Below are 69,328 nucleotides of genomic sequence, written 5' to 3'. Positions count from 1 at the left end.
GAATGGACACTTTAAAACAAGTGTCCTTTTACTCACCTTATTTTGATAAATATCACTCAATAAAAAGGAATTTTGGAGGAAGACATGAATTTCCAAACTTCCAGATAATGACAGAGAGACTGTAGTACACAGATGGGTATCTAAGAATTAGCTTCAGAAATGTGTTTTTCATTTCTAACAATGCTGACAATGAGAAAAAAAACTTGGGTTTGGAAGACAGTAGTAGAGAATATCGAGAATGCATTCTGGGTGTGCTATTTGTAGAATGTTTTTCAGACCCTTGGGCATTGTTTTCAAACAGGCCATTTATGTTTATCCCAGATGAGCTGGCAGAGAAATTTCCTTGGGAGAATTCTCCATGGAAATGCTTCTTAGAGTTAATTACCTACTGAACTGAGAGTGGTAGCAAGTTTCTTCTGTTATTAGATTTGTTTTAAAATCAACTCATTTGATTTCCCAACATACTGGACATTAATTTTAAATAGGATGAGCACTAAGGAGGGCACGTGATCTCATGAGCACTGGGTGTTATACACAATTAATGAATCATTGAACACTACATAAATAGGGTACAATTGGACCAGAGTTAGTTTGAATAAGTGATTTGGGGGAATTTAAATGTGAGTTCCTTTAGTATCTTTGTTCATTTATAGAATATCTCTCAGAGATTTTTTTTAAGTTATGAGTTTGTCCAAATATTTATTTAAATTCCAGTTACTTAACACACAGTGTACTACTGGTTTCCTGTGTAGAACTTAGTGATTCTGCACTTACATACAAAATACGGTACTCATCACAAGTGCCCTCAATACCCATCACCCATTTAACCCATTCCCCTGACCACTGCCCCTCTGATAACCATGAGTTTGTTCTCTATAGTTAAGAGTCTGTTTCTTGGTTTGCCCACTTTTTCCCCCCATGTTCATTTGTTGTTTCTTAAATACCACATATAAGTGAGATCATATGGCCTTTCTCTGACTGACTGGTTTCGCTTAGTAGAATACTCTTTAGCTCTATCCATGTCGTTACATGTGGCAAGATTTCATTCTTTTGATGGCTGAGTGATATTCTCTCTCTCTCTCTCTCTACACACACACACACACACACACACACACACACCACATCTTTATGCATCCATCAGTTGATGAACACTTGGGCTGTTTCCATAGTCTGGCTATTGTTGATAATGCTGCTATAAACATTGGGGTGCATATAACACTTCAAATTAGTATTTTTGTATCCTTTGGTTCAATATCTAGTAGTGAAGTTGCTGGAACGTAGGGTAGTTCTATTTTTAACTTTTAGAGGAACCTCCATACTGTTTTCCACAGTGGCTGCACCAGTTTGCATTCCCACCAACATGCAAGAGGGTGCCCCTTTCTCTGCATCCTAGCCAACACAGTTGTTTCCTGTGTTGGTAATTTTAGTCATTCTGACAGGTATGAGGTGGTATCTCATCAGGTTTTGATTTGTATTTCCCTGATGATGAGTGATATTGAGTATCTTTTCATGTGTCTGTTAGCCACTCCTATGTCTTCTTTGGAAAAATGTCTATTCATGTGTTCTGCCTATTTTTTAACTGGATAATTTGTTTTTTGGGTGTTGAGTTTGATAAGTTCTTTATAGATTTTGGATATTAACCCTTAATCAGATATGTCATTTGCAAATCTCTTCTCCCATTCCATAGGTTGCCATTTAGGTTTGTTGATCATTTTTTTCGCTGTGCAGAAGCTTTTAACTTTGATGAAGTCCCAATAGTTTATATTTGCTTCTGTTTCCCTTGTCTCAGGAGACTATAGAAGGAAGTTGCTAGGACTGATGTCAAAGGGGCTACTGCCTTTTTTCTCCTTTAGAGTTTTGATGGTTTCCTACCTCATGTGTAGGTTTTTCACCCATTTTGAATTTATTTTTGTGTGTGGTATAAAAAAGTGGTTCAGTTTTATTCTCTTCCATGTTGCTGTCCAGTTTTCCCAACACCATTTACTGAAGAGACTGTCTTTTTTCCATTGGATATTCTTTCCTGCTTTGTCAAATTTTAATTGGTCATATAGTTGTGGGTTCCTTTCCAGAGTTTCTATTTTGTTCTATTGATCTATGTGTCTGTTTTTATGCCAGTACCATATTGTTTTAATTACTGCATCTTTGTAATATAACTTGAAGTCCAGAACCGTGATGCCTCCAGCTTTGCTTTTCAAGATTGCTTTGGTTATTTGGGGTCTTTTGTGGTTCCATACAAATTTTAGGATAGTTCTAGCTCTGTGAAAAGTGCTGGTGGTATTTTTAAAATTTTTAAATTTAAATTCAATTTAGTTAACAGATGCTGAATTATTAATTTCAGGGGTAGAATTTAGTGAGTTATCAGTTGCAAAGGACAAGGACCATGTTATCCTCCCAATAGATGCAGGAAAAGCCATTGACAAAATACAACATTATTTCTTGATTAAAACCCTCTACCATGTAGGGATAGAGGGAACATAACTCAACATCATAAAAGTCATATACAAAAGACCCACAGCTAATATCATCCTCAATGGGGAAAAACTGAGAACTTTTACCCTAAGGTCAGGAACACACCAGGGATGTCCACTCTCACCACTCTCACCACTCTATTCAACATAGTAATGGAAGTACTAGCCTCAGCAATCAGAAAACAAAAAGAAATAAAAGGCATTCGAATCAGCAAAGAAGAAGTCAATCCCTCACTCTCTGCATATGATATGATACTTTATGTGGAAAACCATATGGTTCTTATTCTTTCTTTTATTAATGTGGTGTATCACATTGATTGATTTGTGAATATTGAACTACCTTTGCAACCCAGGAATAAATCCCACTTAATCATGGAGAGTTTTTGCATCCATGTTCATCAGGGATATTGGCTTGTAGTTCTGTTTTTTAGTGGAGTCTTTTTCTGGTTTTGGAACCAGAGTAATGCTGGTCTCATAGAATGAATTTGGAAGTTTTCCTTCCATTTCTATTTTTTTGGAATAGTTTGAGAAGAATACCTATTAACTGTTCTTTAAATGTTTGGTAGAATTTGCTTGTGAAGCCATCTGGCCCTGGACTTTTGTTTGTTGGGAGATTTTTGAGTACTGATTCAGTTTTTTGCTAGTTATCAGTCTGTTCCAGTTTTCTATTTCTTCCTGTTTCAGTTTTGGTGGTTTATGTTTCTAGGAATTTATCCATTTCTTCCAGATTGTCCTATATGTTGGCATATAATTTTTCATAATATTGTCTTATAATTGTTTGTATTTCTGTGGTGTTGGTTGTGATCTCTCCTCTCTCGTTTGTGATTTATTTATTTCAGTCCTTTCTCTTTTTGATAAGTTTGGCTAGGGGTTTTTCAATTTTATTAATTTTTTCAAAGAACCAGCCCCTGGATTCATTGAGCTGCTTTATTTTTTTTTTAGTTTCTTTGTCATTTATTTCTGCTCTAATCATAATTATTTCCCTTCTTCTGCAAGGCTTAGGCTTCATTTGTTGTTCTTTTTCTAGATCCTTTAGGTGTAAAGTTATTTTGTCCATTTGATATTTTTCTTTCTTCTTGAGGTAGGCCTGTATTGCTATACATGACTGCTTTTGCTGCATCCCAAAGATTTTGGACCATTGTGTTTTCATTATCATTTGTTTCCATTTTTAAAAAATTTCTTCTTTGATTCCCAGAATGACCCATTCATTCTTTAGTAGCATGTTGTTTAACCTCCATGTATTTGTGGTCTTTCCAATTTTTTTTCTTGTGGATGAGTTGAAGTTTCATAGCATTTTAGTCAGAAAAGATGCATGGTATGATCTCAATCTTTTTGTACTTTTTGAGGCCTGATTTGTGATCTAGTATGTAATCCATTCTGGAGACTATACCAGTGCACTTGAGAACAATGTGTATTGTGTTGATTTAGGAAGAAATGTTCTGAATGTATCTGTTAAGTCCATCTGGTCCAGTGTGTCATTCAAAGTCATGGTTTCCTTGTGGATTTTCTGCTTAGATGATCTGTCCATTATTTTAAGTGGGGTGATAAAGTCCTCTGCTTATTATTGTATTATTAACAATGGGGTACTTGAGGAGCAAGATGGAGGAGAAGTAGGAGACCTAAATTTCATCTGGTCTCAGGAATTCAGCTAGATAGGGATCAAACCATTCTGAACACCTAGGAACTCAACAGAAGATCGAAGAAAAGAATAGCAGCAACTCTCTGAACAGAAAAGTGACCACTTTCTGGAAGGTAGGATGGGCGGAGAAGTGAATCCGAGGTGATATTTGGGAAGATAGATGGCGGGGGAGGGGGCCTCTACTGGCAAGTGATAGAGCAGCAGAGCACAAAATCGGAAATTTTAGAAGTTGGCTCTGCTGAGGGATGTCGCTCCAGTGGCTAAGCAGGGGTTGGAACCCTCGCTGGGACAGTGTGGTCTCAGGACCCTCGGGGTCACAGAAAGACTGGGAGTGCCTGAGTGTGGCAGAGCTCCCAGGTATCAGAGTGGGGAAGCCAGCTGCAGAGACAGAGCCGAGGAGTGGGCTCTCAGCTCGGGGTTGCCATAAACCATGATCCGTGGCACAGTCGGGTCACTGCTCCTCCAGCAGGGACCTAAAAAGTGGCAGTTCCAGGGAGACTCACCTTCTTCCCCCAGGAGGACTGGTGTGGGAGCGCACCACAGGGATCTGCTGGGTTTGGAGACTCTACACGGGGACATGTGCCAGAGATAGAAATGCTCGGTCACAGCCCGGGTGAGCACAGAGTGTGGCTGGAGACCGGGGAGATGGGAGTGATAGACTGCTTTTCTCTGGGGGCTCACTGAGGAGTGGGGCTCTGAGTTCTTGGCTCCCCTGGGCTGGAGACTGGGGGGCTGCCATTTTCACTCTCCTCCTCCAAAGCTGTACAGAAAGCTTGTAGGGAACAAAAGCTCCCGAGAGCAAAACTGAGCAGATTATTTAGCCCAGACCCTGCAAGGGTGGGGCAATTCCACCTCCAGCAAAGACATTTGAGAGCCACTGCAACAGGCCCCTCCCCCAGAAGATCAGCAAGAACATCCAGCCAAGACTCATTTCACCAATCAATGAGAACTGCAGAACTCCAGCACTAGGGGAATACAGCACATAGAATTCATGGCTTTTTTCCCCATGATTCTTTAGTCTTTCAAAGTTAATTTTTAAAATTGTCTTTTTTGGGTTTTTTTTTTTTGAATTTTTCTTTTTCCCCTTTTCAATCAACATCTTATCAATACCTTTTTAAAAAATATCTTTATTTATTTTTATTTTTTTTAAAGATTTTATTTATTTATTTGAGAGAGAGAGAATGAGAGAGATCACATGAGAGTGGGGAGGGTCAGAGGGAGAAGCAGACTCCCTGCTGAGCAGGGAGCCCTATGTGGGACTCGATCCAGGGACTCCAGGATCATGACCTGAGCCAAAGGCAGTTGCTTAACCAACTGAGCCACCCAGGTGCCATCTTTTTTTACTTTTTTATTTTTAGAGTCATATTCTATCCCTTCATAGTAGTTACCCATATTTTTGGTATATATATATAAGTTGTTCTCTCTTTAAAATTTTGGGATACAGTTTCTTCTAACAGATCAAAATATACCCTAAACCTCTGGTGTATGGCTTTGTTCTAGTCTCCTGCCTGATCACATTCACTCCCCTTTTTTTTTTTAATCCTCTTGTTTCTTTTTTCAACCAACTTCTTATCAATTCCTTTTATAAAATCTTTTATAATTTTCATCTTTACAGTCATATTTCATCCCTTCATCATATTAACCCTTATCTTTGTACATATATGTTTCTCTTTCTTTAAAATTTTGGGAGGCACTTTCTTCTAACAGACCAAAATACACCCAAAATATAGTGTGTGGCACTTATCTATGCACCAGCCTGATCATATTTGATCATATTCTGTTTCTTTGTTTTGTTTTGTGTTTGTTTTTATCTTTTCCTTTTCCTTTTTTTTCTTTTTTCTTTCTTTCACTTTCTTTCCCCCTGATTTCAGGTCTTTTCTGATTTGTTTAGTGTATATTTTCTGGGGATGTTTTTACCCTGTTAGCATTTTGTTCTCTCATTCATCTATTCTCCTCTGGACAAAATGACAAGATGGAAAAAATCACCTCAACAAAAAGAACAAGAGCCAGTACCAACTGCCAGGGACCTACTCAATATGGACATTAGTAAGATGTCGGAACTAGAGTTCAGAATGATGATTTTAAAGATACTAGCTGGGCTTGAAAAAAACATGGAATTTATTAGAGAAACCCTTTCTGTAGAAATAAGAGAACTGAAATCTAACCAAGTCGAACTCAAAAAGGCTATTAATGAAGTGCAATAAAAAATGGAGGCTCTAACTACTAGGATAAATGAGGCAGAAGAGAGAATCAGTGATATAGAAGACCAAATGATGGGAAATAAAGAAGCTGAGAAAAAGAGAGATAAACAACTATTGGATCACGAGGGCAGAATCTGAGATAAGGGATACCATAAGATGAAACAACATTAGAATAATTGGGATCCCAGTAGAAGAAGAAAGAGAGAGAGGGGCAGAAGGTATATTGGAGCAAATTATAGTGGAGAACTTCCCTAATTTGGGGAATGAAACAGGCATCAAAATCCAGGCGGCACAGAGAACGCCCCTCAAAATCAATAAAAATAGGTCAACACCCTGACATCTGATAGTAAAACTTACGAGTCTCAGACACAAAGGGAAAATCCTGGAAGCAGCTCGGGAGAAGAGATATGTAATCTACAATGCTAGAAATATTAGATTGGCAACAGACCTATCCACAGAGACCAGGCAGGCCAGAAAGGACTGGCATGATATATTCAGAGCACTAAATGAGAAAAATATGCAGCCAAGAATACTATATCCAGCTAAGCTGTCACTGAAATTAGTAGGAGAGATAAAAAGCTTCTAGGACAAACAAAAACTAAAGGAATTTGCAAACACAAAACCAGCCCTACAAGAAATCTTGAAAAGGGTCCTCTAAGCAAAGAGAGAGCCTAAAAGTAACATAGACCAGAAAGGAACACAGACAATATACAGTAACAGTCACCTTACAGGCAATACAATGGCACTAAATACATATCTTTCAAAAGTTACCCTGAATGTAAATGGGCTAAATGCCCCAATCAAAAGACACAGGCTATCAGATTGGATTAAAAAACAAGACCCATTGATATGCTGTCTGCAAGAGACTCACTTTAGACCCAAAGACAACCCCAGATTTAAAGTTAAGGGGTGGGAAACAATTTACCATGCTAATGGACACCAAAAGAAAGCAGGGGTGGCAATCCTAATATCAGACAAATTAGATTTTAAACCAAAGACGGTAATAAGAGATGAGGAAGGACGCTATATCCTACTTAAAGGGCCTATCCAACAAGAAGATCTAAGTATATATCTATGCCCTAACATGGGAGCAGCCAATTATATAAGGCAATTAATAACAAAAGCAAAGAAACACATCGACAACAATATAATAATAGTGGGGAACTTTAACACCCCCCTCACTGAAATGGACAGATCATCTAAGCAAAAGATCAACAAGGAAATAAAGACTTTAAATGACACACTGGACCAAATGGACTTCACAGACATATTCAGAACATTCCATCCCAAAGCAGCAGAATACACATACTTCTCTAGTGCCCATGGAACATTCTCCAGAATAGATCACATCCTAGGCCACAGATCAGGTCTCAACCAGTACCAAAAGATTGGGATCATTCCCTGCCTATTTTCAGACCACAATGCTTTGAAACTAGAACTCAATCACAACAGGAAAGTTGGAAAGAACTCAAATACATGGAGGCTAAAGAGCGTACTACTAAAGAGTGAATGGGTCAACCAGGAAATTAAAGAAGAATTTAAAAAATTCATGGAAACCAATGAAAATGAAAACACAACTATTCAAAATCTTTGGGATGAAGCAAAGGCAGTCCTAAGAGGAAAGTATATACCAATACAAGCCTTTCTCAAGAAACAAGAAAGGTCTCAAATACACAACCTAACCCTACACCTAAAGGAGCTAGAGAAAGAACAGCAAATAAAGCCTAAACCCATCAGGAGAAGAGAAATAATAAAGATCAGAGCAGAAATCAATGAAATAGAAACTAAAAGAACAGTAGAACAGATCAATGAAACTAGGAGCTGGTTCTTTGAAAGAATTAACAAGATTGATAAACCCCTGGCCAGACTTATCAAAAAGAAAAGAGAAATGGTCCAAATAAATAAAATCAGGGATGAAAGAGGAGAGATTACAACCAACACCAAAGAAATACAAACAATTATAAGAACATGTTATGATCAACTATATGCTAGCAAATTAGATAACCTGGAAGAAATGGATGCATTCCTAGAGATGTATCGACTACCAAAACTGAACCAGGAAGAAATAGAAAACCTGAACAGACCTATAACCACTAAGGAAATTGAAGCAGTCATCAAAAATCTCCCAACAAACAAAAGCCCAGGGCCAGATGGCTTCCCAGGGGAATTCTACCAAACATTTCAAGAAGAATTAATACCTATTCTTCTGAAACTGTTCCAAAAAATAGAAATGGAAGGAAAACTTCCAAACTCGTTTTATGAGGCCAACATTACCTTGATCACCAAACCAGACAAAGACCCCATCAAAAAGGAGAATTATAGACCAAAATCCTTGATGAACACAGATGCAAAAATTCTCACCAAAATACTAGCCAAAAGATCCAACAGTACATTAAAAGGATTATTCACCACGACCAAGTGGGATTTATCCCTGGGCTGCAAGGTTGGTTCAATATCTGCAAATCAATCAATGTGATACAATACATTAATAAAAGAAAGAACAAGAACCATATGATCTTCTCAATAGATGCAGAAAAAGCATTTGACAAAGTACAGAATCCTTTCTTGATCAAAACTCTTGAGTATAGGGATAGAGGGGACATACCTCAATATCATAAAGCCATCTTTTTTTTAATCATAGATATATATTTTTTTAATTTTATTATGTTATGTTAGTCCCCATACAATACATCATTAGTTTTTGATGTTGTGATCCACGATCCATTGTTTTTGTATAACACCCATTGCTCCATGCAGTACGTGCCCTCCTTAATACCCATCACCAGGCTAACCAATCCCCTCACCCCCTTCCCTCTAAAACCCTGTTTGTTTCTCAGAGTCCATATTCTCTCATGGTTCAGCTCTCCCCCCAATTCCCCCACCCCTCACTTTTCCCTTCCTTCTCCTAATGTCCTCCAAGCTATTCTTTCCACAAATAAGTGAAACCATATGATAATTGACTTTCTCTGCTTGACTTATTTCACTTAGCATAATCTCCTCCAGTCCCATCCATGTTGATGTAAAAGTTGGGTATTCATCCTCTCTGAGGGTTGAGTAATATTCCATTGTATATATGGACCACATCTTCTTTATCCATTCATCTACTGAAGGGCATCTCGGCTCTTTCCACAGTTTGGCTATTGAGGACATTGCTGCTGTGAACATTGGGGTGTATGTGGCCTTTCTTTTCACTACATTTGTGTCGATTTTCATTCTTCTGCATGTGGCTGTCCAATTTTCCCAGCACCATTTATTGAAGAGACTGTCTTTTTTTCCATTACATATTTTTTCCTGCTTTGTCAAAGATTATTTGACCATAGAGTTGAGGGTCCATATCTGGGTTCTCTATTCTGTTCCATTGGCCTATATGTCTGTTTTTGTGCCAGTACCATGCTGTCTTGGTGATCACAGCTTTGTAATATCGCTTGAAATCAGGCAACGTGATGCCCCCAGCTTTGTTTTTCTTTTTCAACATTTCCTTGGCAATTTGGGGTCTTTTCTGATTCAATACAAATTTTAGGATTGTTTGTTCCAGCCCTTTGAAAAATGTCATTGGAATTTTGATCGGGATGGCATTGAAGGTATAGATTGCTCTGGGTAGCATAGACATTCTAACAATGTTTATTCTTCCAATCCATGAGCATGGAATATTTTTCCATCTTTCTATGTCTTCTTCCATTTCTTTCATGAGTGTTCTGTAGTTCCGATCCTTTACTTCCTTGGTTAGGTTTATTCCGAGGTATCTTATGGTTTTTGGTGCTATTGTAAATGGAATCAATTCTTTAATTTCTCTTTCTATAGGTGCGTTGTTAGTGTATAAGAAAGCAACTGATTTCTGTGCATTGATTTTGTATCCTGCCACATTACTGAATTGCTGTATGGGTTCTAGTAATTTGGGGATGGAGTCTTTTGGGTTTTCCACGTAAAGTATCATATCGTCTGTGAAAAGAGAGTTTGACTTCTTCTTTGCCAATTTGAATACATTTTATTTCTTTTTGTTGTCTGATTGATGTTGCTAGGACTTCTAGTACTATGTTGAACAATAGTGGCAAGAATGGGCACCCTTGACGTGTTCCTGATCTTAAGGGAAAGGCTCTCAGCTTTTCCCCATTGAGGATGATATTCGATGTGGGTTTTTCACAGATGGATTTTATGAACTTGAGGAATGTTCCCTCTATGCCTATACTCTGGAGAGTTTTAATCAGGAAAGGATGTTGTATTTTGTCAATTGCTCTTTCTGCATCAGTTGAGAGGACCATATGGTTCTTCTCCCTCCTCTTATTAATGTGTTCTATCACATTGATTGATTGGCGAATGTTGAACCACCCTTGCATCCTGGGGATAAATCCCACTTGGTCATGGTGGATGATCCTTTTAATGTATTGTTGGATCCTATTAGCTAGGATTTTGTTGAGGATTTTGGAATCCATATTCATCAGGGATATCAGTCTGAAATTCTCCTTTTTGATGGGGTCTTTGCCTGGTTTGGGGATTGAGTAATGCTGGCCTCATAGAATGAGTTTGGAAGTTTTCCTTCTGTTTCTATTTTTTGAAACAGCTTCAGGAGAACAGGTATTATTTCTTCTTTGAATGTTTGGTAGAATTCCCCAGGGAATCCACCAGGCCCTGGACTCTTGTTTTTGGGGAGGTTTTTGATCACTGCTTCAATCTCATTACTGGCTATTAGCCTATTCAGGTTGTCAATTTCTTCCTGTTTCAGTCTTGGCAGCTTATAGGTTTCCAGGAAGGCCTCCATATCATCCAGATTGCTCAGTTTATTGGCATAGAGTTGTTGATAATAATTTCTAATAATTGTTTCTATTTCCTTGGTGTTAGTTGTGATCTCTCCCCTTTCATTCATAATTTTATTAATTTGGGTCCTTTCTCTTTTCTTTTGGATAAGTCTGGCCAGTGGTTTATTGATCTTATTAATTCTTTCAAAGAACCAACTTCTAGTTTCGTTGATCTGATCTACTGTGTTTCTGGTTTCTATTTCATTGATTTCTGCTCTAATTTTAATTATTTCTCTTCTAATGCGTGGCTTAGGCATCGTTTATTGTTTTTTCTCTAGTTTTTTAAGATGTAGAGTTAGTTGGTGAATTCGGGGTTTTTCTATTTTTTTGAGTGAGGCTTGGATGGCTATGTATTTCCCCCTTAGGACCGCCTTTGCCATATCCCATAGGTTTTGGACCGATGTGTTTTCGTTCTCATTGATTTCCATGAATTGTTTAAGTTCTTTGATTCCCTGGTTGACCCAAACATTCTTGAGCAGAGTGGTCTTTAGCTTCCAAGTGTTTGAATTTCTGCCGAATTTTTTCTTGTGATTGAGTTCCAGTTTTAGAGCATTGTGGTCTGAGAATATGCAGGGAATAATCTCAGTCTTTTGGTATCAGTTGTGACCTGATTTGTGACCCCGTATGTGGTCTATTCTGCAGAAAGTTCCATGTGTGCTCAAGAAAAATGAGTATTCTGTTGTTTTAGGGTGGAATGTTCTATATATATCTATGAGGTCCATCTAGTCCAGTGTATCATTCAAAGCTCTTGTTTCCTTGTTGATTTTCTGCTTAGATGATCTGTCCATTGCTGAGAGTGGACTATTGAGGTCTCCTACAATTAACGTACTGTTATCAATATGACTCTTTATTTTGGTTAACAGTTGGCTTATGTAGATGGCGGCTCCCATGTTGGGGGCATAGATATTTACAGTTGTTAGATCTTTTTGTTAGATAGACCCTTTAAGAATGATATAGTGTCCTTCTGTGTCTCTTATTACAGACTTTAGTTTAAAATCTAATTTGTCTGATATACGAATTGCTACCCCAGCTTTCTTTTGAGGTCCCCTGGCATGGAAGATGAATATCTATCCCTTGACTTTCAGTCTGGATGTATTTTTAGGTTCAAAATGTGTCTCTTGTAGACAGCATATGGATGGGTCTTGTTTTTTTATCCAATCTGCAACCCTGTGCTGTTTTATGGGAGCATTTAGGCCATTCACGTTGAGAGTGATCATTGAAAGATATGAATTAATTGTCATCATGTTGCCTGTGAAGACATTGTTTTTATAGATTGTCCCTGTAAATTTCTGTTGTATATGACTCTTGGGGGTCTTTCTCTTTTTTAGAACCCCCCTTAGTGTTTCTTGCAGGGCCGTCTTAGTGGTCACATATTCTTTCAGTTTCTGCCGGTTGTGGAAGCTCTTCATCTCTCCATCCATTCTAAATAACAGCCTTGCCAGATAAAGGATTCTTGGCTGCAGGTTCTTTTCATTTAGTACCCTGAATATGTCTTGCCAGGCCTTTCTGGCTTGCCAGGTCTCTGTGGATATGTCTGACGTTATGCTGATGTTCCTCCCTCTGTACGTAAGGAATCTCTTTCCCCTAACTGCCCTTAAGGTGGTTTCCTTGGTCCTAAGATTTGCAAGTTTTACATGCCGGGGTGTTGGCCTATTTTCCTTGATCTTAGGAGGGGTCCTCTCTGCCTCTAGGATGCAAATGTTTGTTTCATTCCCCAGATTAGGGAAGTTCTCAGGTACGATTTGCTCAAATACGTCTTCTAGTCCTCTTTCTCTCTCTCCACTCCCTCCGGGATTCCAATTATTCTGACATTGGGACAGTTCATGGTGTCACTTATTTCTCTGATTCTATTTTTATGGATCCTGAGTTGTTTTTCCCTGGCCTTCTCTTTTCCCTTTTTATATATTATATTGTCTTCCAGGTTGCTTATTCATTCTTCTGCCTCAGTTACCCTAGCTGTTAGATTATTTAGATTGGATTGGATCTCACTGATAGCATTTTTAAGTTCTGCCAATTCAGCTTTCATTTCTGCCCTTAGAGACTCTATGTTGCCATTAATTGATTTCTCCATTCTAGCCATTGTCTTCACAATTGCTAGCCTGAATTCCATCTCCGACATCTTGGTTATATCTGCGTCCATTTGTAAATCTGCAGCATAAGTCATGATCACTGATTCTTTTCTATTTTGGGGGTTCCTTCTCCTAGTCATTCTGTATGTATAGAGTCCAAATTATTGACCAGAACCCAAGCAAGATGCACCTGTTTTCTTGGGACCTTAGGGTAGCTGGCCTCTTGTTTTCACAGCCTGTTCTGGGGGAGGTGTCTGCCATGCTGTTACTCAGGCAACCCTGTTTGGGCGGAGTTGCCCTGCCACCCCGTGGTGGGGGATGGGCTCAGCGGTAATCAGTTTTGGGGGTTCTTGTTCTCTGGCGGCTTTCCCTGGTTGCTTTCTATGTCTCTTCCTGAGTCAGAGCAGAAGAGACCGTTCCAACCCTCTGCCTCAGAGCAGAGACCACAGTCTGTTCTTCACTGAGCTCTCCAGGCCACACCATCTCCATTTCTGTCCCTGCTGCTATAAACTGCAGCGTCCTGGGATGTGTGCCCCTCCACAGTGTTCCCAGACTTGCCTCCAGGATGGAATACGTCTCTGCCCTTTGTGCTTCTAAAACGACCAGCCCTCTGCACTTCTAAAACTGCCAGCTGCTCCCAGTTTGCACGCGCGACCCTGCCGGCTCCAGGTTTCTGCCCCAGGGGCTGCCCTAAAGTCCTTTCCCCACCGCTACTAGTCTGTGAGTCTGTGCCCCGTCCCCAGCATGCAAGGCTGTCGCTCACCGGCGGTGTAGGATCCCCATGTCCAGGCACCCTCCCGCTGCCATTTATCCTCTGATATCAGCCCACGGAAATAGGATTCCCTGCTTCCTACCTCAAAACTAACCACCTGCGATATTCTGTTTGTAGAGATCCAGATCTTCTTACATCTCAGGCTGGTTTCCTAGGTGCTTCGAGTGGTCTGGTAGATATCCAGCTCAGTTCTGGGGACTAGTTGAAATAGGGTCCCCTACTCCTCCGCCATCTTTCCTTCTCCCCTCATAAAAGCCATCTATGAAAAACCCACAGAGAATATCATTCTCAATGGGGAAAAACTGAGAGCTTTCCCCCTAAGGTCAGGAAATGGCAGGGATGTCCACTATCACCACTGCTATTCAACATAGTATTAGAAGTCCTAGCCACAGCAATCAGACAACAAAAAGAAATAAAAAATAAAATAAAATAAAGTCTTTGCAGATGATATGATACTTATGTGGAAAACCCAAAAGACTCCACCCCAAAACTGCTAGAACTCATACAGGAATTCAGTCAAGTGGCAGGATATAAAATCAATGCACAGAAATCAGTGGCATTCCTATACACCAACAACAAGACAGAAGAAAGAGAAATTAAGGAGTCAATCCCATTTACAATTGCACCCCAAACCATAAGATACCTAGGAATAAATCTAACCAAAGAGGCAAAGGCTCTGTACTCAGAAAACTATAAAATACTCACGAAAGAAATTGAGGACAACACAAAGAAATGGAAAAATGTTCCATGCTCATGGATTGGAAGAACAAATATTGTGAAGATGTCAATGCTACCTAGAGCAATCTACACATTCAATGCAACCCTATCAAAATACCATCCACTTTTTTCAAAGAAATGGAACACATAATCCTAAAATTTGTATGGAACTAGAAAAGACCCAAATAGCTAAAGGAATGTTGAAAAAGAAAAGCAAAGCTGGTGGCATCACAATTCCAGACTTCAAGCTCTATTACAAAGCTGTCATCATCAAGACAGTATGGTACTGACACAAAAACAGACACATAGATCAGTGGAACAGAACAGAGAGCCCAGAAATGGACCCTCAACTCTACGGTCAACTAATCTTTGACAAGGCAGGAAAGAATGTCCAATGGAAAAAAGACAGTCTCTTCAACAAATGGTGTTGGGAAAATTGGACAGCCACATGCAGAAGAATGAAACTGGACCATTTCCTTACACCACACACAAAAATAGACTCCAAATGGTTGAAAGACCTCAATGTGAGACAAGAGCCCATCAAAATCCTAAAGGAGAACACAGGCAGCAACCTCTTCGACCTCAGCTGCAGCAACTTCTTCCTAGAAACATCACCAAAGGCAAGGGAAGAAGGGCAAAAATGAACTATTGCGACTTCATGAAGATAAAAAGCTTTTGCATAGCAAAAGAAACAGTCAACAAAACCAAAAGACAATGGACAGAATGGGAGAAGATATTTGCAAATGACATATCAGATAAAGGGCTTTACAGATCCAAAATCTATAAAGACCTTATCAAACTCAACACCCAAAGAACAAATGATCCAATCAACAAATGGGCGGAAGTCATGAACAGACATTTTTCCAAAGAAGACATCCAAATGACCAAGAGACACATGAAAAATTGCTCAACATCACTCGGCATCAGGGAAATCCAAATCAAAACCTCAATGAGATATCACCTCACACCAGTCAGAATGGCTAAAATTAGCAAGTCAGGAAACAACAGATGTTGGCGGGGATGCAGAGAAAGGGAAACCCTCCTCATTGTTGGTGAGAATGCAAGCTGGTGTAGCCATTCTGGAAAACAGTATGGAGGTTCCTCAAAAAGTTGAAAATAAAGCTACCATACAATCCAGCAATTGCACTACTGGGTATTTATCCCAAAGATACGAATGTAGGGATCTGAAGGGGTACTCGCACCCCGATGTTTATAGCAGCAATGTCCACAATAGCCAAACTGTGGAAAGAGCCAAGATGTCCATCGACAGATGAATGGATAAAGAAGATGTGGTATATCTATACAATGGAATATTATGCAGCCATCAAAGGAATGAGATCTTGCCATTTGCAACGATGTGGATGGAACTGGAGGGTGTTATGCTGAGCGCAGTAAGTCAATCAGAGAAAGACATGTATCATATGACCTCACTGGTATGAGGAATTCTTAATCTCAGGAAACAAACTGAGGGTTGCTGGAGTGGTTGGGGGTAAGAGGGATGGAGTGCCTGGGCAATAGACATTGGGGAGAGTATGTGGTATGGTGAGCACTGTGAATTGTGTGGGACTGTTGAATCACAGACCTGTACTTCTGAAACAAATAATACGTTATATGTTAACAAAAAAAAAGGAATAAGATAGCAGGAAGGGAAAAATGAAGGGGAAATTGGAGGGGGAGATGAACCATGAGAGACTATGGACTCTGAGAAATAAATAGAGGGTTCTAGAGGGGAGGGGGGTGAGGGAATTATGGTTAGCCTGGTGATGGGTATTAAAGATGGCATGTACTGAATGGAGCACTGGGTGTTAAACACAAACAATGAATCATGGAATACTACATCAAAAACTAATGATGTAATGTTTGGTGATTAACATAACATAATAAAAAAAAAAAACCAATGGGGTACTTTATGTATGTTATTGTTTTATATATTTGAATGCTCCCAAGTTAGGGACATAAATATTTACAATTGTTAGATCCTCTTGCTGAAGAGTTCCTTTTATTATGACATGGTGTCCTTCTTCATCTCTTGTACACTCTTCAGTTTAAAATCTAGTTCGTCTGATATAAGTATTGCTTCTCCAACTTTCTTTTAACTTCCATTTTCATGATTAATTGTTCTCAACCCCCTCACTTTCAACGTGTAGATGTCTTTAGGTCTAAAATGAGTCTCTTCTGGCATCATATAATCATATAGATGGGTCTTTTATTTTTTTTTTAAGATTTATTTATTTATTTGAGAGAGCGAGAATGAGAGAGAGAGAGAGTACATGAGAGGGGGGAGGGTTAGAGGGAGAAGCAGGCTCCTCACTGAGCAGGGAGCCCGATGCGGGACTTGATCCAGGGACTCCAGGATCATGACCTGAGCCGAAGGCAGTTGCTTAACCAACTGAGCCACCCAGGCGCCCCTAGATGGGTCTTTTTTTTATGTTAGTCAACATACAGTACATCATTAGTTTTTGATGTAGTGATCCATGATTCATTGTTTTCATATAACACCCACTGCTCCATGCATTACATGCCCTCTTTAATACCCATCACTGGGCTAACCTATCCCCTCACACTCCTCCTCTCTAAAACCCTCAGTTTGTTTCCCAGAGTCCATAGTCTCTCATGGTTCATCTCCCCCTCCAATTTACCCCCCTTCATTTTTCCCTTCCTTCTCCTAATGTCCTCCATGCTATTCCTTATGTTCCACAAATAAGTGAAACCATATGATAATTGACTTTCTCTACTTGATTTATTTCACTTAGCATAATCTCCTCCAGTTTCGTCCATGTTGATGCAAACGTTGGGTATTTATCCTTTCTGATGGCTGAGTAATATTCCATTGCATATATGGACCACATCTTCTTTATGTACTCATCTGTTGAAGGGCAGCTCAGCTCTTTTCACAGTTTGGCTACTGTGGACATTGCTGCTATGAATATTAAGGTGCATGTGGCCCTTATTTACACTACTCTGTATCTTTGGGGTAAATACCCAGAAGTGCAATTGCTGGGTCATAAGGTAGCTCTATTTTTAATTTTCTGAGGAACCTCCACACTGTTTTCCAAAGTGGCTGTACCAACTTGCATTCCCACTAACAGTGTAAGAGGGTGCCCCTTTCTCCACAACCTCTCCAACATTTGTTGTTTCTTGTCTTGTCAATTCTTGCCATTCTAACTAGAGTAAGGTGGTATCTCAATGTGGTTTTGATTTGAATTTCCCTGATGGCTAATGATGATGAACATTTTTTCATGTGTCTGTTAGCCATTTGTATGTCTTCTTTGGAGAACTGTCTGTTCATGTCTTCTGCCCATTTTTTGGCTGGGTTATTTGTTTTTTGAATGTTGAGTTTGAGAAGTTCTTTATAGATCTTGGATATCAGCCCTTTATCTGTAGTGTCATTTGCAAATATCTTCTCCCATTCTGTGGGTTGCCTCTTTGTTTTGTTGACTGTTTCCTTTGCTGTGCAGAAGCTTTTTATCTTGATGAAGTCCCAAAAGTTCATTTTTGCTTTTGTTTCCCTTGCCTTTGGAGACGTGTCTTGAAAGAAGTTGCTGTGGGGGCGCCTGGGTGGCTCAGTTGGTTAAGCAACTGCCTTCGGCTCAGGTCATGATCCTGGAGTCCCAGGATCGAGTCCCGCATCGGGCCCCTGCTCAACAGGGAGTCTGCTTCTCCCACTCCTGCTCCCCCCTCTTGTGCTCTGTCTCTAAAATAAATAAATAAAATCTTAAAAAAAAAAAAAGAAAGAAGTTGCTGTGACCAATGTCAAAGAGGTTACTGCCTATGTTCTCCTCTAGGATTTTGATGGATTCCTGTCTCACATTGAGGTCTTTCATCCATTGTGTTATCTTTGTGTATAGTGTAAGAGAATCGTCGAATTTCATTCTTGATAAGATTGTGATGTGTATCAAGGTTGAGCAGCTGCCCTCCAGCAGGTTAATCACATCAAATGTGCCTGCACATGTTACATGGAGATACATTTATACATCCATCATAGAAATATCTTTCAATATGTTTGCTGAAAACAATTTATATAGGTATGGATATTAATATTTTTGTAGATTTTATCTAAAAATAGGCACCATCTGTTTATTGATTATGATGGCTATGTATTAAAGAGTTCCATTTTTAGGTGGAATATATTCAGTAAAAAAGGAAATATATTCTTTATTTTAATGTTTAAACTACAGTGCAAATGACTAAATTATCATGTCCTATGTGGTAGCTGCTAATATACTTATGCCATAATTAAGAAGAAACAATTAGCCTAGTGCATATTGATTTGAAGTTGCAAATGCAGTAATTGACTACAAACATTATATCCTAAAGGAATAAATAGTACAAGCTATCAGATACTTGAGAAGGTATAATGGGAATATAATGAGCAGCTTTGTTTCAAAACTCCACAAACATTTTATAAAAGGCTGTTTATTCATACAGCCCAGCAGTGAGATTTTCTGCCTTCTTCAGCTCTCCTGGGATTCAGAGTTTTCCAGTGAGTTAATTCCCAAATTGTGCTATGTTATTTCCTCTCAAAAAGAAGCCAATAAAATCAGAAGAAAAGTGTTTGAGAAGTGGTAAACATGGTTAACAGTGTACTTTGGAGTTATCAAACATTGAATATGTTAACTTTCCTTCTCAAACTCCAAAACTCCAAGCATAATATATGGCTTTCCCCAAATTTGTTTAAATGTGGATTACTTTTTTAAACTGCTGTTAAGATCTACTGGAACAGTGCCAGAAGATAGTTTGAGAAACATTGCCTCAAGCATCAGCCACTAACCACATTTGTTAAACTCATTGTTTAGTACATGACACATTTTTACATGAACCCATGATATATGTTTTAACCATGAGTAATGAAGATGTAAGTAAGACTTTTCATTCACTCACTCATTTAAAATCTATTTATTCAGGGCTTATTCCTTGGCTCCTATTATGCCGATTCCTCAGGTACCAAGTGAGATAAAAAGACCTCATAGTTTTTGTTTGTTTGTTTCTTTGTTTTGGAGAAAGAAGTGGTCATCCACAAGAATGTAGTTTCAAGTGGTCAGTACTATGAAAGAAGCACACAAGTGAAATCAGAAGATCTTGTTTTGAACAGATACATGACAATGACAGAGAATCAGCCTAACTCCAAAAGAGTGTATTTCCTTGTCTCCAACAACAGCAGAATGGTAGTGTCCTTCCATTCGAGTCTACAAAGAAAATTTTATTGGAAAGATTGAACTAATTTATTACGATTAACTATTGATAGCAATCAATATATATCTGTGTTAGGGGCTTGTACAATATGAGTCAGTGGGTTTTGTTCTTGCTATTTGGAAGTGAAGAGTGGAAACACACCATGGCACCAGGATGGGCAGAGATATGAACACCTTACATAAATGTACTTAGTTGTTAGAAAAATAATTGCATATTTACCTCAAATATAAGTTAAAGATGAGATTTTTATAAGTGTGGGGAGAAGATAAGTATGAGAAAATGACAGATTTATAAGGAATTAATATTCCTGATGAAATCAAAAGAATACCCCCTCCCACATCATCATAAACCTTCCATACAAATGGCTAACAGACACATGAAATGTTCATCATCATTAGCCAACAGGGAAATTCAAATCAAAACCACACTGAGATACCACCTTACACCAGTTAGAATGGCAAAAATGGACAGGGAAAGAAACAACAAATGTTGGAGAGGTTATGGAGAAAGGGGAACCCTCTTACACTGTTAGTGGGAATACAAGTTGATACAGCCACTTTGGAAAACAGTGTGGAGGTTCCTCAAAAATTTAAATTGCAATTGCACTCCTGGGTATTTACCACAAAGACACAGATGTAGTGAAAAGAAGGGCCATATGCACTCCAATGTCCGCAATAGCCAAACTGTGGAAAGAGCCAAGATGCCCTTCAACAGATGAATGGATAAAGAAGATGTGGTCCATATATACAATGGAATATTACCAGCTATCAAAAAGGATGAATACCCAACTTTTACATCAACATGGATGGGACTGGAGGCGATTATTCTAAGTGAAATAAGTCAAGCAGAGAAAGTCCATTATCATATGGTCTCACTTACTTGTGGAACATAAGGAATAGCATGGAGGACATTAGGAGAAGGAAGGGAAAAAGAAGGAGGGCAATCGGAGGGGGAGACAAACCATGAGAGACTATGGACTCTGAAAAACAATGAGGGTTTTAGAAGGGACGGGGGTGGGCGGATGGGTTATCCCGGTGATGGGTATTTAGGAGGGCATGTACTGCATGGAGCACTGGGTGTTACACAAAAACAATGGATCGTGGATCACCACATCAAAAACTAATGATGTATCGAACGGTGACTAACATAACATAATAAAATTAAAAAAATAATAATAAAATAAAGAAATATTAAAAAAATAAACAAAAATAAACCTTCCTACCTAATCACTTCTATCTCAGAATTGACAATGTGATAGCCAAATTATTTTCCATCCCTCCCATGTTATCCTCCACTTTCTCCCATTTTCTTTCTTCTTACCGTCTAATGCTCTGATTGCTAAATGATTGAACTAGTTCATCCTTAGAGTACCTACCAAATACACCTAATATTCTCAGGCTAGGTAAATTGTCTCCCCTAGTGAAGGCTACATGACTGACAATGCTAGGAGGATACACAGAAGCCTCTCAGGTTTTGAATCCTCAACATTTCCCTTTGGAAACGAGAAATAGTTACTTCAGTCAAATACCTCAAAAGGAAGGAATCCCACAGAGACATGTAGGAAAATCAGAGTCAGATATTATATTTGAATTATATTATTTATAAAGGATCATACAGTGAATGTGTGGTTAAGAGAGTCAGTTATAGGATATGAGATATTGTTCCATCTTGTCTTGCTGGTAATTCATGAAAACAGTTGATTAGCACTGTTGGCAATGTAATTGGTGCAGGCACTATGGACAACAGTATGGAGATTCCTTTACAAGTTAAAAATAGAAAACATAGAAATACCACACAACCCAGTAATGCCACTTAGGAGTATTGACCCAAAGAAACAAAAACACTAATTCAAAAAGACATAGTACCTCTATGTTTATTCCAGCATTATTTACAATAGCCAAGATTTGGAAGCAACCCAAGTGTCTATCAAAAGATCAGTGGATAAAGAAGAAGTGGTATGCATATACAATGGGACATTACTCAGCCATAAAAAGGAATGAGATCTCTCCATTTACAACAACATGGATGGACTTAGATGGTTTATGCTATGTGAAGTAAAGGAGGCAGTAAAAGACAAATACCATATGATTTCCTTTATATGTGGAATCTTAAAGACAATACTAGTGAACATACAAACAACAACAACAACAAAAACAGAAATAGACTCATAAATACAGAGAACAAACTGTTAGTTGCCAGCGGGGTGGGTGTAGGGAGGTGGACAAATTAGGTGAAGGAGATTAAGAGGTCCAAAGTTCTAGTTATAAAATAATAAGTCACAATAATGAAAAGTACAGGGTAGAGAATATTTTCAATAATACTGTCCTAATGTTGTATGCTGATAGATGGTGACTACGCTTACAATGGTGAGCATTTCATAAGGTGTATGATTGTTGAATCACTATGTTGTACACCTGAAACTAATACAACATTGCATATCAACTATACTTCGATAAACAAGTTGATTAGCAAATCATACTCATAATATCATATCTATAATAGCAAGAAGGTAAACTGTAGTCCATATTACTTGCATTATTTTTATAAAATTACACATAAAATGATAGGGTTTCATTTGTTTGATTGAGGATGAATGAGTCAGTGAGTATTCATTTATTGTCTGCTTTTCAGATTCCTACAGCAGAATTTCTCAATGGACTTAGAGGACTTAATGACAGGGATTCACTCTCATGCAAATTGAAGGCAAGTGGGGATTAGGATTCACATTGCAAAATGAGGGCCAATAAATCATAGCGCTGTGGTGAATAAATGTATGTATAGATCAGATAATGACTGAAGGATACTAACAATTTTGGAAGAGGGTTAAATCCAGAGGTAATTTAGAGGAGGGGCTCTTCGGAGTCTTACATGGAGAGTGTGGAGTAATAATAGCTGTGTTTATTCTCTTCCCTGATGGTTCAGTTGGAGGAGAAGCCTCCTTATTGCCCCTTTCATGTCCTTGTTCCTCAAAGTATAGATAAAAGGGTTAAGCATAGGAGTCAGCAGACTGTATAGCAGGGCCATGAGTTTGTCCTTGTCCTGGGAATTAGTACCAGAAGGTTGCACATACATGCATATTACCGGCCCATAGAAGAGAGAGACCACAATTACATGAGAGCCACAGGTGTTGAAGGCCTTCTTGTTTCCTGTTGATGACTGAATTCTTACCACTGTAGCTACAATGAACCCATAGGAGAGAAGGATAAGAGACAAGGGAACCAGGGTAAAGAACGTCCCTACAAGAGAGAGCATAGTTACATTGAAAGTGGTGTCAACACAGGACATCTTGATCATCACTGGAATCTCACACAAGAAGTCATCCACCTTGTTGTTACCACAAAGTGGCAGCTGGACAGTGAGGGATGACTGAAGTAAGGAGTTAGACAAACCACTTATCCATGCCACAGCCACTAGGGAGACACAGAGTTGCCGATCCATGATAGCCTGGTACCTCAAGGGCTTGCAGATGGCCACATACCGATCCAAGGACATGACTGCCAAGAGGATGCATTCTGTGGCCCCCAGGAAGTGAAACATGTAGAACTGGGCCACACAGCCTGCATAACTGATGGACTTATCTGGTCCCCAGAGATTCAGCAGCAGTTGAGGGATGGTGGTTGTGGTAAAACACAAGTCCAGGAAAGAGAGGTTGGAAAGGAAGAAGTACATAGGACTGTCAAGATGAGGGTCTCCCCTGGACACCACAATAATCGAGATGTTTCCCACTAGTGTGCAGATGTAAGCCACAAACACCATTATGAAGAGTGGCATTTCTAACCAGGGATGGTCGGAGAAACCCAAGAGGATGAAGACCTTTGGAGTACTTGCATTGCCCAGATTCATGACAGTCATTCCTCTTGTTGGTGGATTCAAGTCAAAGTGAGGACTTGTATTTCAGTATTGGATTTTCCTGATGGTCAATTTATTCGGTTAAGTACCATAAATTATGCAGGGAGTTTCTCTGTGGTGTCACTCCAGTGAAGTGATCTAATACTTATATTCATGAGAAAGTCAGAGTCTAAATTCCAAATTTTATTATTTTGTAGCACATCTAAAAGAAAGGCCAACAAATCTCTATATTGTGTCTAAGAAATGCAATAGAAAAAATGTTTATAGAAAAATTATTAGGGAAGGGGAAAGTCAGCATTGCTCTTATACCAGAGAATAGCTTAAAACAGGAGTGGTTCCCAGGAACCAGCCATGCTGACTTACCACATGGCTTCATTTCTTTCATCCACCAGCTGCTGGCCCCAGGCCACTCTGCTTGAATTCATGACTTGGTTTAGGTAAATTCAGGACTTTCTGAGCTCCAGCTGGATCAGTCTGAATGCATAGAAAAAAGACATAGTGCTGTTCCTTGAGCCTATGCCTCAAATCCTAAAATGACTTTTGCAGCATAAACCTTTTGTCATAACAGGAAACATGCAGTTGAAAGGAAATGATTCCTTGCCACATGTTCAGTACTTGAGGAACAGTGCAAACAGTAACTGATAGCACAGCCTGGTGATATGAGACATTCAAGACATCAGTGCTTAAAAATGATATGGTATGTTCTAGTGCTCGTCACATCAGGAGTTGTAATCTATCACAAACTTGACAGCTGTATGGTTGTTTATGGATTTGCCGTTTGTTTCCATTGCACCTGTGAGTGTATGTGTACGTGTGTGACCTGGGTTATGATGTAAAATGTATATCTTGCTATCAGAAGTGGTAAGAAGTTTCCAACTCTGTTGTAGTAGAAAAGAGGATATGACATCAGAGAACCTGGATCCAGTTGACTGCTGATAGTTAACACATAAACCTTTTCTGCATTGCTTACTAGCCAGCTGTGTTTTGTGAAGATTAATTAATTAATTATGTATGTTTATGTTTCATTAAGTGAAATACTTAACATGTGGGTAGTTATTTTTATGAAGTGTAGTGCCCAGTGGTGATTAAGAGTCCATATCAACTTATTAATCCTTGTTCCAGTTGCATCCAAATATTCAGTGTGCTTACCCCTGCCAGAAGCCTCACAAGGAGTACATTTTCTTCTCTTTCATTTCCCAAATCACTCTTATCAAGTGGCTTGAATCCAGTGTTCATGATGTTAAGCTTTTTTATGCCAGTACACATATATTTTATTATTATTTTTTAAGATTTTATTTATTTATTTAAGAGAGAGAATGAGAGAGAGAGAGAGCATGAGAGGGGGGAGGGTCAGAGGGAGAAGCAGACTCCCCGCCGAGCACGGAGCCCGATGCGGGACTCGATCCCGGGACTCCAGGATCATGACCTGAGCCGAAGGCAGTCGCTTAACCAACTGAGCCACCCAGGCGCCCCAGTACACATATATTTTAATTCATAGAAAAATCCACTAATGCAAACAGTGTCCCTACATTATTTTTCATTAAAGGAGACATGTTTTAATGTTTTAAGTTATAATGATGCTGCATTATTAAAGGTGTCAATTTATTTCTAAATTTCTTTTAGTATACAACTTTACATAGAGAGGCGACAACACACATTGAGTTGCAAAAAGATAAAATCAATGAAGCTAAATAGATCACTCCCACACAAATACAACATCTACCTTAAATCATTGCAGGTATTCAATGATCATGTTCCCTGTTCTTGCAAAATTGACATGGATCTCTTCTTTCCAACAGTATTAAGCATTAATTAGAGATAAGAATTGAATATTTTCTCTGTATTCAGTGGCTTCACTTCATCATATCTTAGTTCCTTAATATTATTCATTTATTTGATTTGAAGGATCACAAATATGTTTATACATGGAAACCAATTTTCCTCTAAAATCATATTTGTTAAGGAAGGGTTCTCTCTCTTTATATAAAGCTGCAGGACATTTTCTTCGTACAGATAATGAACCTCAGGGGACATTTCTTAGCTAGAAACACTGTAGAAATTCCCTCATGGGAATACTACTTTCTAACTTCTTAGCTACAATAAAATGGAAAGATAAATTTTGGCATTTTCTTTGTTGTGAGAAATGGACTCCAGACTAAAAGAATCCTAGAAAACTCATCCACCTCAACAATTTAATAGAAAACTTCCTTGGACATCAGGGAAAATTTAAGACAATTGTTTATGGTGTCAAGATAGAATTTTCTTTTATTTATATTTTCCGCAGGCTATTGTTTCTTGAAACCTGCTATAGAAAAGCAGAATATTCCTAGTTCTACACAGAGAAAGATGTGGTGATCACCTTCCACAATGCTTCTAAGGAACTTAAGGGCTCTTGTCTTCAAATATTTCTCCCACAATAGCCTAGAACAGTGTGTACTTTTTACCTGACCTAACATTGACTATATTAAGCATTTCCTCATTTGGCTTAAGCATTATATCCTTATGTCAAGAAAATTTAATATACGTTATTTATTTATTTATTTATTTATTTATTTATTTATTTATTTATTTATTCATCCATTCATTCAATCAGTAAATAACTGTTGAGTGCTGACATATGTCAGTCACTTGTCTAGATGCTTTAAAATATAACAATGAACCATCACAGATAAAATTTAGTTTTAATGAAACTTATATTGCAATAGAGAAATGATAGATTTGTTCTTTTTTATTAGCCTCAGAGGTACAATTTAGTGATTCATCAGTTGTGTATAACACCCAGTGTTCATTATATCATGTGCCCTCCTTAAAGCCCATCACCCAGTTACCCCATCCCCCACCACCTCCCCTCCAGCGACCCTCAGTTTGTTTCCTAGAATTCAGCATCTCTTATAGTTTGCTTCCCTCTCAATTTTCATCTTATTTTATTTTTCCTTCCCTTCCCCTATGTTCATCTGTTTTGTTTCTTAAATTTCACATATGAGTGAAATCATATGGTATTTGTCTTTCACTGACTTATTTTGCTTAACATCATACCCTCTAGTTCTATCCATGTTGTTGCAAATGGTAATATTTCATTTTTAAAAAGATTTTATTTACTTATTAGAGAGAGCATGAGCATGGGGGAGGGACAGAGGGAGAGAGAGAAGCAGACTCCCCACTGAGCAGGGAGCCTGATGCAGGGCTTGATCCCAGGACCTTGAGACCATGACCTGAGCCGAAAGCAGATGCCTAACCAACTGAGCCACCCTGGTGGCCTAAGATTTCACTTTTTTAATGGCTGAGTAATATTCCATTGTATATATAACCTCTTCTTTATCCATTTATCTGTGGATGAATGTTTGGGCTTTTTCCATATTTTGGCTATTGTGGACAATGCTGCTATCAACATGGGGGAGATTTGTTATTATTGTCACTGTCTCGGTGGATTTGGCTTCACAATGACTGAAATACTACAACATTAATTTACAATGTTGCAAACTGATAAGTGGAAAAAATAGGTTTTGCAAGATTTTTTTTAAACTAAACACAATGTTATATTACTTTCAGTTGTACAACATAGTGAGTCAATATCTCTATACATTATGCTGTACTTACCACAATTTTAGCCACCATCTGTCACCGTACAACACTATTACAATTTCATTGACTATATTCCCTATGCTGTACCATTCATTCCTGTGACTTACTCATTCTACAACTGGAAATCTGTATGTCCCACTCCCCTTCACCCATTTTTCCCATCTCCCCACCCACTCCCCTCTGGAAACCATCAGTTTGTTCTCTGTATTTATGGATTTGAATCTGCTTCTTGTTTATTTTATTTTTTTAGATTTCATATATAAGTGAAATCATATGGTATTTGTCTTTCTCAGTCTGACTTAATTCATTTGGCATAATACTCTCTAGGCCACCCATGTTGTTGCAAAGGTCAAGTTATCATCTTTTTTAATGTCTAAGTAATAAACTATTATATATATATATACCATATCTTCCTTATCCATTTGTCTGTCAATGGACACGTGGGTTGCTTCTGTATCTTGGCTATTGTAAATAATGCTGGAATAAACATAGGGGTGCACATATATCTTTTGGAATTAGTGTTTTCATTTCCATAGCTAATATCCAGTACTGGAATTATTGGATTATATGTTATTTCTACTTTTAATATTTTGATGAAATATTAGGTCCTAAATCAGGCTTCAACAAATACAAAAAGATTGAAGTCATACCATGCACATTTTCCAACCACAACACTGTGAAACTTGAAGTCATCACAAAAAAATGTGGAAAGACCACAAATACATAGATGTTAAATAACATGGGACTAAAGACAATTATCATATGGTTTCACTCATATGTGGAACATAAGGAATAGCATGGAGGACCCAGGGGAAGGGAGGGAAAACTGAATGGGAAGAAATCAGAGATGGAGACAAACCATGAGAGCCTCTGGACTCCAGGAAATAAACTGAGAGTTACAGAAGGGAGGGGGTGGGGGAATGGGGTAGTTGGGTGATAGGTATTAAGGAGGGCACATGAGTTGAGCACGTGATGAGCACTGGTGTTATACGCAACTAATGAATCATTGAACACTACATCAAAAATTAATGATGTATTATATGTTGACTAATTGAACATAATAAAAATTAATTAACTTAAAAAAGAATGAATGGGGGGTGCCTGGGTGGCTCAGTTGTTAAGCATCTGCCTTCGGCTCAGGTCATGATCCCAGGGTCCTGGGATCGAGCCCCACATCGGGCTCCCTGCTCAGCGAGAAGCCTGCTTCTCCCTCCTCTTCTCCCTCTGCTTGTGTTCCCTCTCTCACTGCCTCTCTCTCTGTCAAATAAATAAATAAAATCTTTAAAAAAAAAAGAATGAATGGGTCAACCAGAAAATTGAAGAAGAAATTAAAAAATACATGGAAACAAATGAAAATGAAAACACTTGCTCCAAAATTTTTGATTATAGCAAAAGTGTTCCCAAAGGGAAATAGCAATAAAGTCTTAAGAAGCAAGAAAAATCTCAAATAATCAACCTAAGCTGTCACTTAAAGAAGCTAGGAAAAAAACAATAAATGAAGCCTAAAGCCAGCAGAAGGAAGGAAATAATAAACATTAGAGCAGAAATAAATGATATAGAGCCTAAAAATACAATACAAAAGATCAGTGAGACCAGGAACTGGTTCTTTGAAAAATTTAATAAGATTGATAAACCCTGTTAGTTCCAAAATGGAGTAGGAGACCTTAATTTTTTCTGGTCCCAGGAATTCAGCTAGATAGCTATCAAATCATTCTGAACACCTGTTAACTCAACCAGAGACCTAAGAAAAGAATAGCTGCAACTGTACAAATAGAAAAGCGACCACTTTCTTCAAGGTAGGAGGTGCAGAGAAATGAATCTGAGGCAATATTTAGGAAGATAGACTGCGGGGGGAGGAAGCCTCCATTAGCTGGCTACCAGCAAGTGATATATCAGTGGAGCACAAAACCAGAATTTTTAGAAGTCTGCTCCAGTGAGTGACATCACTCAGGTGGCTAAGTGGGGACAGAACCCTAGCTGGGACAGTGTGGTCTCAGGATCCTCAGGTTACAGGAAGACCAGGGATGCCTGAGTGCAGAAAGGCTCCCAGGCATCAGAGCAGAGAAGCTGGCTGCAAAGTGTGAGCCCAGGAGTGGGTTGCTATAAACTGTGAACCACAGCGTAGTCAGGCCACTGCTCTCTGAGCAGGGGCTCAACAAGCAGCAGAACTGGAGAGACCCTCTTACTTCCCCCCCAGGAGGGGAGCACAGGAATGTCCTGCAGGAATCTGCAGGGTTTGGAGACTCAAAATGGGGTAGTGTGCTTGAGATAGAAATGTTCATTCACAGGCCAGGTGAGCACGGAGTATGGACAAGAACAGGGAGACAGGAGTGATTGACCTCTTTTCTCTGAGGGCTCATTGAGGAGTGGGGCCCTGAGTTTTTGGCTCCAGGGTCAGAGATTGGGAAGCCGCCATTTTGTTTTTTTAATTTTCATTCTCAACCTCTAAAGCTGTGTGTAAAATCTTCAGGGAACAAAAGCCACATAGAGCAACCCAGAGCAGACTACTTAGCCTGGCACCCTGGCAAGGGTGATACAATTCTGCCTGGAGAAAAGACACTTGAGAATCAACACAACAGGCCCCCCCAGAATATCAGCAAGAACATCCAGCAAAGACCAAGTTTACAGATCAATGAGAACTGAAAAACTCCAGTGCTGGGAATATACAGTACATAGAATTCATGGCTTAATTTCCTGTGATTCTTTAGTCTTTCAACTTAAAAAATTTTTTTTCAGTCCTTTTTCAACCAATTTCTTATTTTCTACTCCTTTTAAAAATCTTTTTAATTTTCATTTTTACAGTTACATTCTATCCCTTTATTGTATTTAATCTTATTTTGTATATATATGTTTTTCTTTCTTTACAATTTTGGGATGCAGTTTCTTCTAACAGACCAAAATACACTCAAAATCTAGTGTATGGCTCTGTTCTATTCACCTGTCTGATCGTATTTGCTTTTTTTGTTTGTTTCTTCTTCTTACTTTTTTTTTGTTTTGTTATTTTTTAATTTTCATCTTTACAGTTATTCTATCCTTTCGATGTATTTAATTTTATTTTTGTATATTAAATTCTTTACAATTTTGAGATATACTTTCTTCTAACAAACTGACTAAAGTACACTCAGAAGATAGTGTATTGCTCTGTTCTGTTCACCTATTTATATACCCTCCTTTTTGTTGTTGTTGTTGTTGTTCTCTCTTGTCTTTTAATTTCCATTTTTACAGTTACATTCTATCTTTTCATTGTATTTAATTTTATTTTGGTATATATAGAAGTTTTTTGTTCCTTACAATTTTGGGATCTAGTTTTCTAAAAAACAGATTAAAATACACACACAACCTAGTGTATTGCTCTATTCTGCTCACTTGTCTGATTATATTCTCTCTCTCTTTTTTTTCTTCCTCAGTTTCGGGTCTCATCTAATTTGTTTAGTGTATATTTCTCTGGGATTGTTGTTGCCATTTTAGCATTTTGTTCTCCTGTTCATCTATTGTTCTCTGGACAGAATGACAAGACAGAAAAACTCACCTCAAAAAAGAGAACAAGAGGCAGTACTGACTGCCAGGGACCAAATCAGCATGGACAAAGTAAGATGTCAGAACTAGAGTTCAGAATAACCATTATAAACATACTAACTGGGCTTGAAAAAAGCATAGAAAACACTAGAAAATCCCTTTCTAGAGAAATACAAGAACTAAAATCTAACCAAGTTGAAATCAAAAAGGCTATTAATCAGATACAACAAAAAACGGAGACTAACTGCTAGGATAAATGATGCAGAAGAGAAAATTAGTGATAGAGAAGACCAAGTGATGGAGAATAAAGAAGCTGAGAAAAAGAGAGATAAACAACTACTGGATCATGAGGGAAGAATTCGAGAGACAAGTAATACCATAAAGCAAAACAATATTAGAATAATTGGGATCCCAGAAGAGGGGGGTGGCCAGAATGTATATTGGAGCAAAGTATAGCAAAGAACTTCCCTAATCTGAGGGAGGAAACAGGCAAAAAAAAAAAAAATCCAGAAAGCACAGAGAATCCCCCTCAAAATCAATAATGGGATGTATTGTCTTCTAACACACAAACCAAAATTCAATCAGGAACAAGTGGATCACCCTGCTTTGTCCACCATGCCAGATTATAGCCTCTCTTCCCCTGTCCTTTTTTTTATTGTTTTGTTTCATTTTGGTTTTATTTGCTTTTCTGTGGTGGTTTCTGACCACTTCGGATTTTTTCTAGGGTGCATTTTGCTGGGGTCATGGCTGATATTTTGGACTCTGTTCATTCCCTCAACCATCCTTCCAGGGCAGAATGACTAGAAGGAGGAATTCACAACAAAGGAAAGAACCAGAGGCAGTGTTCTCTGCCACAGAATTAATTGATATGGATATAAGTAAGATATCAGAGAAGGAATTCAGGATAGCAATTCTAAAGTTAATAGCTAGGCTTGAAAAAAGCATATATGACAATACAGAAGTTCTAAGGTGGAAATGATATCTAATCAAACCGAACTTAAAAATGCTATGAATGAGGGCGCCTGGGTGGCTCAGTTGATTGGGCAACTGCCTTTAGCTCAGGTCATGATCCTGGAGTCCCAGGATCTAGTCCCACATCGGACTCCCTGCTCGACGGGGAGTCTGCTTCTCCCTCTGACCCTCCCCCCTCTCGCACTCTCTCATTCTCTCTCTCTCTCTCTCAAATAAATAAATAAATAAAATCTTTAAAAAAATGCTATGAATGAGATGTAGTCTAAATTGGATGCTCTAGGGGCGCCTGGGTGGCTCAGTTGGTTAAGCTACTGCCTTCGGCTCAGGTCATGATCCTGGAGTCCTGGGATCGAGTCCTGCATCGGGCTCTCTGCTCAGTGGGGAGTCTGCTTCTCCCTCTGACCCTCCTCCCTCTCATGCTCTCTGTCTCTCATTCTCTCTCTCTCAAATAAATAAATAAAATCTTTAAAATAAATAAATAAATAAATAAATTGGATGCTCTAACCGCTAGGGTCAATGAGGCAGAAGAGAGAATAAGTGATCTAGAGGATAGGCAGATAGAAAAGAAGGAAGTTGAGGAAAAGAGAGAAAGACAGCTAATAGCCCAAGAAGAAAGGCTTCGAGAATTTAATGATGCCTTGAAACAAACCAATGTCAGAATTATTGGGATCCCCAAGGGGATGGAGAGAGAGGGCTAGAAGGTATATTTGAGCAAATCATGGCTGAGAACTTCCCTAATCTGAGGAATGAAACAAGCATTCATGTCCAAGAGGCAGAAAGGGCCCCTCCCAAAATCAATAAAAATAGATCAACACCCAACATATAATAGTGAAGCTTGCAAATCTTAGAGCCAAACAAACTATCCTGAGAGCAGCTAGGGAGAGGAAGTTCTTTATGTATAGAGGGAGGAACATCAGAATAACATCAGACCTATCCGCAGAAACGTGGCAAGCCAGAACGGACTGGCAAGACATATTCAGTGTACTAAGTGAGAAGAACATGTAGCCAAGAATACTTTACCCAGCAAGGCTGTCATTCACAATGGAAGGAGAGATAAAGAACTTTCAAGACAGAGAGAAACTAAAAGAATATGTGACCACAAACCCAGCCCTGCAAGAAATATTAAGGGGGATTCTGCAAATGAAGAGAGACCCCAAGAGTCATATAGACCAGAAAGTAACAGAGACAATCTACAAAAACAGGGACTTTACAGGTAATACAATGACACTAAATTCATATCTTTCAATAGTTACTCTGAATGGAAATGGGCTAAATGCACCAACCAAAAGACACCTGGTATTAGATTGAATAAAAAAGCAAGAACCATCCATATGCTGTCTGCAAGAGACTCAATTTAGACCTAAAGACACCTCTAGACAGAAAGTGAGTGGATGGAGAACCATCTACCATGCTAATGGACCTCAAAAGAAAGCTGGGATAGCAATCTTCATATCAGACAAATTAGATTTTAAACCAAAAAATGTAGTAAGAGATGTAGAGGGACACTATATCATATTTAAAGGGTCTATCCAACAAGAAGATCTAACAATTGTAAATATCTATGCCCCCAATGTGAGAGCAGCTGATTATATAAACCAATTAATAACCAAAGTAAAGAAACATATTGATAATAATACATTAATAGTAGGGGACTTCAACACCCCACTCACAGCAATGGACCGATCATCGAAGCAGAAGATCAACAAAGAAACAAGGGCTTTGAATGACACACTGGACCAGATAGACTTCATAGATATATACAGAACATTCCATCCTAAAACAACAGAATACTCATTTTTCTAGAGCACACATGGAACTTTCTCCAGAATAGATCACATACTGGGTCACAAATCAGGCCTCAACTGGTAACAAAAGATTGAGATTATCCCCTGCATATTTTCAGACCACAATGTTCAATCACAAGAAGAAATTTAGAAGGAACTCAAACACTTGGAGGTTAAAGAGAATCCTGCTAAAAAACAAATGGTTCAACCAGGAAATTAAAGAAGAACTTAAACTATTTATTGAAACTAATGAGAATTAAAACACATCAGTTCAAAACCTATGAGATGTAGGAAAGGTGGTCCTCAGAGGGAAGTACATAGCAATCCAAGCATCTCTCAAAAAATTAGAAAAATCCGGGTGCCTGGGTGGCTCAGTTGGTTAAGCGACTGCCTTTGGCTCAGGTCATGATCCTGGAGTCCTGGGATCGAGTCCCACGTCAGGCTCCCTGCTCAGCGGGGAGTCTGCTTCTCTCTCTGACCCTCCCCGCTCTCATGCTCTCTCTCTCTATCTCATTCTCTCTCTCAAATAAATAAATAAAATCTTTAAAAAAAATTATAAAAAAATTAGAAAAATCCTAAATGCACAAGCTAACCTTACACCTAAAGGACCTGGAGAAATAAGAACAAATAAAGCCTAAGCCAAGCAGAAGAAGAGAAATAATAAAGATTAGAGAAGAAATCAATGAAATAGAAACCAGAAGACCTATAGAACAGATCAATGAAACTAGAAGCTGTTTCCTTGAAGGAATTAATAAGATCGATAAACCTCTGCCACACTTATCCAAAAGAAGAGAATGGACCCCAATTTTTAAAATTAAATTAAATTTTATTACGTTATGTTAATCACCATGCAGTACATCATTAGTTTTTGGTGTAGTGTTCCATGATTCATTGTTTTTGTATAACATACTGTGCTCCATGTGGTATGTGCCCTCCTTAATACCCAACACCGTGCTAACTAATAAAATCATGAATGAAAGGGAAGACATTATGATCAATACCAAGGAAATACAGACAATTGTAAGAACATATTATGAGCAACTATATGCCAACAGATTAGGCAATGTAGAAGAAATGGATGCATCCCTGGAAACTTATAAACTACCAAGATTGAAAGAGGAAGAAATGGAAAATCTGAACAGACCAATAATCAGCAAGGAAATTGAAGCAATTATCAAAAAGCCTCCCAAAAAACAAGAGTCCAGGGCCAGAAGGCTTCCCAGGGAAATTTTATCAAACAAAGAAGAAATAGTACCTATTCTACTGGAGCTTTTTCAAAAAAACGGAAATAGGAAATCACTGTTTACTGCCAACTATCTCCAACTGAAACTGATTTTATCCTTCCATTTAAGGGGGGATTTCAATACAGAATGCCTTTACCCAAGGGAAGTTCACTAAATGAGTTGAAAAGCTCAAACTCACATCCTGCAAACAATATTTTTCTGAACAAATGTTTGTATTCAATTCCTGACTCTAACAGATGACCAAACTAGTGGCTTAAAACAAAGAGTTACCCACTGCATATATTTAAATGTGGTTTTGGACACTGAGGCCCTTTAATATTTGAGATAAAAAGCAATTCCTTATTAAAATTAAGGTCACCCATTCTATATTGAATGTTTTCTACATGCTTTCTATTTTTCTTGATTCAAATGTTTATTCTTTTCATTTGTATCCCCTCCAACTTTCAGGTTTTCTTTCAACACAATAGGATGTGATTTAAAGAAGAAAAAAAATATAAATGGAAGGAAAACTTCCAAACTCTTTCTATGAGTCCAGCAATACCTTGATCCCAAAACCAGACAAAGACCCCATCAAAAAGGAGAATTACAGACCAATATCCCTGATGAACACTGATGCCAAAATACTCACCAAGGGAATGCAAGCTGATGCAGCCACTCTGGAAAACAGTATTGAGGTTCCTGAAAAGGTTGAAAATAGAGCTACCCTATGACCCAGCAATTGCACCACTGGGTATTTACCCCAGAGATACAAATGTAATGATTAGAAGGGGCACCTGCACCCCAAAGTTTATAGCAGCAATGTCCACAATAGCCAAACTATGGAAAGAGCTTAGCTGTCCATCAACAGATGAATGGGTAGAGATGTGGTCCATATATACAATGGACTATTATGAAGCCATCAAAAAAATGAAATCTTGCCATTTGCAATGACATGGATGGAACTAGAGGGTATTATGCTAAGTGAAATAAGTCAATCAGAGAAAGACAATATCATATGATCTCACTGATATGAGGAATTTGAGAAACAAGACAGAGGATCATAGGGGAAGGGAGGGAAAAATGAAACAAGATGAAACTGGAGGGGGAGACAAACCATAAGAGACTCTTAATCATAGGAAACAAATTGAGGGTTGCTGGAGTGGAGGGAGTGGGAGGGATGGGGTGGCTGGGTGATGGACATTGGGGAGGGTATGTGCTATGGTGAGTGCTGAGAATTGTGTAAAACTGATGAATCACAGATCTGTACCCCTGAAAGAAATAATACATTATATTAATAAAAAAAAATACTCACCAAGATCCTAGCCAATAGGATCCAATAGTACATTAAAACATTATTTACCATGATCAGGTGAGATCTATTCCTGGGCTGCAAGGATGGTTCAACATTCACAAATCAATAAATGTGATAGATCACATTAATAAAAGAAAGGACAAGAACCATATGATCCTCTCAATTGATGCAGAAAAAGCATTTGACAAAATACAGCATCCTTTCTTTATTAAAACTCTTCAAAGTATAGGGATAGAGGGAACATACCTCAATATCATAAAAGCCACCTATGAAAAAGCCATAGCAAATATCATTCTCAATGGGGAAAAACTGAGAGCTTTTCCCCTAAAGTCAGGCATATGGCAGGGATGTCCACTCTCACCACTGCTGTCCAACATAGTACTAGAAGTCCTAGCCTCAGCAATCAGACAACAAAAAGAAATAAAAGGCATCTGAATCAGCAAAGAAGTAAAACAGTCACTCTTTGCAGATGACATGATACTTGCTGTGGAAAACCCAAAAAACTCCACCCCAAAATTGCTAAAACTCATACAGGAATTCAGCAATGTGGAAGCATCCAAATTCAATGCACAGAAATTAGTTGCATTTCTACCTACACTAACAATGAGAAAGAAGAAAGAGAAATTAAAGAATTTATCCAATTTACAATTGCACCAAAAACCATAAGATACTTAGGAATAATCCTAGCCAAAGAGGCAAAGGATCTGTACTCAGAAAACTATAGAACACTCATGAAAGAAATTGAGGAAGGCAAAAAGAAATGGAAAAAAATTCCATGCTCATGGACTGGAAGAACAAATATTGTTAAAATGCCTGTGCTACCCAGAGCAGTCTAAATATTCATTGCAAACCCTATCAAAGTACCATCAACTTTTTTTTTCACAGAACTGGAACAAATAATCCTATAATTTGTATGGAACCAGAAAAGACCACAAATAGCCAAAGGAATGTTGAAAAACAAAACCAAAGCTGGTGACATTACAATTCCAGACTTCAGGCTATATTACACAGCTGTAATCATCAAGATAGTATTGTAATGCCACAAAAACAGAAACAGAGATCACTGGAACAGAATAGAGAGCCCAGAAATGGACCCTCAACTCTTTGGTCAACTAATCATCGACAAAGAAGGAAAGATTATCCAATGGAAAAAAGTCTCTTCAATAAATGGTGCTTGGCAAATTGAACAGCCACATGCAAAGGAATGAAACTGGACCATTTTCTTACACAATAAACAGAAATAGACTCAAAATAGATGAAAGACCTAAATGTGAGACAGGAATCCATCCAAATCCTAGAGGAGAACACAGGCAGCAACCTCTTCGACCTCTGCTGCAGCAACTTCTTGCAAGATATGTCTCTAAAGGCAAGGGAAACAAGGGCAAAAATGAATTACTTGGACTTCATCAAGATAAAAACTTCTGCACAGCAAAGGAAACAGTTGACAAAACCAAAAGAGACCAGACAGAATGGGAGAATATATTTGCAAATGACATATCAGATAAAGGACTAGTATCCAGAATCTATAAAGAACTTACAAACTCAACACCCAAGGAAGAAATAATCTAATCAAGAAATGGGCAAAAGACATGAACAGACATCTTTTCAAAGAAGACATCCAAATGGCCAATTGACACATGAAAAAAAAATGCTCAACATCAGAGAAATACTAATCAAATCCACATCAGAGAAATACTAATCAAATCCACAATGAGATACCACCTCATACCAGTTAGAATGGCAAAAATTAACAAGTCAGGAAATGACACATGTTGGCAAGAATGTGGAGAAAGGGGAACCCTCCTACACTGTTGGTGGGAATGCAAACTGGTGCAGCCACTCTGGAAAACAGTATGGAGGCTCCTCAGAAAGTGGAAAATAAAGCTACCTATGACCCAGCAATTGCACTACTGGGTATTTACCACAAAGATACAAATGCAGTGATATGAAGGGGCACCTGCACCCCAATGTTTATAGCAGCAGTGTCCACAATAGCCAAACTATGGAAAGAGCCCAGATGTCCATTGACAAATCAATGGATAAAAAAGATGTGGTATATATATTCAATGGAATATTACACAGCCATCAAAAAATGAAATCTTGCCATTTGCAGCAACATGGATGGAACTAGAGTGTGTTATGCTACAGGAAATAAGTCAATCAGAGAAAGACAATTATCATATGAGCTCACTGATATGTGGAATTTAAGATGCAAAACAGAGGATCATAGGGGAAGAGAGGAAAAAATAAAACAAGATGAAACTGGAGAGGGAGACAAACCATAAGAGACTCTTAATCATAGGAAACAAACTAAGGGTTTCTGGAGGGGAGGGAGGTGGAAGGATGGGGTAACTGGGTGATGGACATTAAGGAGGGCATGTGATGTAATAAGAACTGGATATTATATAAGACTGATGAATCACAGACCTGTACCTCTGAAACCAAAAATACATTATGTTAATTAATTGAATTTAAATTTTTTAAAAATTAATAAACCCCTACCCTTTTTTATCAAAAAGAAAAGATAAAGGAACCAAATAAATAAAGTCATAAATAAGGAGAAATAACAACCAACACCACAGAAATACAGTTATGAACTATATGCCAATAAATTGGACAACCTGATAGAAATGGATAAATTCCTAGAAACATATAAACTACCAAAACTAAAATAGGAAGAAGTAAAAAACTTCAGCACACTGATAACCAGCAGAGAAACAGAATCAAAAATAAAAAATCTCCCAGCAGGGGTGCCTGGGTGGCTCAGTGGTTTAAGCGTCTGCCTTCAGCTCAGGACATGATCCCAGGGTCCTGGGATTGAGCCCCACATTGGGCTCCCTGCTCAGTGGGAGAACCTGCTTCTCCCACTCCCTCTGCCTGCTGCTCTGCCCACTTGTGCTATCTCTCTGTCAAATAAAAAAATAAAATCTTAAAAAAAAAATCTCCCAACAATCAAAAGTCCAGGACCAGATGACTTCACAGGGGAATTCTACCAGATTATTTATCATTCATTCATTCATTCATTCATTCATTCATTTTCTTCCAAGTTTTTATTTAAATTCAAGCTAGTTAACATACAGTACAATATTAGTTTCTGGTATACAATTTAGTTTTCAATACTTGCGTACCATACCCAGTGCTCACCAAGACAAAAGCATTCCATCAGTTTGTTCTCCAGAGTCGAGTCTGTTTCTTAGTTTTCCTCTCTTTTTCCCCACACTATGTTTATGTGTTTTGTTTGTTAAATTCAACATATGAGTGAAAGGATACAGTGTTTGTCTTTCTATGACTGACCTTTTTTTCCTTAGCATAATAGTCTGTAGCTCCAACCAGGTTGTTGTAAATGGTAAGGTTTCATCCTTTTTGATGGCTGAGTAATATTCCTCTGCATATATATACCATCTTTATCCTTTCCTTAGTTGATGGACATTTGGGCTTTTTTTCATAACTTAGCTATTATTGATAATGCTGCTATAAACATCAGGGTGCATTTATTCCTTTGATTCTATATTTTTGTGTCTCTTGGGTAAATACCTACAGGTACAATTGCTTGATCATAGGATAGTTCTATTTTAACTTTTTGAGGAACCTCCATTCTGTTTTCCATAGTGGATGCTACCAATCTGCATTCCCTCCAGCAGTGTAAGAGGGTTCCCCTTTCTCCGCATCCACATCAACATCTGTGGTTTCGTGTTGTTGATTTTAATCTTTCTGACTGGCATGCAGTAATATCTCATGGTTGTTTTGATTTGTATTTCCCTAATGATGAGTGATGTTGAGTATCTTTTCATAAGTCTGTTAGCAATCTGGATGTCTTCTTTGGAAAAATGTCTATTCGTGTCTTCTGCCCATTTTTTAACTGGGTCATTTGTTTTTTGGATGTTGAGATTTATATGTTTTGGTGTTTTTTTTTTTTTTTTTTTTACAGATTTTGGATACTAATCCTTTGTCAGATATGGTACTTGCAAATATTTTCTCCCATTCCATAGGTTGCATTTGAGTTTTGTTGATTGTTTCCTTTGCTGTACTGAAGTTTTTATTTTGATGAAGTCTAAATAGTTTATATTTGCTTTTGTTTCCTTTGCCTCAGGAGACATATCTAGTAAGAAGTTGCTAATGGCCAATGTCAAAGAGGTTTCTGTCTGTGTTCTCCTCTAGGATTTTGAAGGTTTCCTGTATCACATTGAGGGCTTTCATCCATTTTGAATTTATTTTTTGTATGGTGTAAGAAAGTGGTCCAATTTCATTCTTCTGCATGTCACTGTCCAGTTTTCCCCACACCATTTGTTGAAGAGACTGTCTTTTTTCCCTTGGATATTCTTTCCTGCTTTGTTAAAGATTAGTTGATCGGATAGTTGTGGGTCCATTCCTGGGATTTCTATCCTGTTCTATTGATCTATGTGTCTGTTTTTATGCCAATACCATATTGTTTTGATGACTACAGCTTTGTAATATAACTTGAAGTCCAGAATTGTGATGCCTCCAGCTTTGCTTTGTTTTTTTTTTTTTTAAGACTGCTTGGTCTATTCAGGTCTTTTCTGGTTCCATACAAATTTTAGGATTGTTCTACTTCTGTGAAAAATGCTATTGGTATTTTAATAGGGATTGCATTAAATGTGTAGGCTGCTTTTGGTAGTATAGATTTTTTTTTAATTTTATTTTTTATGTTGTTAGTCATCATACAATACATCATTAGTTTTTGATGTAGTATCCACGATTCATTGTTCTCATATAACACCCAGTGCTATAGACATTTTAACAATATTTGTTCTTCCAATCCATTAGCAGGGAATGTTTTTCCATTTCTTTGTGTCATCTTCAATTTCTTTCATCAGTGTTTTATAGTTTTTCAGAGTGCAGGTCTTTTACCTCTTTGGTTAGGCTTATTCCTTGATATTTTTTGTGGGGTTTTTTTGGGAGGGGGCAATTGTAAATGGGATCCATTTCTTGAGTCTCTTTCTGCTGCTTCCTTATTGGTGTATAGAAATGAACAGATTTGTGCATGTCAATTTTGTATCCTGAGACTTTACTGAGTTTATGTATCAGTTCTAGCAATTTTTTGGTGAGTCTTTCAGATTTTCTACATAGAGTATCATGTCATCTGCAAATAGTGAAAGTTTGACTTCTTCCTTGCTGATTAGAATACCTTTTCTTTCTTTTTGTTGTCTGATTGCTGAGGCTGGGACTTCCAGTATTATGTTAAGTAACAGTGGTGAGAGTGGACATCCCTGTCGTGTTCCTGACCTTAGAGGAAAAGTTCTCAATTTTTGCCCTTTGAGGATGATATTATCTGTGGGTTTTTCATATATGGCCTTTAGTATGTTGAGGTATGTTCACTCTATCCCTACTTTGTTGAGGGTTTTTGTTATAGATGGTGTTGTATTTTGTCAAATGTTTTTCGTACATCTTTTGAGAGTATCATATGGTTCTTATCATTTCTTTTATTAATGTGGTGTATCACGTTGATTGATTTGTGAATATTGGACTATCCTTGCAGCCCAGGAATAAATCCCACTTGATCTTGGTGAATTATTCTCCTAGTGTACTGTTGGATTCAATTTGTTGGTATTTCATTTAGATTTGTTGCATCTGTGTTCATCAGTGACACTTGTCTGTGATTCTCTTTTTTAGTGGGGTCTTTGTCTGGTTTTGAAATCAGGGTAATGCTGGCCTCGTAGAATGAATTTGGAAGTTTTCTGTCCATTACTATTTCAAAAAATAGAAATAGTTTTATTTTTATTTTTTTAAAATTTTATTATGTTATGTTAGTCACCATACAATACATCATTAGTTTTTGATGTGGTGATCCACGATCCATTGTTTTTGTATAACACCCAGTGCTCCATGCAGTACGTGCCCTCCTTAATACCATTCACCGGGCTAACCAAACCCCCCTCCCCCGCCCCATAAAACCCTGTTTGTTTCTCAGGTCCATAGTCTCTCATGGTTCAGCTCTCCCTCCAATCCCCCCCCCATTTTTCCCTTCCTTGTCCTAATGTCCTCCATGCTATTCCTTATGTTCCACAAGTAAGTGAAACCATATGATAATTGACTTTCTCTGCTTGACTTATTTCACTTAGAATAATCTCCTCCAGTCCCATCCATGTTGATGTAAAAGTTGGGTATTCATCCTTTCTGATGGCTGAGTAATATTCCATTGTATATATGGACCACATCTTCTTTATCCATTCATCTGTTGAAGGGCATCTTGGCTCTTTCCACAGTTTGGCTATTGCAAACATTGCTGCTATGAACACTGGGGTGCATGTGCCTCTTCTTTACACTAAATCTGTATTGTTGGGATAAATGCCTAGTAGTGCAATTGCTAGGTCATAGGGTAGCTCTATTTTTAACTTCTTGAGGAACCTCCATACTGTTTCCCAGAGTGGCTGTACCAACTTGCATTCCCACCAACAGTGTAAGAAAGTTCCCCTTTCTCCACATCCCCGCTGGGACTTGTTGTTGCCTCCTTGTTAATTTTAACCATCCTAACTGGTGCAAGGTGGTATCTCATTGTGGTTTTGATTTGTATTTCCCTAATGCCGAGTGATGTTGAACATTTTCTCATGTTTCTGTTAGCCATTTGGATGTCTTCTTTGGAGAATTGTCTGTTCATGTCTTCTGCCCATTTCTTGACTGGATTATTTGTTTTTTTGGGTGTTGAATTTGAGAAATTCTTTATAGATCTTGGATACCAGCCCTTTACCTGTAATGTCATTTGCACATATCTTCTCCCGTACTGTGGGTTGCCTCTTAGTATTGTTGATGGTTTCCTTTGCTGTGTAAAAGCTTTTTATCTTGATGAAGCTCCAGTAGCTCATTTTTGCTTTTGTTTCCCTTGCCTTTAGAGACATGTCTTGAAAGAAGTTCCTGTGGACAATACTGAAGAGGTTACTGCCTATGTTCTCCTCTAGGATTTGGATGGATTCCTGTCTTCACATTGAGAGGTCTTTCAATCATTTTAAGTTTATCTTTGTGTATGTGTGAGAGAATGATCCAGTTTCATTCTTCTGCTTGTGGTTGTCCAGTTTTCCCAGCACCATTTATTGAAGAGACTTTTTTCCATTGGATATTTTTTCCTGATTTGTCAGAGATTAGTTGGCCATAGAGTTGAGGGTCCATTTCTGGGTTCTGTATTCTGTTCCATTGATCTACATGTCTGTTTTTGTGCCAATACCATGCTCTCTTGGTGAACACAGCTTTGTAATATAGCATGAAATCAGGCAACGTGATGCCCCCAGCTTTGTTTTTCTTCTTCAACATTTCCTTGGTGATTTGGGGTCTTTTCTGGTTCCATACAAATTTTAGGATTGTTTGTTCCAGCTCTGTGAAAAATGCCAATGCTATTTTAATAGGGATGGTATTGAAAGTGTAGATTGCTCTGGGCAGCATAGACATTTTACCAATGTTTATTATTCCAGTCCATGAGCATGGAATGTTTTTCCATCTTTTTGTGTCTTCTTCATTTTCTTTCATAAGTGTTCTATAATTTCTGGAGTATAGATCCTATCTTATGTTTTTTGGTGCTATTGTAACTGGAATCGATTCCTTAATTTCTCTTTCTTCAGTTACATTGTTAGTGTATAGAAATGCAACTGATTTCTGTGCATTGATTTTGTATCCTGCCACATTGCTGAATTGCTGTATGAGTTCTAGCAATTTAGGGGTGGAGTCTTTTGGGTTTTTCCTCATAAAATATCATGTCATCTGTGAAGAAAGAGACTTTGACTTCTTCTTTGCCAATTTGAGTGCCTTTTATTTCTTTTTGTTGTCTGATTCCTGAGGCTAGGGCTTCTAGTACTATGTTGAATGGTAATGGTGAGAGTGGGCATTCTTGTTGTGTTCTTGATCTTAAGGGAGAAACTCTCAGCTTTTCCTCATTGAGAATGATATTCACCATGGGCTTTTCATAGATGGTTTTTATGAAATTGAGTAATGTTCTCTCTATTCCTACACTCTGAAGACTTTTAATCAGGAAACGATGCTGTATTTTGTCAAATGCTTTTTCTGCATCAATTGAGAGTATCTTATGGTTCTTATCTTTTCTTTTTTTTTTTAAACTGTTATGGAATTTATTTATAAAACATTGTGGCTTCAAAGACAATATATACAATATTCAGAGTAAATGGTTAACATATTAAAGCATACATATTACAGCATTTTATGTTGTACATATTCCAATTACAACCTCATTTTTACAACCTCATTTTTAGAAATGCTTCTGAAAAGACACTGTTAGATAATATCAAAAAATGATAATAGTGGTTCTAGGATGATGAACCGCTTCATTTTTTCCCCTAAATTTCCTGAAATTTCTACAGCGTGCACCTATTATTACTTTAGAAATTACAAATAATTACATATCCAATAAAGGAAAGGAATTTAGGGATGCTGTTTAATTCTACTTTTTCTTATGTTGCTCAGTATTAACATTTTGTCTACCTTGAATTTATGCCAAGTAAATCCAGAGTTTATTGTGATCAAAGAAGAATGTTAATTTTAGCTAAGAAGGTAGTTTTTAGTTTTGGTCAATTTCTGTCCAGCAGGATCCGAATATTCTAGCACAAATAAGGAGTACATAGCTAAAATATTTTTAACTAGCAATTAATGAATATCAGTGACTAAGGAATAAAACAGAATAAATGGACATCAACATCTAGGGAATTGAGGGAGATTTATACATCTTGTAATTTCTTGCAAATGTTAACAGGATACTTAATAGTTTATTGTATTCAACTATATTAAACTGTTATCTGTAAGATACTGCATAATTTACTTCTTTTAAACATTTAACTGCAAATGAAGCTTTGAAAATCCCATAAGAATATAGGATTAAGCTGAGTATATCTTAAATCTCTCATTTTCCTTCCTTTTAAAATCCTAATTAATCACCTTACCTTCATTTCTCTAATTTCAAGGTGGGGTGGAGGGTGGGAATGACAACAGGGGACAATGACTTTTGTCTTTTCTTTCATTAATGTGTTCTATCACACTGATTTATTATCCCAGGAATAAATCTGAGCTCATCGGGGGGGTGGGGGAATAATCCTCTTAATGTACTGTTAGATCCTATTGGCTGGGATTTTGTTGAGTATTTTGGCATCCATGTTCATCGGGATATTGGTCGGTAATTCTCTTTTTTGATGGGGTCTTTGCCAGGTTTTGGGATCTAGGAAATGCTGGCCTCATAGAACGAGTTTGGAAGTTTCCCTTCTGTTTCTATTTTTTGAAACAACTTCAGGAGAATAAGTATTATTTATTATTTAAATGTTTGGTAGAATTCCCTTGGGAAGCCATATGGGCCTGGACTCGTTTTTTGGGAGGTTTTAATTACTGCTTCAATTTCATTACTAGTTATTGGTCTATTCAGATGATCTATTTCTTCCTGTTTCAGTCTTCGTAGTTTGTAAGTTTCCAGCAAGGCATCCATTTCTTCCAGGTTGCTTAATTTGTTGGCATATAGTGGCTGATAATAATTTCTAATAATTTTTCTATTTCTATTTCTCTCCCCTTTCATTCATAATTTTATTAACTTGGGTCCTTTCTCTTTTTTTTTTTTTTGGATAAGTCTGGCCAGAGGTTTATTGATCTTATTAATTCTTTCAAAGAACCAACTTGTAGTTTCATTGAACTGCTCTACTGTTTTTCTGGTTTCTATTTCATTGATCTCTGCTCTAATCTTTATTATTTCTCTTTTCCTGCTTGGCTTCAGTTTTATTTGCTCTTCTTTCTCCAGCTCATTTAGATGAAAGGTTAGCTTGTGTTTTGGGGATTTTTCTACTTTTTTGAGAGAGACTTGGATGGCTATGTATTTCCATCTTGGGACCGCCTTTGTAGTATACCATAGATTTTGGACTGATGTGTTTTCATTCTCATTAGTTGCCATGAATTGTTTAAGTTTAATTTCCTGGTTGACCCTAACAATCTTTAGCAGGATGCTGTTTAACTTCCAAGTGTTTGAATTCTTTCCAAGTTTTTTCTTGTGATTGAGTTCCAGTTTCAAAGGATTGTGCTCTGAATATGTGCGGGGAATAATCTCAGTTTTTTCATATAGGTTGAGACGTGATTTGTGACCCAGTATGTGGTCTATTCTGGAGAAAGTTCCATGTGTATTCGAGAAGAATGAGTATTGTGTTGTTTTAGGGTGGAATGTTCTGTATATATCTGTGAGGTCCATCTGGTCCAGTGTGTCATTCAAAGCTCTTGTTTCTTTGTTGACCTTCTGCTTAGATGACCTGTCTATTGCTAAGAGTGGAGTGTTGAGATCTCCTACTATTAAAGTATTAATATCAATATGTTTCTTTATTTTCATTAACAGTTGGCTTATGTAGTTGGCTGTTCCCATGTTGGGGGCATAGATATTTACAATTGTTATATCTTCTTGTTGTATAGACCTTTTAAGTTTGATATAGTGTCTCTCTGCATCTCTTACTACAGTCTTTAGCTTAAAGTCTTATTTGTCTGCTATGAGAATTGCTACCCCAGCTTTCTTTTGAGGTCCGTTGGCATGATAAATGGTTTTCCATCCCCTCACTTTCAGTCTGGGGGTATCTTTAGTTTCAAAATGAGTCTCTTGTATGTTTCTCAGAGTCCACACAAACAGGGTCTTAGGGGGAGGAGGGAGTGGGGTTTGGTTAGCCCGGTGAATGGTATTAAGGAGGGCATGTACTGCATGGAGCACTGGGTGTTATACAAAAACAATGGATCGTGGATCACCACATCAAAAACTAATGATGTATTGTATGGTGATTAACATCACATATAAAATTAAAAAAAAAAACTAAAAAAAAAAAACAACGAATCTCTTGTGGACAGCGCTGGATGGGTCATGTCTTTTCATCCAATCTGCAACCATGTGTCATTTCATGGGAGCATTTAGGCCATTCATGTTGAAAGTGACTATTGAAAGATATGATTTTAGTGCCATCATATTGCCTGTGACGTCCCAGTTTCTATAGATTGTCTCTGTAAATTTCTCGTCTATATTACTCTTGGGTTCTTTCTTCTTTTATAGAATTCCCCTTAATATTTCTTACAGGGTCAGCTTGGTGGTCATATATTCCTTCAGCTTCTGCTGGTCCTGGAAGTTCCTTGCCTCTCCATCCATTCTGAATGGCAGCCTTGCTGGGTAAAGTATCCTTGGCTGCATGTTCTTCTCATTTAGTACCCTGCATATGTCTTGCCATCCCTTTCTGGCTTGCGAGGTCTCTGTGGACAGGTCTAAAGTTATTCTGATGGCCCTTTCTCCATACCTAAGAAATCTCTTCCCCATAGCTGTTTTCAGGATTGCTTCCTTGGTTCCTAGATTTGCAAGTTTTACTATTATATGCCGGGGTGTCGGGCTGTTCTCATTTATCTTGGGAGAGGTCCTCTCTGCCTCTTGGACATGAATGCTTGTTTCCTTCCCTAGATTGTGGGTATTCTCAGCTAAAATTTGCTCAAATATACTTTCTAGTCCTCTCGGTCTCTCCACCCCCTCAGGGATCCCAATAATTCTAACATTGGAACATTTCATGGCATCATTAATCTCAGCCTGATCTCATAGGCTTTTAGATGTTTATCCCAGGCCTCCTTGGCTTCCTTCCTTTCTATCATCTTATATTCTAGCTCACTAATTCATTCTTCTCTCTCATTTACCCTGGCTGTCAAGGTATCCAGTTTAGACTGCATCTCATTCAGAGCATTTTTAAGTTCAGCCTCTTTAGATCTCATTTCTGCCCTTAGAGATTCTATATTGTCACTAATATTTTTCTCAAGCCTAAATATTGACTTCATAATTGCTACTTGGAATTCTATCTCTGACATCTTGCTTATATCCATATCCATTAGGTCTGTGGCAGAGGCCATAGTCTCTGATTCTTTTCTTTGTTGGGGGGTCCTCCTCTTAGTGATTCTGTTGAGGGATGGTTGAGGGAATGTACAGAGTCCAAAGTGTTAACCAAGACCCAAGCATGATGCACCCATTTTATGGGGACCCTAAGGTTGTCGTCCTCTTGTTCTTCCAGGCTGTCTTCTGGGGGAGGGGACTGTCATGCTGTTATTAATGCCACCCTGCTTGGGCAGAGTTGCCCTACCCCCTGTTGGGGGGGTGGGCTCAGTGGAAACCTTTTTTTTTTTTTTTAGCTTTTGTTCTCTGGTGGCTTTCCTCATCTCTTCCATCTCTTCTGAGAGTCAGAACAGAAATGACTGCACCCAAACCTCTGACTCAGAGCAGAGAAATCATAGTCTGCTCTTCACTGAGCCCTCCAGGACACAGGGTCTCTGTTTCTGTCTGGGCTACTAAAAACCACAGCCTCCTGGGGGAGGAGCAAGATGGCAGAGGAGTAGGAGACCTGGATTTTGTCTGGTCCCAGGAATTCAGCTGGATAGGGATCAAACCATACTGAACACCTACTAACTTAACAGGAGATCAAAGAAAAGAATAGCAACAAATCTCTGAACAGAAAAGCGACCACTTTCTGGAAGGTAGGATGTGCGGAGAAGTGAATCTGAGGTGATAGTCGGGAAGATAGACAGTGGGGGAGAGAGCCTCCATCAGCTGCTTCTGGCAAGTGATAGAGTTGTGGAGCACAAAATTGGAACTTTTAGAAGTCGGCTCTGCTGAGGGACATCACTCCAGTGGCTAAGTGGGGGTGGAACCCTCACTGGCACAGTGTGGTCTCAGGACGCTGGGGGTCAGAGAAAGACCTGGGATGCCTGAGCGTGGCAGAGCTCCCAGGTATCAGAGCAGGGAAGCTGGCTGCAGAGATGGAGCTGAAGAGTGGGCTCTCAGTTTGGGGTTGCCATAAACCATGATCTGCGGCACAGTCGGGCCATTGCTCTTCCAGCAGGGACCCAAAAAGCAGCAGATCTGGGGAGCGTCCCCTTCCCCCCTGCCCCGGGAGGAACAAGGACCATATGATCCTCTCAATAGATGCAGAAAGAGCATTTGACAAAGTACAGCATCCTTTCTTGATCAAAACTCTTCAGAGTATAGGGATAGAGGGTACATACCTCAACATCATTAAAAACCATCTATGAAAAAACCACAGCAAATATCATTCTCAATGGGGAAAAACTGAGAGCTTTCCCCTTAAGGTCAGGAAATGGCAGGGATGTCCACTATCACCATAGTATTAGAAGTCCTAGCCACAGCAATCAGACACCAAAAAGAAATCAAAGGCATCGAAATCGGCAAAGAAGAAGTCAAACTCTCACTCTTTGCAGATGATATGATACTTTATGTGGAAAACCCAAAACTGCTAGAACTCATACAGGAATTCAGTAAAGTGGCAGGATATAAAATCAATGCACAGAAATCAGTGGCATTCCTATACACCAACAACAAGACAGAAGAAAGAGAAATTAAGGAGTCAATCCCATTTACAATTGCACCCAAAACCATAAGCTACCTAGGAATAAATCTAACCAAAGAGGCAAAGGATCTGTACTCAGAAAACTATAAAATACTCATGAAAGAAATTGAGGATGACACAAAGAAATGGAAAAATGATCCATGCTCATGGATTGGAAGAACAAATATTGTGAAGATGTCAATGCTACCTAGAGCAATCTACACATTCAATGCAACCCTATCAAAATACCATCCACTTTTTTCAAAGAAATGGAACACATAATCCTAAAATTTGTATGGAACTAGAAAAGACCCAAATAGCTAAAGGAATGTTGAAAAAGAAAAGCAAAGCTGGTGGCATCACAATTCCAGACTTCAAGCTCTATTACAAAGCTGTCATCATCAAGACAGTATGGTACTGACACAAAAACAGACACATAGATCAGTGGAACAGAACAGAGAGCCCAGAAATGGACCCTCAACTCTACGGTCAACTAATCTTTGACAAGGCAGGAAAGAATGTCCAATGGAAAAAAGACAGTCTCTTCAACAAATGGTGTTGGGAAAATTGGACAGCCACATGCAGAAGAATGAAACTGGACCATTTCCTTACACCACACACAAAAATAGACTCCAAATGGTTGAAAGACCTCAATGTGAGACAAGAGCCCATCAAAATCCTAAAGGAGAACACAGGCAGCAACCTCTTCGACCTCAGCTGCAGCAACTTCTTCCTAGAAACATCACCAAAGGCAAGGGAAGAAGGGCAAAAATGAACTATTGCGACTTCATGAAGATAAAAAGCTTTTGCATAGCAAAAGAAACAGTCAACAAAACCAAAAGACAACGGACAGAATGGGAGAAGATATTTGCAAATGACATATCAGATAAAGGGCTTTACAGATCCAAAATCTATAAAGACCTTATCAAACTCAACACCCAAAGAACAAATGATCCAATCAAGAAATGGGCAGAAGACATAAACAGACATTTTTCCAAAAACCTCAATGAGATACCACCTCACACCAGTCAGAATGGCTAAAATTAACAAGTCAGGAAACAACAGATGTTGGCGAGGATGCGGAGAAAGGGGAACCCTCCTACACTGTTGGTGGGAATGCAAGCTGGTGTAGCCATTCTGGAAAACAGTATAGAGGTTCTTCAAAAAGTTGAAAATAGAGCTACCATACAATCCAGCAATTGCACTACTGGGTATTTATCCTAAAGATACAAATGTAGGGACCCGAAGGGGTACATGCACCCCGATGTTTATAGCAGCAATGTCCACAATAGCCAAACTGTGGAAAGAGCCAAGATGTCCATCAATAGATGAATGGATAAAGAGGTGGTATATATATACACAATGGAATATTATGCAGCCGTCAAAAGGAATGAAATCTTGCCATTTGCAATGACGTGGATGAAACTGGAGGGTATTATGCTGAGTGAAATAAGTCAATCAGAGACATGTATCATATGACCTCACCGATATGAGGAATTCTTAATCTCAGGAAACAAACTGAGGGTTGCTGGAGTGGTTGGGGGTGGGAGGGATGGGGTGGCTGGGTGATAGACATTGGGGAGATTATGTGCTATGGTGAGCGCTGTGAATTGTGTAAGACTGTTGAATCACAGACCTGTACCTCTGAAACAAATAATACGTTATATGTTAAAAAAAAAAAAAAGAATAAGATAGCAGGAGGGGAAGAATGAAGGGGGAGGAATTGGAGGAGGAGACAAACCATGAGAGACGATGGACTCTGAAAAACAAACTAAGAGTTCTAGAGGGGAGGGGCGTGGGGGATGGGTTAGCCTGGTGATGGGTATTAAAGAGGGCATGTTCTGCATGGAGCACTCACTGGGTGTTATACGCAAACAATGAATCATGGAACGCTACATCAAAAACTAATGATGTAATGTATGGTGATTAACATAACATAATAAAAAAAAAGAAAAAAGAAACCCCCCAAACAAACAAACAAACAAACAAACAAAACCCACAGCCTCCCATGATGATGCACGTCCACAGCAACTCTCTCAGAGCTTGATCCCAGGGCTGAAATGTTTCTCTTCCCTTTGTACTTCTAAAACTTTGAGCAGCCCCGTGTTCATGGGCATGCATCTACAGCTCCTAGATTCTGTCTGGGCTGCTCTAAAGCCCTTTCACTGGCTGCTACTGCTCTGGGAGTCTGTGCCTGGTGCCCAACATGGGACGCTTTTGCTCTCTGGTGTTATATCACCTTTCTGGTGCCAGCTTATGTGAGCTCCCTCCCCCTTCTGTTTCTCTTCCAATATCTGTCCACAGAATTATGACTCTGCCTTTCATACCTCGCGACCACCAGAGATTTTCTGGTCTAGAGATCCAGATATATATTCTTACATCTCAAGCTGATTTCATGCGTGTTCAGAATGGTTTGACAGATATCCAGCTAAATTCAGGGGACCGGTTGAAATGGGGTCTCCTACTCCTTCACCGTCTTGCCCTTGAAGAAGCTCCAGAGGAAGTGCATGACGCTAAGCATGGTGGCCCATGGGGCGCTGCACCAAGGTGTGCAAATCTGGGGCACTGGAGCCTGCTGGCAGGACAAGAGCCACGTTGCTGAGCCGGCACTCCCCTGTCACACACTTAATGACACTTAAAATGTTTTAATGACACTTAAAATTTCTCTGTCCTCCTAGGATTAGTGCACATCAAAAATCAGGGATGTTATAATCCATTATTTGCCCACTATTTATTGATCACCTACTCTAAACAGGGATTTTGCTAATTGCTGAGTATTCATTACTGAATAAGATAGGCACAATTTTTGTTTTCACAGAATTTATTGTCTAGTATGGGAAGAAGAACAATCATACTAAATAACTAATATAAGAAATTCATAAAAGTAGATGGGGTGCATATGGCCCTTTTTTTTCACTACATCTGTGTCTTTGGGGTAAATACCCAGTAGTGCAATTGCTGGGTCATAGGATAGTTCTATTTTTAAATTTTTGAGGAACCTCCACACTGCTTTCCAAAGTGGCTGTACCAACTTGCATTCCCACCAACAGTGTAAGAGGGTTTCCCTTTCTCCACAACCTTTCCAACATTTGTTGTTTCTTACCTTGTCCATTTTTGCCATTCTAACTGGTGTAAGGTGACATCTCAATGTGGTTTTGATTTGAATTTCCCTGATGGCTAATGATGATGAACATTTTTTCATGTGTCTGTTGGCCATTTGTATGTCTTCTTTGAGAAGTGTCTGTTCATGTCTTCTGCCCACTTTTTGACTTGATTATTTGTTTTTTGAGTGTTGATTTTGAGAAGTTCTTTATAGATCTTGGATACCAGCCCTTTATCTGTAGTGTCATTTGCAAATATCTTCTCCCATCCTGTGGGTTGTGTCTTTGTTTTGTTGACTGTTTCCTTTGCTGTGCAGAAGCTTTTTATCTTGATGAAGTCCCAAAAGTTCATTTTTGCTTTTGTTTCACTAGCTTTCAGAGATGTATCTTGAAAGAAGTTGCTGTGGGCGATGTCAAAGAGGTTACTGCCTATGTTCTCCTCTAGGATTTTGATGGATTCCTGCCTCACATTGAGGTCTTTCATCCACTTAGAGTTTATCTTTGTGAATGGTGTTAGAGAATGGTCGAGCTTCATTTTTCTGCATTTGGCTGTCCAATTTTCCCAGGACCATTTATTGAAGAGACTGTCTTTTTTCCATTGCATGTTTTTTCCTGCTTTGTCAAAGATGATTTGACCATAGAGTTGAGGGTCCATATCTGGGTTCTCTATTCTGTTCCATTGGTCTGTATGTCTGTTTTTGTGCCAGTACCATGCTGTCTTGGTGATCACAGCTTTGTAATATAGTTTGAAATTGGGCAACATGATGCCCCCAGCTTTGTTTTTCTTTTTCAACATTTCCTTGGCAATTCAGGGTCTTTTCTGATTCCATACAAATTTTAGGATTGTTTGTTCCAGCACTGTGAAAAATGTCATTGGAATTTTGATCAGGATGCACCCATATGCACCCCAATGTTCATAGCAGCAATGTCTGCAATAGCCAAACTGTGGAAAGAGCCAAGATGTCCTTCAACAGATGAATGGATAAAGAAGATGTGGTCCATATATACAGTGGAATATTACTCAGCCATCAGAAAGGATGAATACCCACCATTTGCATTGACATGGATGGAACTGGAGGGGATTATGCTGAGTTAAATAAATCCATCAGAGAATGACAATTATCATATGGTCTCACTCATATGTGGAACATAAGGAATAGCACAGACGACCACAGGGGAAGGGAGGGAAAAATGAGTGGGAAGAAATCAGAAAGGGAGACAAACCAAGAGAGACTCTGGACTCTGAGAAACAAACTGAGGGTTACTGAAGGGAGGGGGGTGGAAGGATGGGGTAATAAGGTGATGGGTATTAAGAAGGGCATGTGTTGTGATAAGCACTGGGTGTTATACACAACTAATGATCCACTGAGCACCACATCAAAAACTAGTACTGTATGCTGGCTAAGTGAACATAATAAAAAAATAAAATTATGTTCTAATAAACTTTAAAAAATAAATTCAAGTTTGTTAATGTAGAGTGTAATATTAGTTTAGGTGTACAATATAGTGAATCAACACTTCCATACAACACCTAATGCTCTTCACAACAAGAGCATCCCTACTCCCCATCACATATTTAACTCACCCCCACTCTAAGGTTAAGTGTCTGTTTCTTGGTTTGCCCCCTCTCTCTCTTTTTGTGTCCCTTTGTTCATTTGTTTTATTTCTTAAAGTGCATGTATGAGTGAAATTATATGGTATTTGTCTTTCTGTGAGTGACTTTTTCACTTAGAATAATACTTTGTAGCTCCATTCATGTTGTTGCAAATGGTGAGATTCCATTCCCTTTTCTTTTGTTATGATCCTGTTCTTTTTAATGGCTGAATAATATTCCATTGTATATGTATATACCATATCTTATGCATTCCTGAGGGAAATGTAAATCGAAACTAAAATGAGATGGCTTTGGCACAAAAAGAGACACATGGGTCATAGAATACGGAACCCAGAAATGGACCTGCAACTCTATGGTCAACTAATCATTGACAAAGTAGGAAAGAAGATCCAACGGAAAAAAGACAGTCTCTTCAACAGTCTCTTCAACAAATGGACAGCCATGTGCAAAAGAATGAAACTGGACCATTTTCTTACACCATACACAAAAACAAATTCAAAGTGGGTGAAAGACCTAAATGTGAGACAGGAATCCGTCAAAATCCCAGAGAAGAACACAGTCAGCAACCTCTATGACCTTGGCTATAGTATCTTCTTACTACACACATCACACAGGCAAGGGAAACAAAAGCAAAAATGAACTACTGGGACTTCATCAAAATAAAAAGCTTCTGCACAGCCAAGGAAACAATCAACAAAACTAAAAGGCAACCTATGGAATGGGAGAAGATATTTGCAAATGACATATCAGATAAAGGGCTAGTATCCAAAATCTATAAAGAACTTCTCAAACTCAACACCCAAAAAATAAAAAATGCAATCAAGAAATTGATTGGCAGAAGACATGAACAGACACTTCTCCAAGAAGACATACAAATGGCCAATAGACATGTGAAAAAATGCTCCACATCACTCGGCATCAGGGAAATACAAATCAAAACCACAATGAGATACGACCTCACACCTATCAGAATGGCTAAAATTAATAACTCAGGAAACAACAGATGTTGGTGAGGGTGCAGAGAAATGGGAACCCTCCTACACTGTTGGTGGGAATGCAAGCTGACACAGCTACTGTGGAAAACAGTATGGAGGTTCCTCAGAAACTTAAAAATGGAGATACCCTATGACCCAGCAATTGCACTACTTAGTATTTATCCAAAAGATACAAACATAATGATTGGAAGGGGCCCAAACACCCCAATGTTTATAGCAGCAATGTACACAACAGCTAAAATATGGAAAGAGCCCAGATGCTGACTGACAGATGAATAGATAAAGAAGAGGTGGCATATATATACAATGGAATATTACTTAGCCATCAAAAAATTGAAATCTTGTCATTTGCAATGATGTGGATGGAACCAGAGGGTATTAAGCTAAGTGAAATAAGTTAGAGAAAGACAAATATCATATGATTTCACTCACATGTGGAATTTAAGAAACAAAACAGATGAACATAGGGGAAGGAAAGGAAAAATAAGATAAAACCAGAGAAGGAGGCAAACCATAAGAGACTTTTAACTATAGGAAACAAACTGAGGGTTGCTGTAGGGGAAGTGGGTGGGGGGATGGAGTAACTTGGTGATGGGCATTAAGGAGGGCACTTGATGTTATGACCACTGGGTGTTGTATACAACTGATGATTCACTAAATTCTACCCCCGACACTAATAATACACTGTTAACTAACTTGAATTTAAATAAAATCTTGAAAACAAACAAAAAACCCAAAAAATAAAAACAAACAAAAAACCTACAATGAGATATCACCTCACACGTGTGAGAATGGCTGAAACCAACAACACAAGAAACAAAAAGTGTTCGTGAGACTATGGAGAAAAGGGAACCCTCCTGCCCTGTTGATGACTATATTTTCTAAAGTGTATTGTAGATCATTGAGAGGAGTGCATATGGGTAGATTGGGTAATCAGCAGATCTAGTTAAAGGATGATGGTACTAGGAGTGTGAAGAAGGAAACAATGGAGAGATGGGAGGTACCAAAGAGAAATCATTGTTATGTCTTGGTAATTGTTTTGATATGGAAAGCTATGGACGTCATGGTGTAAGATATGGCTCATTGTTTCTGATCTGCAACCATAAGTAACAGGTGAGTGCCTTCATTAAAATAGGGAGTTTAGAGGAGGGTTTTGTATCATGAAGGAAGAGCAGGTGGTTGGCTTGAATGTGTTGGGTTTCAAATGCTTACCATATACTCAAGAAGAAGACAATTTTTAAAAGACATCTGATGAGGCATATAATTGTTTTCATTTGTTTTTGCATCTTAAATTTCTTACTAATTTTTCTGAGAAAAGCAACTTTTTAAGCACCATATTTTTAAAGTTGTTCCTTTTCCCATTTATTTGAAATGCTGTATTTAGTAAATGCATGAAAATTATTTAAGAGCCATATTCTGTACTTAAGTTTTTAGTTACTTTCTACTGATGCTGTCACCTTCTATGCTGCAATTATCCTGCTTTGCTAACTGGATACAACCACATTTCTCAGTTGACATCTCCAGCCTCATTTTGTGTGTGTTTTGTACTTTATATTGTAATCATATTAAACTCCTTGTAATTTAATATGAAAATATTAAATATAATATGAAATACTGAGAAGCTTTGTTTTGTAATCCTTTCTCTGTTGCCTGAATGTTGCCTCATCTATGTCCATACATTGCTAACTGCAAATAATCATTTAAGTGTCTGAGTTTAAGGGTCATTTCCTCCAGATACTAGAGTATTTCTTCAGTAGGGGAATTGTTGACTACTTTTCTTCTGGTCTACAGCTATCTAATTTAGAGGAGGTGCTGCATGTTTGGGGCAGAACTTGAGACAATAAGGATTTTCCAAAAGGAGAAAGAGGAGAAATTCTATCCCTGGGGAATAAAAGGATGAATTAAACATAGGGCAAGAAATGAAACTTAGCTGACATTTCAAGTCTCTAACATGAGATGTGCACACCTAACTAGTTTAAGTCTGCTAGATTAGAGGCAGATACTACACGTTTTAAGCAGTTCAGGAAGGAGCACAGGATGCAGGTATCAAGGGGTGTGAAGGTGAAGTGACTGAAGGCTTGGGTGCTGATGGGAATTTTTTGCCTTGAGATCATGGGCTATTTAATGATAAAGATGTGGGGGGCACCTGGGTGGCTCAATCGGTTAAGCATCTGCCTTCAGCTCAGGTCATGATCCTGGAGTCCCAGGATCGAACCCCACATCTGGCTCCCTGCTCAGCAGGGAGTCTGCTTCTCCCTCTGCTCCTCCTCTGGGCTGGTGTTCTCTCTCTCTCTCTCTCCCCCCCACCCCCACACAACACTTCATAAATAATAAATAAATAAATAAATAACTTTGAAAAATGATAAAGATGTGGAAATCCCAAACTAAGATGGTAGACAAGATGGTTGGTACTAGAACAAATAATATATAAATAGGAAGGTAAATCATCCAAGTGTCCTCAAGGAACAAAGTCCATTGAGCAAAGCAAAGAAAGAAAGTAAAGAAGTTTTTAATTTAGGTAAGATATCTTATGGTCTCAGCATTGCTTCCTGAAAAGAGGAAGACGTTTCTAACTGTTGGTAGAATTCAGTGAAGTCATAAGAGCTTGGAAAATAGGAAAATCAGTTCAAACTTTATTACCATCTTTAAGGATAGAGGCTCAGAAGATTCTCATCGCAATGGAGTACTTATTTCTTGTAGAAAAAGATTCTTGGCATCACCCTCTTGAAGGCCTCCTTCATATCTTTATTTCTAAGGCTATAGATGAGGGGATTCAACATGGGTGTGATGATCCCATGGAAGAGGGAAACCATCTTTCCCCAGTCCTTAGAGGTGGATGAAGGTGGTTGTAGGTACATGTATATTCCTGTTCCAAAAAAGAGAGACACCACAACCATATGGGACCCACATGTACCAAAAGCTTTTTTTTGTCCTTCTTTTGACCTGATTCTCAATACTGCATGAGCTATGAAGCAATGGGAAATGAGGATCAATGTCACTGGAATTAGCAGACTTAATACACTAAAGAAAAAGAGCTCAGCCTCGATAGGCTTTGTGTCAGCACATGATAACTTGAGAAGGGCAGGCTCCTCACAGAAAAAGTGATCCACTTCTTGGTGAACACAGCGTGGCATGTTAAGGGTCAAGGAAGACTGCAACACTGAATTACTGAAGCCAGTGAGCCACGAGAAGGCTACCACCCTTAAGCAGAACCAATGATTCATTATGACTATGTAGTGCAGGGGTCTGCAAACCGCCACGTATCTGTCAAATGACATGACAGCCAGGAGAAGACACTCAGTAGCACCCAGGGCCAGGAAGATAATGAGCTGGGCCACACAGCCACCATAGCTGATGGTCTTTTTGTTGCAACAAATATTTATCAACATATGAGGGACCGTGCTTGTGGTATAGCACAGGTCTAAGATGGAGAGATTAGTGAGAAAGAAATACATGGGTGTGTGAAGTTTGGGTTCCAGAATGCACACCATCATGATGGACACATTGCCAAAGACAGTGATTGTGTATGATATTAATAGGAGCACAAACAGAGGCATTTGTAGCCAGGGCTTGTCTGAGAAGCCAAGTAGTATAAACTCTCTTGGGGAGCTCTCGTTAGCACAACTATGATGACTCACTTATGTTTCATTCCTAAAAAATATAAAATAGAAAAGTAATCAATAGATAATTATTGAATACTCTATTGGAACTGAACTAATTTTGATTATTATAATGAATAATTAAACAAATATAATTTATAGCCAATTAAAGGGAACCCTGGTGAAATACAATATGATTCTTTTAGATTAGAAAGTAGTTCTGTTTTTTAGTAGTTATGTTTGATTTACTTTATGAGGTAGATCATTACTTTTAAATGACAAAGTATATAAACATATGCAGAGAGCACAGACAATTGTAAGTGCTCAAGATATTTCAGTTCTCCCTTTTCTTATGTGTGTACAAAAAATCTTCTGGTGATTTTTTAGAGTATTTTTCCTCTCTTAAATGACATGTATGCATGTCTATTCTCACAAAGAGCTACCATGGGTCCTAGACGCTTTGATCCAAGGTAGTAAAATTATGGCTGATGTGATTTGTAGTGTTAACCACAGGTGAGAACTTCCCCCATCTTTACACATTTTTTTAAAGTTTTTATTTAATTCCCGTTAGTTAACATACAGTGTAATATTAGTTTCAGGTGTACAATCTAGTGATTGGACACTTCCATACACTACCCAGTGCCCATCAGGACAAGTGCATTCCTTCATCCCCATCACCTGTTTAACCTCATAATCTAATCACTGCTTGACTGACATGTGACAGATACTGACAAACAGATGTGATCTACATTTTATTGCTACTGTGACTCAGTGACCATAAATAACCTGCATACCCAGTAGTGGTGAGGCCAGGACTTAAGGGCAATTCCTTTTTCTATACCATATCTCCCCCCAAGTATACAGAGAATGTAGCAAGATTGACTACAGACCACACAGCAGTGCTTATACGTGAAAACAGAACACCAAGAATCAAGTTATCAAGTTAATTTTCCTCAGTCTGTGGAAGTTATCAGGTAAATGATACAACCCAAGTATATCTAAGTTTCTTCAATCCACTTTGTGTTTTTAAATGCAGGTCATTAATAGGGCTTACACCATTTGAATTTACAAGCACAAAAATAGTGAGTGCTGCTAGACAGAGGGTGGAGCACTGAAGAAAGAGGGTAGCGTGACAAAGACAGACCTACCTTCCATGGGGGTAGAATGGCTTTTCCAGAGGGACAAGAATAGGCCACTGTACACCCGCACCAGTGTGAGGAGAGATGGCTCTAAGAACTTTAACCCCTTCCAGGGCACCTGGGTGGCTCAGTCAGCTAAACACCGGACTCTTGATTTCAACTCAGGTCATGATCTCAGAGTTGTGAGATCGAGCTCCATGAAGTGCCTGCTTAGGATTCTCTCCCTCTGCTCCTCCCCCCTGTTTGTGCACACACTCTGTCTCTCGTAAAAAATTTAGAAGATATTTTTAACCCCTTCCACTACATGTGTGTTCAATTTCAGCATTCTAGCAACACATATACATTATTCCTTGATAAATAACAGCAATACACCTTCAGTTGAAAAATGCAAGAGGATATGAGATTTGACTGTTGTTGGTATACATGTAAATTTAAATTTTTCACAAGAAAAATGATGATACATAAAGACAAAAGATAAGTGTCAGATGACAAATGTGCAGTGTTTATGTCAAAAATGGTTACTATCTTAAAACATAAAGAATTATTACATAGGGGTACCTCAATGGCTCAGTCAGTTAAGTGCTTGTCTTCAGCTCAGGTCATGATCCCAGGGTCCTGGGATTGAGCCTTGTGTGGGGCTCCTTGCTCAATGGCAAACCTGCTTTTCCCTCTCCCTTTGCCCCTCCTTGTGCTGGTATTTTCTCTCTGTCCCTCTCTTAAATAAATAAATAAAATCTTTAAAAAAAGAATTATTACATAATAATTATGAGACAAAAAATTCCAATTAAAAGTGAGCAATTGACATAAATAAACAACTTGGGGAAGAAAAAATATGAAGCCAAATTGGAAATAGAAAAGATATACAACTTTTCTGTCATTAAAAAAACACAAATTAAAATGACAAGGAAATATCACATTATCAATTCATTTGGTAATGGTAGAAAAAATAACCTTTAAAAGTTAGCTGTTAAGAATACAGCCTCTGGATCTACCACATGCCCACATTTCATTTCTGAGCTGTGGGATCCAGAGCACACTGGTGAACATCCTTTTGCCACATTTAGAACAAATCTCTGCACTGATAATAAGAGTTACTATGAAGCTCAAATGAGGCTGTGCACACATCTGAAGTCATGAGTTCCTGAGACAGCAAGCATTCAGTTAGTGTGAGCTACTCATCACTTAGATATCAATCATTAGTACTAATCATTAACATAATAATGGAACATTATCTCTGCTTGGCATGTACATCAGAAGACAGATGACCAAATTTACTGTTGGTGGTGCCAACACTAATTGTAAGTTTATATTATAATGTGAAATGATTAAATATATATGTCACTTTTTCTTTGCTTCTAGCATTATACTGAGAACATAGTTTCTAGTAAATGGAAGTCAAATCAATAGTAGGAGTTACTGGGTTATCTGAAGGGTGTGGGCCATAAGAGGACTCTACTCAGCATCTGTATTTTCTTTCTTTTTTTAATTTTATTTTATTATGTTATGTTAATCACATACAATACATCATTAGTTTTTGATGTGGGGAATTTTCTTCTATTTTTTCACATCTTCTGCTCTCCCCACGTTTTGTATGGCAGTGGGGTCCACTCATTCTGAATCCTCTTTTCTGTTGTCAGAAAACTGGACTCATCTCTTGACAAGCACACATTCATTTCACTATCATCTTACCTCTCTCCTATTTATATATCCTGCACTAATAAAAAGAAACCTTAAATACCACTATTTAATGTTTTGCTTAAAAACATCCCACTGACAGTTTTAATGTACGGAGATATGATGGTCAAATGTGCATTCTAAAAGGTGAAATGATAACCAGGGTGGTTTGAATCACTGAAAATACTTGACATCTATTTTAAGATTCCTGGGAAACAAACTGAACACTGATTATTTAACCAGAGGCAAGAACGTGGGTGAGGTGACCAAGGGACAGAATTCCCTGCTTCAGCCATTACTCACCTTTCTTCCAAATGTCAGAGAGATACCTGTGCCTTTCTGTGTGCCATGTTTCTGAGGCATGGTCGACAAATGCAATGCCTTTCTGAGCTCTCAACCTTTGTAACATTCTTATTCAGTGACCTTTTGCCCACAGATAAAATTGACATTAGCATGTAACCTGGGCTGCATTACGAACATGCAATATGAGAAAAGTCCTTACAATGAAATAAAAGTGAGTTATAGATATGTCTTCAGTCAGTGGGGCATGTTTGATTGACTTTGGCTCTGCTCACCAGGTTCCTAAGTTTACAGAGAGAAGCTGATTTTTATAGATACTAGCTACATTGGTGGAGGCATGGAGATAGAGTGTCCCTTTAAGAAAGGGCTAACTATTCCTACATGGGTGTCCTCTCTCTTAGCCCTAGGGATTCCAGAGTCCCTCAAGTTTAATTGGTCATTGTGTCCAGAGAGGAAATAATGAGCTCTATTCCCAACTGCGCTGGCAGGGTAACACAGACACATAGGTGGTTCACAAACATTAAAGCCAGTGGGAAGACAATAGTCATGAAACATAAACCATGAAAGATGAGTTTGGAGGTGTTTACTCAGGAGAGCACAAGGGTAAATGGACTTATAGCCCAAATTCCTTTTAAATGGTCTCATGGTCAAAGAGTAAGTCCACTCAAAGTGTATATAGAAAAAAGTATTCCTGTTGTTCAGTGATGAATATGAATACATTTAGTCTATACCTGTTAGTGATATACAGCTTAAATAACTATATCAAATAAACCCACAATATGTAAATTATCACTTAGACTTTTAAGGTCAGTGTGAATCCATCAAGGCAGAACTAGCAGAAATGATGTGGGATTACAATAAGACTAAGATAAGTTAAATTTGAAGATAAGTTGATTTGTGCAATTTATAACTTAATATGTGCTCACCTAAGATTTGAGTATAATAAAGAAAACTGTCTTTAAAAAAAAAGGGCGCCTGGGTGGCTCAGTTGGTTAAGCGACTGCCTTCAGCTCAGGTCATGATCCTGGAGTCCCTGGATCGAGTCCCGCATCGGGCTCCCAGCTCGGCGGGGAGTCTGCTTCTCCCTCTGACCCTCCCCCCCTCTCATGTGCTCTCTCTCATTCTCTCTCTCTCAAATAAATAAATAAAATCTTTAAAAAAAAAAAAGAAAACTGAAATTTGAATTGAGCTCCAGTTCAGATATACTCTCAGGAAAATCATTGGATGGGATTTTAATACATTTATTTTCACTTATTTTTCTTTTGTGTATAATGCATTTTTATAAATTATAAAATCATACATATAGAATATAATCATTATTTAAATTATAAGATTTTTTCTTTTTTTAAATTTTAATTTTAGTATAGTTAACAGAGTTATATTCACTTCAGGTTTACAATATAGTGATGCAACGATTTCATATGTTACTCAGTGCTCACCAAGATAGGTGTACTCTTAATCCCCTTCGTCTATTTCCACCCATCCCCCCACCCATTTTCCCACTGGTAACCATCAGTTTGTTCTCTATAATTAAGAGTCTGGTTTTTTGGTTTGTTTCCTTTTTTTCCCTTTGTTCATTTACTTTGTTTCTTAAATTTCACATATGAGTGAAATCACATGGTATTTGTCTTTCTCTGGCTTACTTCTCTTAGTATTATACCCTCTAAATGTACCCATATTGTTGAAATGGCAAGATTTCATTTTTTATGGCTGAATAATATTCCATTATATTTATATACCACCTCTTCTCTATCCATTCACTTATTGATGGGCATTTAGGTTGCTTTCATAATTTGGGTATTGTAAATAATGCTGTGATAACTATAGAGATGCATCCCTTCAAATTAGTGATTTTGTATCCTTTGGATAAATATCCAGTAGTGAAATTCCTGGATCATAGGGCACTTCTATTTTCAATATTTTGAGGAACCTCCATATTGTTTTCCACAGTGGCTATACCAGTTTGCATTCTCACCAACAGTGTACGAGGATTCCTTTTTCTCCACATCCTTGCCAATACTTGTTGCTTTTAGTGTTTTTGATTTTAGTCATTCTGATAGGTATGAGGTTTTGATTTGCATTTCCTTGATAATGCGTGATATTGGTTATCATTTCATGTGTCTGTTGGACATGTGTATATCTTCTTTGGAGAAATGTCTGTTCATGTCCTCTGCCCAATTTTATTATTTTATTATTATTTTTAAAGATTTTATTTATTTGACAGAAAGAGAGACAGCGAGAGCAGGAACACAAGCAGGGGGAGTGGGAGAGGAAGAAGCAGGCTTCCCAGTGAGCAGGGAGCCCGATACAGGGCTTGATCCCAGGATCCCAGGATCATGACCTGAGCTGAAGACAGACGCTTAACGAATGAGCCACCCAGGTGCCCCTCTCTGCCCATTTTTAATTGAATTATTTGCTTTCTTGAAATTGAGTTGTACAAGTTCTTTTTTAAAAATATTTTGTTTATTTGAGAGACAGAGTGAGCGAGCAAGCGAGTGAAAGAGAGAGAGCACAAGCTGGGGGGAAGGCAGAGGGAGAGAGAGAAGCAGGCTCCCCGCTGAGCAGGGAATTCCTATGTGGGGCTCCATCCCAGGACCCTGGGATCATGACCTGAGCCAAAGGCAGACACTTAACCAACTGAGCCACCCAGGCACCTCAAGGTGTATAAGTTATTTATATATTTTGGATGTTAACCCTTTATTAGATATGTCATTTGCAAATAACTTCTCTCACTCAGTAGACTGTCTTTAGTTTTGTTGGTTGTTTCCTTCACTGTGCAGAAGCTTTTCATTTTGATGATGTCCCAATAGTTTATTTTTGCTTTTATTTCCTTGCTTCAGTAGACATATCTAAAAAAAAAAAAAGTTATGGCCAATGTCCAAGAAATTACTGCCAGTTCTCTCTTCTAAGATTTTTATGGTTTCAGGCCAAAATGTAGGTCTTTAATCTATTTTGAGTTTATTTTTTGTGTAGGGCATAAGAAAGTGGTCCAGTTTCATTCTTCTCCTGTTTTGCAAACAGGGTTTGTTGGAGAGGCTGTCATTTTTCCATTGCATATTCTTGCCTCCCATGACAAAGAAAATTGACCATATAATTGTGGGTTTATTTCTGGGCTTTCTATTATATTCCATTGATCTGTCTATTTTTGTGCCAGTACTATACTGTTTTGATTACTACAGTTCAGTAATATAACTTGAAGTCTGGAATCATGATGCCTCCAGTTTTGTTTTTCTTTTTCAAGATTCCTTTGGCTATTCAGAGTCTTGTGTGGTTCCATACAAATTTTAGGATAGTTTGTTCTAGTTCTGTGAAAATTAATGTTATCTTTAATTTTTTCTTCAGGTTATAAATCTGGCAATTTCTATTACTATTATTGTTAATTATAATTTTCAGTTAGCCAACATATATACTACATTATTAGTTTTTGATGTAGTGTTCAGTTATTCATTAGTTGTGTATAACGCCCAGTGCTCATCACATAACATGCCCTCCTTAACCCCTATCATCTGTTTACCCCATCCCCCCAACCCCCTCTTTCTGTAACCCTCAGTTTGTTTCCCAGAGTCCAGAGTCTCTCATGGTTTGTCTCCCTCTCTGATTTCTCCCATTCAGTTTTCCCTCCCTTCCACTGTGGTCCTCTGAACTATTACTTCTGTTCCATATATGCATGAAACCATAAGATAATTGTCTTTCTCTGCTTGACTTATTTCACTTAGCATAATCCCCTCCAGTTTCCTCCATACTGATGCAAATGGTAGGTTTTAATCCTTTCTGATGGATGAGTAATATTTCATTGTGTAAATTAACTACATCTTCTTTATCCATTCATCTGTTGAAGGACATAACATTGCTGTTATGAACACTGGGGTGCATGTGCCCCTTCTTTACACTACATCCGTATCTTTGGGGCAAATATCTAGTAGTGCAATTGCTGGGTCATAGGGTAGCCCCATTTATAACCTCTTGAGGAACCTCCATACTGTTTTCCAGAGTGGCTGTACCAGCTTGCATTCCCACCAACAGTGTAAGAGGGTTCCCCTTTCTCCACATACTCACCAACATGTATTGTTCCCTGTCTTGTTAATTATAGCCATTCTAACTGGTGTAAGGTGGTATCTCATTGTGGTTTTGATTTGGATTTCCCTGATGCCGAGTGATGTTGAACATTTTTTCTTGTGTCCATTAGCCATTTGTATGTCTTCTTTGGAGAAGTGTCTGTTCATGCCTTCTGCCCATTTTTTGACTTAATTATTTGTTTTTTTGGGTGTTGAGTTTGAGAAGTTCTTTATAGATCTTGGATACCAGCCCTTTATCTGTAATTTCATTTGCAAATATCTTCTCTTATTCTGTAGATGCCTCTTTGTTTTACTGACTGTTTCCTTTGCTGTACAAAAACTTTTTATCTTTTTTTTTAAAGACTTTATTTGAGAAAGAGAGAATGAGAGACAGAGAGCATGAGAGGGAAGAGGGTCAGAGGGAGAAGCAGGCTCCCCGTTGAGCAGGGAGCCAGATATGGGACTCAATCCCAGGACTCCACGATCATGACCTGAGCCAAAGGCAGTCGCTTAACCAACTGAGCCACCCAGGCACCCTAAAAGCTTTTTATCTTGATAAAGTCCCAAAAGTTCATTTTCGATTTTGTTTCCCTTGCCTTTGGAGACTTGTCTTGAAAGAAGTTGTTGTGGCCAGCACAGCAGTCAAAGAGGTTACTGCCTATGTTCTCCTCTAGGATTTTGATGGCTTCCTGTCTCACACTGAGGTCTTTCATCCATTTTGAGTGTATCTTTGTGTATAGTGTAAGGGAATGGTTGAGTTCCATTCTTCTGCATGTGGCTGTCCAATTTTCCCAACACCATTTGTTGAAGAGACTTTTTTTCCATTGGACATTCTTTCCTGCTTTGTCAAAGATTAGTTGACCATAGAGTTGAGGGTCCATTTTTGCACTCTCTATTCTGTTCCATTGATCTATGTGTCTGTTTTTGTGTCAGTACCAACTGTCTTGATGATGACAGCTTTGTAATAGAGCTTGAAGTCCAGAATTGTGATGCCACCAGCTTTGCTTTTCTTTTTCAACATTCCCCTGGCTATTCGAGGTCTTTTCTGGTTCCATACAAATTTTAGGATTATTCCATCTCTGTGAAAAATGTCAATGATATTTTGATAGAGATAGCATTGAATGTGTAGATTGCTCTAGGTAGCATAGACATTTTAACAATGTTTATTCTTCCAATCCACAAGTATGGAATGTTTTCCATCTCTTTGTGACTTCTTCAATTTCTTTCATAAGTGTTCTGAATTCCTAGAGTATAGATCTTTTACTTCTTTGGTTAGGTTTATTCCGAGGTATCTTAAGGTTTTTGGTGCTATTGTAAATGGAATTGATTCCTTAATTTCTCTTTCTTCTGTCTCATTGTTAGTGTATAGAAATGTAACTGATTTCTGTCCATTGATTTTGTATCCTGCCACGTTCCTGAGTTGCTGTCTAAGTTCTAGTAATTTGGAGGTGGAGTCTTTGGGGTTTTCCACATTAAGGAACATGTCATCTGTGAAGAGAGAGCGTTTGACTTCTTCTTTGCTGATTTGAATGCCTTTTATTTCTTTTTGTTGTCTGATTGCTGAGGCTAGGACTTCTAGTACTATGTTGAACAATAATGGTGAGAGTGGGCATTTATGTCATGTTCCTGTGAGAATGATATTCGCTGTGTGCTTTTCATAGATGGTTTTTATGAAATTGAGGTATATTCCCTCTATTCCTACACTCTGAGGAGTTTTAATCAGGAAAGGATGCTGTATTTTGTCAAATGATTTTTCTGCATCAATTGAGAGGACCATATGGTTCTTCTGTCTCCTCTTTTTAATGTATTCTATCACATTGATTGATTCGTGAATGTTGAACCACTCTTGCATCCCAGGGATCAATCCCACTTGGTCATGATCGATAATCCTTTTAATGTACTATTGGATCATATTATCTAGGATTTTGTTGAGAATCTTGGCACCCATATTCATCTGATATTGGTCTGAAATTCTCCTTTTTGATGAGGTCTTTGCCTGGTTTGGGCATCAAGGTAATGCTGGCCTCATAGAATGAGTCTGGAAGTTTTCCTCCTGTTTCTATTTTTTGAAACAGCTTCAGGAGAATATATCCTGCCACTTTACTGAATTCCTGTATGAGTTCTGGCAGTTTTGGGGTGGAGTCTTTTGGGTTTTCCACATAAAGAATCATATCACCTGCAAAGAGTGAGAGTTTGACTTCTTCTTTGCCGATTTGGATGTCTTATTTCTTTTTGTTGTCTGATTGCTGTGGCTAGGACTTCTAATACTATGGTGAATAACAGTGGTGATAGTGGACACCCCTGCCGTTTCCTGACCTTAGGGGAAAAGCTCTCAGTTTTTCCCCATTGAGAATGATATTCGCTGTAGGTTTTTCATAGATGACTTTTATGATATTGAGGTATGTACCCTCTATCCCTATACTCTGAAGAGTTTTGATCAAGAAAGGATGCTGTACTTTGTCAAATGCTTTTTCTGCATCTATTGAGAGGATCATATGGTTCTTGTTCTTTCTTTTATTAATGTATTATATCCCATTGATTGATTTCAAAGCCCACATTCTATAGCTGACCCTTAAATAATACAGGGGTTAAGGGTGCCCCCCTGCAGCTGAAAATCCATTGTAATTTTTTGTTTAAATTATTGATTTTTTATTGAAGTATAGTTGATATACAGTATTATATTTTTTTCAGATGTACAATATAGTGAGTGATTTAACATTTCGATACATTACTCAAGGCTCACCTTGGTAAGTATAGTCACTACCTGTCCCTGTACATTACTACAATATTTTGGTTATATTCCTTACGTTGTACTTTTCATTCCTCACAACATTTATTTTATAACTGGGACCTTGTACCTCTTAATCCCCGTCACCTATTTCACCCACCCTTCTCCCTCAGACAACTACCAGTTTGTTTTCTGTATTTAAATCTGTTTTTCTTTATTTGTTTATTTGTTTTGATTTTTAGATTCCACATATAATTAACACATGATATTTATAGCCAAATAACATTTTTATAAATTATATGTATTTATGTAATCCGTATATACATACTTTTGGCATCATTTTCCTACTATTAAATGTTTGCATTTTCTGAATTTGTCAGTTTATACTATAGATCATTCAGAACAAAATTCTTTCAATATCTTACCTTCTTCAGATTGTTTATCAGAATGGAATTAGTGGATTAAAAAGTATTAGTATATGCAGCACTCATTCCTAATTAGCTTCGAAAAGAATGCAACTGGTTGGACATTAATTATCATAGAAATGTAATTTTAGAGGAAGGTTATGGAAGAGAAATGTAGAAGCAGAAGCCCTATAAGGCACCAAAGAAACATATATATCTGTTTTTCCTATATTGGTTTCTTTTATGTTCTGTCCATTTTAATACTGAATATTGAAATATCCTCATAGTTATAAA

General features: G+C 38.3%; 2 protein-coding genes across 2 annotated transcripts; both read right to left on the bottom strand.

Moving 5' to 3' along the window:
* Positions 1-22,750: 22,750 nt before the first annotated feature.
* LOC123837089 (olfactory receptor 2B11-like) lies at positions 22,751-23,695 on the bottom strand. The gene has a single exon (XM_045866060.1). It carries the CDS (start codon positions 23,693-23,695, stop codon positions 22,751-22,753), a length of 945 nt encoding a protein of 314 aa, XP_045722016.1.
* Positions 23,696-57,822: 34,127 nt separating this feature from the next.
* Positions 57,823-61,910, bottom strand: LOC123836850 (putative olfactory receptor 2B3). The gene is made up of 2 exons (XM_064598053.1): positions 61,877-61,910; positions 57,823-58,772 (listed from the first exon to the last, which is right to left on the bottom strand). The coding sequence occupies exons 1-2, from the start codon at positions 61,908-61,910 to the stop codon at positions 57,823-57,825; spliced, it is 984 nt and encodes a 327-aa protein (XP_064454123.1).
* Positions 61,911-69,328: the final 7,418 nt, after the last annotated feature.

This window comes from Mirounga angustirostris, unplaced genomic scaffold (assembly GCF_029215605.1).
Source record: "Mirounga angustirostris isolate CCGP_5_RB_7025 unplaced genomic scaffold, mMirAng1.0.hap1 SCAF_8, whole genome shotgun sequence".
Lineage (NCBI taxonomy): Eukaryota > Metazoa > Chordata > Mammalia > Carnivora > Phocidae > Mirounga > Mirounga angustirostris.
This window is presented reverse-complemented; position numbering and strand designations above follow the sequence as displayed.

Bases quoted from the DNA above. Each gene is read 5' to 3' on its own strand.
- LOC123837089 (XM_045866060.1), bottom strand. From the start codon at position 23,695: ATGAATCTGGGCAATGCAAGTACTCCAAAGGTCTTCATCCTCTTGGGT.
- LOC123836850 (XM_064598053.1), bottom strand. From the start codon at position 61,910: ATGCCTCAGAAACATGGCACACAGAAAGGCACAG. The intron at 58,773-61,876 runs GTATCTCTCTGA...ATGAAACATAAG, and splicing joins TGGCACACAGAAAGGCACAG to TGAGTCATCATAGTTGTGCT.